This window comes from Eumetopias jubatus, unplaced genomic scaffold, assembly GCF_037043125.1.
Source record: "Eumetopias jubatus isolate StellerSeaLion01/CBP00866 unplaced genomic scaffold, mEumJub1_p1.0 scaffold_11, whole genome shotgun sequence".
Lineage (NCBI taxonomy): Eukaryota > Metazoa > Chordata > Mammalia > Carnivora > Otariidae > Eumetopias > Eumetopias jubatus.
In genome coordinates, this window is record NW_028274817.1 from 94,395,501 (window position 1) to 94,463,975 (window position 68,475).

Below are 68,475 nucleotides of genomic sequence, written 5' to 3' on the forward strand. Positions count from 1 at the left end.
ACTCTTGAAAATAGCAAGCAAATATATTTGCACATGGACATACATACAGTGTACATGTATATGGCTAAAGAGACCCTGTGCCAGCCCTTAAAACAAACAAACTCAGGAGCAAGAAGGAAAAAAAAAATGTGTTACTAGGCATAAGTAAGAAGCGCATGGTGAAGAATCCATCCAGGGGATGTAGCAGGCTCCAGCAGGCGGAAGCTGGGAATGCCCCGACTCATGGACTAGAAGGCAATGGGGTGAGGAGGGCTCCTCCTAAAGTCGGAGAATCCTAGAGTTGGAGGGGACTCTGAGGTTGCCTATGCTAACCTCCCGGCCGCAACAGAAATTCTTTCTACAAACACATTTGGCAGATGGTTTATAAGGGAGGTCATGTAGGGCCTGGATTAGGGGGTGTGTTCTACATCCCAAGCCAGTACTTGGCGCGGTAATGCCTTCCATTGAACTGGTCCCCTTCGATGCTGAAGTCACATGAGTAAGGAAGCATGGTTGGATTTCATGGAGGAGAAACCCTGGGAGGTCTTGATTGAGCAAATACACCCGTGCACAGACATTTAGGGTTGGTACAGGCTTTGGCCGATAGAACATTGAAATTCTTGCTTTGCCTTTGCTTCCTCAAGGAATTTAGCTCCCTGTGCAGGTTAGTGGTGCTGCCACCAGGGGACAGAAGGGTGCCACTGATTCGGTCCTGATGATGAACTTGAAAGTTTGTGCTCTCCCTGAGTTTCAAACAACGGCTCTGCTAGCTTTGATCTCTCCGGCAAGGTGTCTAGCCATAGAGCTCCAGCTTTGCCTAGGAAACGTATTATCCCATTTGTTAAGATGATTAAAATCTGTCAAGCTTTAAACCTGTCACGCTGGAACCCACATTTTCCAGGCCTCCGAATATACAAGCAGGAGAAATACTGGCAGTCTGATCGGCAGCAACTGTTCCTCAGAGAAGTCCCTGGAATTCCTAATCCTGCTGTTCCATCAGAGGTCTCTCGACCGTGTCTCATTTGTCTTCCTCAGTGGCCCTTCCAGGCCTCCTCTTGCCGGCCTCCCAACGCCTATTCTCCTTCGCCGGTCTCTTCCCACAATGCAACACGGGGGGAGGTCAGTAAACCCCGCAGTACACGTTTACTTAGCGTCCACTAGGTGCCAGACACTGTTCTAGGCTCTGGGGGACCAAACGAACACAACTCTCCCCTCGCGGAGCTTACATTCCAGGGGAGAGGAAGACAAGAAACAAACGTGTTCAGACAGTAATAAGTGCTACACAGAAGTAATCATAAATAAGAAGTAATGCAGGTCTCACCAGACAGAGGACTGGTTCCACCCTCAGATTCTGCTGCTCGCCACCCCAAAGTCGATACTTGAGAGAAGAGCGATGGTCGGAAAGGAAAGGCTGCTTTACTCAACAAGGGGGCAGCCTAGAAAGATGGCGGACTCATGGCCCAAAGAGCTTGTCCGGGAATAGCAGGAGGTTTTTAAAGGGGAAGGCGCGGGAAATGGTGACAGGGCTACACGCAGGAGAAGCTGGTGCTCACCAGTTAATCATTCGTCCTTGCAAGGCTTCCAGACTCCTCCACTCTGCCAGTAATCAAGGCTCCCAGGTAGCTCTTATTGAGGATACCATGGTCAGCGATGGCAGTTTTTGAGGGCAGTCGGGCCTTATCTTCCAGAAAGTCTGGTCCTTTGTTCTTCAAGGCCCTCGGTCGGCAGCATCTCAAGGGAAGTAGGTTAGTTACGCTACCAACTATGGGGTTTAGGCCAGCAAGCAAGGAGTGCATACGCTTGCCTGTTGGAGTGCTGTCGCACAGGGGAGCGGGAGCGGGAGGGGTTCAGGACGGGATGGTGGCAGGGCTCCTGTTCTCCAAAAGTGTCCAGTATTACTTACAGGCACCTGGCAGGATGGCACTTTCTAAGACCCTTAATATTAGGTATAGGGAAGGCACAGAAGTAGACAGAGTCCCTTTTAAGTCGTGTTAAAAACTTGGGGTTCTAGGGGCGCCTGGGTGGCTCAGTTGGTTAATTGTCTGCCTTCGGCTCAGGTCATGATTCCAGGGTCCTGGGATCGAGCCCCTGGCTTAGCAGAGAGTATACTTCTCCTTCTCCCTCTGCCCCTCCTCCTACTTTCTCCCTCTCTTTCAAATAAATAAATAAAATCTTTAAAAAAAAAAAAAACCTTGGGGTTCTATCCTGAAGCAGTAGGAAACTGAAGTTTTTTAAAAGAGGGATGACAGAAGATGGGCTGGCCAGAATTGCATTCCCCACCAAAACTTAGAATAGGCAACGTTTTGTCAACAATAAAGATACACATATCAGATCATATGAAAAAGCATCACAATACTCAAAACCTAACACAACATAATGTAACATAATATAACATAACAACATAAAATATAACAAAACATAATATAGAGTAAAAGTGAGAATCCCTCTCACTTCTCCACACTATTATATCAATAATTTGGTGTACATCTTTCCAGACCTTTGCCATGCTCCTAAACACACACACACACGCGCGCGCGTTTCTTTTTTTTTACATTAATGGGACCATACATATAGATCTAACTAGATGACTGTATTATAGGCATTCCAGTGTGTGGATACACTATTATTTATTATCGATGTACAATTATGATGTTTCCAATACTGCATAAATATCCTTGTATACATCTAGTGTATTGTAAAGTCTGACTCCAAACCAAAGTATACACCATGTATGACTCCCTTCACTTTAAAGTATGTACGACTCCCTCTAACAAAACTTAATTTCCCTTTTAAGCCCCTTCTATTATACAGAAGTAAGATTAACCAGTCTTTTAAGAGTTATGGCTTTACTGCCACCTATGGAATTTGGGTCACAGTTCCAGAACCTTACACAACCCAAGAGGGCTGGAGCATTTGGACATTTTCCCCCATCGTCTGTCCATTTTTCCCACCAAATCTGGTATCTCTCAGCTATTCCTGTCCCACATCTGGGCACATGAAATTCTTTCTAGGAGATTTCCCATGGGCATATCCACATATGCGGATGGCATATCCCTTTTCTCCCTCAGGGCTTGCCAATATTCCTCCCCTTCTGTTGTACCTTTAATTTTATATTGTCAAGGTTGACAATTTACTTTCCAGTTTTTAAGCACAGCTAATTCTTCTGTGCTTGGTCTATTACTTAATTCTAAAATTTAAAAACAATTAGACAATATTTACATCACTATGACATATAATATATTATGTAATGATAATAATATGTATATTTTTAAACTTCGAGCTGAGTTGTGTGCTAGGATTATTTTTCCTTCTCTATGGATCTCAGCTCATGACTATACCACAAAAAAGGGAATATTCCTAGACTGATGTTTGAATGGATTCCTTTTTTTGAAACTCCTATCAAATGCTTTTACCATATGCTGAAGAAGCCCAACTCTCTATCCCTGCTTATTCCATCATGTTTCTTTATTTCCTGGAGATCATGTTGGAGGGTTCTTTTTCTTCTTCTATCTGAAATAGCTGCTGAGCCTGAAAAACTGCACAGCCATAATCCTGAGGCGTTCTTTCCCTGCTCCCCCGGGTTAGAGACATTTTGCTTTAGATCTTATTTCCTCATTTGCTTTAGAGTACTTCCTCATTTTTAAAAAAATACAGCCTCAAGTGACTTCTCATGAAAGAGTTATGGGAGGTTCATTTTAGTACACCTAAAAATCTGAAAACATCTGAGGGTTCCAACTGCTCCACGTCCTCACCAACACCAAAACTTTTGAATTTAAGCGATATTAGTTCATATGAGGTGGTATTGCCTTGTGATCTTAATTTGCATTTTCCTGATGGCCAATGATATTGAGAATTTTTCATGTTTATTGGTTATTTGGATATGTCTTTTTGTGAAGTGGCTGTCCAAGTGGTTTGTCCATTTTTAAGGTTTTTTTTTTTTTGTCTCTGTTATAGATCTGTATGAGTTCTTTATATATTCAGACTATGGGTCCTTGATGGACATATTTATTATAAACATCTTCTCCCAGTCTGTGACTTGTCTTTTTATTTTCTTATTCACATTTTTTGATGAACAGTAGTTCCTAATTTTATAAAGTCTGATTTTAATTTTTTTCTTTATGGTTCGTGATCATTGTATACTGTTTATTAAATCTTTGCCTATCCCCAAGATCATAAACGTAGTCTCCTCTGTTCTATTCCAGAAGTTTTGTTTGTTACCTTTTCAATTTAGGTCACTTAGGCATATGACTTCTCTAATTTTAGGGTGTGGTATGAAGTAAAGGTCAAGGTTTCATATCATTCCTTACGGATATATAATTGCTCCAGCACCATTTATAAAAAAAGACCATCCTTTCCCTTGATTTAATTGAAATGGCACATTAATACATGCTTATAATATATAACATTAACTTGAATATATATAAATTTAAATATATATATATACACATATATGTATATATATATATATATATTTGCCGACTTTTCTATTTTTGCCCCAATACCACACTATATTAATTACTATACCTTCATAGTGCTAGTAGGAGTATAAATTGGGACAACCACTTTGGAAAAGTTTGGCAGTGTCTAATAAAGCTAAATATACACTTACCCTGTGGTCTAGGAATTTGACTCCTACATATTTGCCCAAGAGAAATCAATGCATATGTTTACCAAAAGACATATAAGAATGTATCTTTATTCGTGATAGCCAAAAATTGAGAATAAACCAAATGGAGAATGGACAAATGAATTTTAGTGGAATCTAGTGGAGTTTAGTGGAGTCATACAACCAAAGATTACACCACAATAAAAAAGAACAAATTCCTGCTTCCCATAACATGGACAAATCTCACAAATATTTTTGAGCAAAAGACACAAAACCGCATATACTACAAGATTCTTTTTCTATGAAATTCAAGAGCTTGCAAAACCAAACATGTACTATTAGAAGTGAGAATGGTGGTTGCCTCTAGGGGGCAGGGTATTGCCTGGCAGGGGGCGTGATGAAAACTGGGTTCCAGAAATGCTCTATATATTGGTCTGGGTGGTGCTACATGGGTACCTGTGTCTGTACAAATTTATTGAGTTGTACATTTAAGATCAGTGTTCGTTATACACTTTGCTTTACATAATGTCATATATCAGTAAATTAAAAAAAGGAAATGGAAGTCTGAAAATGTTGTTGTTCTGCCTAACCGTTGAGTGTTTAGCTGGGTTAAAGGACACAAACTGTGTGCTTCCTCTCAGGTTTCCTCAAATATCTCCTTAATGGCCCTCTTGGACAGAGCCCCGTCTGTGTGGGATTGCTCCTTTTCTTCCAGACCTCAATAAAATGTGCCAACACAGCATAAGAGGTCTAGGTCCTGACATGCCACTGAGGCTGGATGAGGCAATCCAAAAGTGTGTGTGTGGGGGGGATACCCTACTTCACTTCCGGTCACCGAATGTGTGGACATTTTCCTATACTGACCAAATTTCCAACATCAGCTGGGTGTCCTAGAATTCACTTCAGTTCCGACACTATCTACCTGAAGTTAACTCAGCTCTCCCAAGTTCAGAGCTCAGTCCCACAACACTGCTCCCATTTCAGATGCCAGTCACGAGTCTCAGGTTGTCAACTGTACGTCGGACTGACCGGCTATAAGTCAGAGTTCCCAGTTCAGGTTTGGTCATTTGTTAGAGCGGCTCACAGAACTCAGGAAAACCATTTACTTATCAGATCACCAGTTCATTATAAAAGGATACAACTCAGGAACAGCCAGGTGGAAGAGGCGCATAAGGCCAGGTATATGGGAGGAGCTGAGGAGTTTTCCTGCCTTCTTGGGCTGTGTCACCCTCTGGGCACCCTGATGAGTCCAGCAACCTGGAAGCTCTCCAAACTCTTTGGTTCAGAGTTTTTATGGAGGCTTCATCACATAGGCTGGCTCAATTATTAACTTAGTCTCCAGCCCCTCTCCCCTCCCTGGAGAATGGGGAGTAGGGCCGAAAGTTTCAAGTCTCTAATCATGGCACGGGCTTTCAGGTGACCAGCTTCCATCCTGAAGCCATTCAGGAGCCCATCAAGAGTCATTTCATCAGAACCAAACATGTTCCTATCACTCAGAAAATTCTAAGAGATTTAGGAGTTCTGTGTCAGGAACTGGGTCAAAGACCAAATGTTAGAACAAAAGATGCTTCTAGTGCTTTTATTGCTTAGGAACTTACAAAGGTTTTAGGAGCTCTGGCCAGAAGTTTGGAATGAAGACCAAAGTATGGATATTTCTTCTTATATCACAATATCACGAAGGGTTATATCCCCTTGGAGTGAACTTGACCAATGGAAAACAGACAGGAATACACTGGGAAGATTTAAAAAAAAGGGGGGGGAATCCATTTAAATATCACTCTAGGAATAGTCCCTTTTCAGTGTTATAGTCATGACATTAGATCCATACAGAAAGAAAAATAATCCTAGCACACAACTCAGCTCAAAATTAAAAATAGTAACATATATTATTAATATGTATATATATGTACATATATGCCATGTGTACTGGTTACTCAATGAACCCTATCAGTGTGACGCTTTGTGTTATTTAGCTCAGATAAACAATATTTATTTTCTTTGATACTTTTCTTGTACCTGCTCTCTCTGAACTGTCTTTCTGGAACTTCTGTTGGTTGGATAACGGACTCTACTCTTCACTTCCATGTCACTATTCTCCTCCTTTGTATCTGGCCTTCCCATGTCCCTAAACTCTCTGGCATTCTTCAGGATAAGTACAGCATCTTTCTAAGCTTTGGCCTCCTCTTCAGATACTTCTGGTTTGGGTTTCCTTCCTCCTAATTCATGAATTATCATTTCTCCACCAATTATCCAGCTTCTAGGAATATGTTGAAACCTTTTCTCCCTTGAGGTCCTCATCTAGCTCTTTGCATATGGGTAGTTACACTCTTATCTTTTTTTAACGCACTTTAAGAGCCTTGGGGGAGAGAGAAGGAAATTTTGCTTAGGGTCAGTTCACCACCTTCAACTGGAAGTGTCTAAATGTTTATTACATAGTTGAATCTGTCCTTGCCATGTGACTTGTGTGTTTCATGACTGCTCAACAGGACTATCTTTTTCTAAACATTAGGCATGTTTTTGGTCCATTTGGCCTGTATAAAGTTTTAGAGACAAGTTAATAGTTATCTGCCATCTCAAAGCAATCAATACCACCTGCAGCAGACCTTTATCCAGCAGGTCAACACATCTTCATTTCTGAAAGTAACTAATTGTGTTTTTTAAATACCATTAAGAAAGTGGAAAGTGAAAAAGTTGTTAGTATATTCTGTATTTTTCACTTCCAGCAGATTTAAGGAATTATTTTTAGAAAAATAACACTCTATTTTTCTTCTCTTAATGCCTTAAACATCACATAATTTTTATTTTCCCTCCCTGATTTTAAAGTAACCTAATTCTTTATTTTTACCTTTAAATTAATCTATAAACAAATTTTACTTATTTTTTTAAGATTTTCTTTATTTATTCATGAGAGACAGAGGGATAGAGAGAGGGAGGCAGAGGGAGAGGGAGAGGGAGGCTCCCCGCTAAGCAGGGAGCCCGATGCGGGGCTCGATCCTAAGACCCTGGGATCATGACCTGAGCCGAAGGCGGATGCTTCACCGACTGAGCCACGCAGGCGCCCAACAAAATTTTACTTATTTAGGCAGAATCTACACAAGTTCTCTTTTCCTCTTCCCCAGAAATCTGGCCATTACTGTACTGGAAATGCACATACTAATGATACAAAACTTACAAAAAATCAGACATACTAATGATACAAAATTTAAGCCATCTGGGAACACTTGATACAAATCATTCTCAAAGCCTGCACTTTCCGGATGACTGAAGACTTACCTTTTAAACATGGGCATGGGCAAAAATCTTAACCATTATGTATGAATATTTTAGCTGACTTAACATGTTTTGTCAGTGGACTGTTTAAAACATGATTGCCATTACACGTATTATTGTACCAAATTGTAAGTTCTAATTAATATTCTCAGTCCTTTAGGTCCTGGACAATACATTGACCAGAGAAAAAGCTCAGTATACATAGCATTTGTTGAATAAATGTAGGAAGGAAGGAAGGAGGGAGGGAAGAAATGCGGTACAATGATGCCCTTGGGTTCTGTTGAGGTATAGGAGACTATTTTGTGTTATACTAAATGACCCAGACTGCTGTGCTTCTGGGTTTTTGAGTCTGCTCGTAGTGTTCCCTCTTTGCCCTTTCTTTGGGTTCTCTTGTCTCTATGTCTTTTGTTACCATTGTGTGTATATCTACCTCTAAAAACCCTTCCCTCTTCTTTTAACTCACCACTTCTCACTAAGCTCGGTATGGCAAGTTAAAAAAGCTCTGAGTGAGTTTCTGATTGATTTTGCCAGAGTTTAATGTACTGTTTGTGGATTTTAGTGCCGTTTTGGTTGCCCGGACACTTCCTCCTGCCCTCATCCCCAGTTTTCACTTCTTTTTCAGATAGTAAGATTGCCAGAGAGCTTATTTCTACACGGATGAAACGATGTGCTACTTATTGGGTAGAATTGTCTAATATAAATTACCTCTATTTTCTAGATGGCAACGCCCTTAGGCCCTATGAGCCCTGGGATTTTCAAAGCAAGCTTAACTCCACGTAAGTCACGACGATTCAGAGGATATAGTGTTTTCCTCAAAGTGAAGCCAGTATGTTCCTTATGGTAATCCTCAGAGAAGTTTGCCATGCGATGTAAGCATGAATATAATCACCTAAAGCTCTCATCCTGGGTCCGTCCATCTCTTTCATCAATTTTTGATACCAATTAGATCAGTAGCTTTGTTGCATAACAAATTACCCTAAAGTTAGAGGCTTTAAGCAACAATTATTTACATTCTCTATGCATCTATAGGTCATCTGGGTGGCTCTGTTGATGTGAGCTGGCCTCACTTATGCATTTGCAGTCAGCTGTAGGTTGCCTAGAAGGTTCTTTTAATCTCAGGCTCTCTCCCATATGTCTGGTGTCTTGGTGGGCACTACTAGACTCTATCTGCTCTGCCTACACGTTCCACCCCCAAGCAAGCTGGCTTGGACACACTATCATGGAAAAGGTAAAAGAGCAAAAGATACAGCAAAAGCATGCCAGGTTTCTTGAGGTCTAGACTCTGGAACTCACACATCAAGTCTGCTGCATCCTATCGGTCAGTGCGAGTCACAAGAATAGCCCGGATTCAAGGGGTGAGCAAACAGACTCCTCCTCTTGATGGGAGGAACTGCGAAATCACATTGCAGAGGACATGGATACAGAGAGAAGTAGAAAATTGGGGCCAAACCGCTATCAATTTAAGCATTCTTTACTTTTTTAAAAGCAAGGAAAAATAACTACTCCATTTTATTTTAATAGTCCCTATTTTGTTTCACTCCCCGTAGTTAATGCCGATAGCATCTATTTATGTTTTATTTTTTCCCCTGTTCCCATTTCCTCACCGTTTGGTATACATTGCCTTAAAGAGGATGTCTCAAAATGCATTGTTATATACATCAAATGGAAAGTAAAGGTTGCTGAACATTTGCTACAAAAGAAAAAAGTGTAAAAACTCATTTTCTTAAAGGGTGTTGTACTGCCTACTTCCACTGTGAGTTGGATGTAGTCAAACTTCCTGTTGCCTTTGATCTCAGAAAAGGCCCAGGCACCTTTGCGCTAGCAGAATGAAACACCACGTAAAAGAGGCAGCACGAATTGACAACACAGATATCTGATGTATAATATTTTAGCTGTGGGCGACGCAGAGCCTCCAGTCGGGAAACAGGATGATCAGATAGTTCTGCTGACTTTCAGTAGCGGGATCTGGAATAACCACCATGTGAATGGTGTGCCCCTGTTGCCAAGCGCATTCCTTAACCTCAGGAGACGTGTAGATAGCACGGGGCGGGGATTTCTCATCAACCCCTGCAAGGAGCTCTGAAATTTGCTCTAAAATCCCTCAGGAGGGACAAAGGTGACTCATTCCTTATGCCCTGAATTCCCCCCCCCCCACCCATCTGACCTGAAAGAGTGATGGTTAGCTGTTTCCATGTGAGTGGGAGGGTTAGAGATTTTATTGTTACTTAATTAGGAAATGCATGACCGAAAAGAGGAAGCAATGTTTAGCAATTGAGTGAATGGTAAACTTAGTGATTACTTAATCTTTTAATGTAATTCTAAAATTGATGAAGAACTTTTGAGCCCGATTTTTTTTTATATAAATCAGGTTTACTGTATTTGCAGTGGTCTTCTGTGAAGGATACAGTTCAGAGTATAATCCTTTGGGCTGCTTCCAAAAGTCAGACAGGCACAGTCTCCAGGTCCTTAATTCTCAGAGTAGGATTGTTGAAAATCAACTCACAGTGGCTGCTTTTCATGTACAGTCTTTCTTAGTACTTCCTTTTATCCACAACACAGTATACATCAGAATTTACTTTCTTCTTAAACTATGGTATCCCGAGTCCTTGAAAACTGATCATCTGTTAGCCATAATTAGCATTAACTGGAATATCCAGTTGCTGAGACCGCCTCATTCCTCATCAAGATGATAAAGAGGAGAGTTTTAAAAGAATCTCAGGCCAGTTGGTTGATCTTCTGTCGACTTTTTAGAAATCTCTAGGGGTCTGACATCCGGGCCTTCATCAGCAATTTGTTTTTTACCCAGCAACACTTACAGCTGTGAAATCCCATCCTTTTATAACTCAGCTTCTTCCTCATACAATTTTATTTCATAATACCCACACGCACACACCACACGATATGGACAATAACCGGCCATTCTCTACCAGATAGAAATACATTATAAATAAAATAAATACCAAAAAGTAAATTTCATAAATATTATTGAGTCATCCTAGAACCTTCTTTTTTCCAAGCAAAATAATTTCATTGCTTAATAGGTCCAATATTAATTTAAAGTAAAAATTAGGTTACATGGAATAAATGGTGACATGGGAGAACCCAGCTCCCCAGTCTCCCGCCCCACAAAGATTAATAATTAGACACTATCCATGAACAAAAACAGCTCTGGGAGAGCTCTAGAGTCCACGTAGGACATTTCAGAAACACAGTGGAACAAAAAAACACTGAGAGTAGTCACACAAAAAGAGAAGGAGAACAGATTCATTTTGCCTACATCATCCCATCTCCCAGGCCAGCGTTGTTCAACACCAAGAAGGAACTTCCCAACTAGAAAGAGTTCCTCTCGCCCGAAAAGAGGGGCTTGCGTGGCCAGTTTCCCCAGCCTCTTGGGACACGGCACAAAGGTTCCGCTTCAGTCTCACCCCACCCAGACCTGCAAAGCTGAGATGAGTGGAGCCAGCTAAGAATAAGGAAGAAAGGCAGAGGCTGTTATTAGCAAACACACAGTACAGCAATCATTGTTCACAGAGCTCTGCTGTGCAGAAAGAGTCAGCACATTTTTGCCACTGATGAAGCCAAAGGTCGGCACAGCAGCCGCGGACGTCCTGCACGTCGCTCCAGCTTTTGCCCCGCAGGTATTCACTTGCTGATGCCAACTGCTTGCGTCTCTCCTGCCCCTCCCCCCTCCCCACCCCCCAGGGCCCGGGACCAGCACCTGCAGCCATTGAAGTCTCTGTGGCTGGGCAACTGTAAGACGCCACCCATCAGAGTCCCCGCCCACGCCCACCAGAGCCCAGCAGCCATGCTCCCAGCCAGCTTTAGCTTCTGCAGCTGCACAAATGCAACACATCAGTCTAGGCTCCCCGAGCTGAGCTGACGCCCCTGCTATGCCTGCCCTGAAGGCTAGCCCCTTCAGCTGTGTACCTGCCCACCACTGGCCTGACACCAGTCATTGGCCTCTACTGCAGCCAGCAAGCACAGGGGGAGTGTATACAGCCATGGGTGGGTGCACCAACAACTAGGGCCTTTGCAGCTGTTTGTGGGCCCGGATCAGGCCCTGTCTTCCATCCCTGGCCAGCACCACCTTGCCTACCTATAGCTTGCCCCTCCAGCTTTGCAGGTGTACACCCCCAGCCTGAGCCTGTCACCAGCGTGCACTCCTGTGGGGAGAGTATGCAGCCACAGGAGAGCACAGCAACCAGTCAGGTCCTCTGCAGCTGCTAGTGGGCCCCTAGTTAGCCCCAGCCCTTGCTACCTGCCCCAGTGCCCCTCACTACGAGTGTGTCTGCAACTGGCCCCAGCCACTGCAAAGCATCTGCAGCTGGTCCCATAGTTACGTGTGTGTATGCCACCAGCTCCGTACACCACCACTGCCTACCCTGATCCTTAACTACTACAACTGGAGGTACTACTTAGGACCCCAAGAGCCCTTGCAGCCGCGGCAGACTCCTCATAGTGCCCACAAGGACCACAGAGTTATTGATGCTGTGGGTCCCAGTGGCCTCAGCCAAAGAGAAAGCACACTTCCCCAGACCTGGTGCTGCCACATACCGCCACACTTGGCACCTTGCACCACTAGACGCAGTGGATTACAACATGATCCAGTGTGCCCCCATGCACAGGTGAAAGGTTTCCCTTACTGAACTCAGTCCATAAAGTCTGAGAGAGGTGAGTGTTTCTTCAAATGTGCAGACACCAATGCAAAGCTACAGGGATCATGAAGAATCAGGGAAACATGACACCACAAAGGAATACAGTAAAACCCCAGCAGCTGGCCCCAAAGAAATGGAGATCCGGGAATTGCCTGACAAACAATTCAAAGTAATTATTCTACAGATGCTCAGATCGCTACAAGAGAACTCAGATAAACAATTTAATATCAGGAAGACAATACAAGAACAAAATGAAGAGCGCTACAAAGAGATAAAAAAAAATAAGAAAGAACCAAACAGAAATTTTGGAGCTAAAGAATACAATGACTGAATTGAAGAATCCAATTGAGAGCTTCAACAGCAGACTTGAGCAAGCAGAAGAATCAATGAGCTAGAAGATAAATCAATTGAAATGATCTAGTCAAGGAGCAAAAAAGAAAAAAAAAGTGAAAAATAATGAAGAAATGAAGAAAGAATGAATAATTTACCTTAACCTAGGTAAATTATAGGACACCATAAAAAGAAATAATATATACATCATTGGAGGCTCAGAAGGGGAAGAGATGGGGAAAGGGGTAGAAAGCTTATTTAAAGAAATAATGGCTGGGAACTTCTCAACTCTGGGAAGAGATCTGAACATCCAAGTTCATGAAGCTGATAGGTCACCTAAAAATTTTAATCCAAAACAATTTTCTTCAAGACACATAATAACAAAACCATCTAAAACAAAAGACAATAAGAGGATTTTTAAAAGCAGCAAGAGGAAAAAAAAAAAAAAGCTATCTCATACAAGGAAATCCCCATAAGGCTATTAGCTGATTTCTTAGCAGAGACCTTGCAGGCCAGGAGAGAATGGAATTATATATGCAAAGTGCTGAAAGAAAGTGTAGACCATGAATACTTTAGCCAGCAACACTCCTTTTCAGTATTGAAGGCAAAAGAAGGACTTTCCCTAATAAACAAAGCCAAAGGAATTCATCACCAATAAATCTACCCTACAAGAAATGCTGAAAAGAATTCTTCAAGCTGAAACAAAAGGATGCTGATTAGCAACATGAAAACATGTGAAAGTATACAACACACTGGTAAAGGAAAGCCCAGAGTCAGATATAGAATCCTCTAATACTGTAGTGTAGTGATATGTTAACTACTTAACTCTAGTGTAAATGTTAAAGGAAAAAGGTATTAAAAATAGCTATAACTTCAACAATTTGTTAACAATTACACAATATAAAAAGATGTAAATGATGACATCAAAAACAAAAGGGGGAGTAAAAGCATACAGTTTTTGTATGTGATCAAAATTAAATTCTTCTCAGTATAAAATAGACTGATATAGATGCATATAGATGATGTTTTATGTAAACCTTATGGGATTCACAAAGCAAAAATGTGCAATACATACACAAAAGATAAAGAGAAGGGAATCAAAGCATGGCACAATGGAAAATAATTAATTTAAAAGGAAGGCAGTAAGAAAGGAGGCAAAGAAAAATGGAACTACAAAATGGCTGGAAAACAATTTCAAAGATGGCATTAGTACATCCTTGCCTATCAATAATTATTCTAAATGTTAGTGGATTGAAATCTCCAGTCAAAAGGCAGAGTGGCTGGATGGATAAAAAGTAAGATCCAACTGTATGCTGCCTACAAGCAACTCTTCAGGGTTAAGAACACACATAGGCTGAAAGAGATGGCAAAATAGATTCCACACAAGTGGAAACCAAAAGAAAACAGAGGTCCCTTTACTTACATCAGAAAAAAGACTTTAAGCCAAAAAAGGTGGTAAGAGACAAAGATGGTCATATAATAATAAAGGGATCAATTATATCAATCATAAATATATATGCACCCAACATTGGAGTCTTTAAATTTATTAAGCAAATGTTAACAGATCTGAAAGGAGAAATAGAAAATACAAGAATAGTAGGAGACTTCAATACCCCACTCTCAACAATGGATAGACCATCCAGAAAGAAAATCAAGGAAACGCTGGATTTGAACCATACTTTAGACCAAATGGAAATAACAGACACATACAGAACACTCCATCCAAAAGCAGCAGGATAAATATTCTTCTCAAATGCACACAAAACATTCTCCAGGATAGATCAAATGATAGGTCATAAAACAAGTCTTAGCAAATTTAAGAAGATTGAAATCCCAAGTGTCTTTTCTGACCACCATGGTACAAAGCTAGGAATCAATAGCAGGAGGAAACTGGGAATTTTACAAATATGTGGACATTAAGCAAGAATAACCAATAACCAATGGGCCAAAGAAGAAATCAAAGGTAAACCAAGAAATATCCCTAAAGAGACAAAAATGGAATCCCAACATGTCAAAACCTATGGAATGCTGCAAAAGCAGTTTTAAGAGGGAAGTTTATGGCAATAAATGCCTACAGAAACAACTCAAATAAACAACCTCATTTTAATTCTCAAGGAACTAGAAATAGAAAAACAAACTAAGCCCAAAGTTAGTAGAAGGAAGGAAATGAAGACCAGAGCAAACATAAATAAAACAAATACCAGAGAAATAACAAAAGATCAATGAAACTAAGAGCTGGTATTTTTTTGTAATGATGAACAAAACTGAAAAAGTTTAGCTAGACTAACTCGGAATAAAAGAGATAGAATTCAAATGAAATCATAAATGAAAGAGACATTACAACTGATACCACAGAAATACAAAGGATCATGAGAGAATACCATGAAAAATTATACACCAACAAACTGGATAACCTAGAAGAAATGGATAAATTCCTAGAAACATACAAGCTACCAAGACTGAATCATGAAGAAATACAAATCTGAAGAAACTAAAAAAGAGTAAGGAGATTGAATCAGTAATCAAAAACCTCCCAACACAGAAAACTCTAGAACCAAACATTGAAAGAAGAATTAACCCTGGGGCGCCTGGGTGGCTCCGTCCATTGAGTGTCTGACTCTTGGTTTCGGCTCAGATCTCGATGAGGGTCTTGAGATCAAGCCCTATGTCGGGCTCCCAGCTCAGTGGGGAGTCTGCTTGAAGATTCTCTTCCTCTGCCCTTCCCTCTGCTTGTGCATGCACACTCTCCCTTTCTAATAAATAAATAAATCTTTTTTTAAAAAAGAAGAATTAACCCCAATCCTTCCCAAACTCTTCCAAAAAATTGGGAAGGAAGGAACACTCCCAAACTCATTTTACAAAGCCAGCGTTACCCTGATACCAAGGCCAGATAAGGACGTCACAAGAAAAATAAAATTATAGGCTGATAACCCTAATGAACACAGATGCAAAAATTCTCAACAAAATACTAACAAACCAAATTCAACAGCACATTAAAAGGATCATACACCCTGATCAAGTGGGATTTGTCCCTGAGATTCAAAGATTATTCAATATACACAAATCAATAAATGTAATATACCACATTAATAGAAAAGTAAAAATCATATGACCAGGGTGCCTGGGTGGCTTAGTCCGTTAAGTGTCTACCTTCAGCTTGGGTCATGATCTCAGGGTCCTGGGATTGAGCCCCATGTCCGGGCTCCCTGCTCAGCGGGGAGTCTGCCTATGCTCCTCTCTCTGCTCGTGCTCTCTCTCTCTCTCAAATAAATAAATAAAATCTTTAAAAAAAAATCATATGACCCTTTCAATAGATGTAGAAAAAGCATTTGATAAAATACAAAATCCTTTCATGATAAAACTTCTCACAAATTGGGTATAGAATGAAGATACTTCAACACAGTAAGGCCACACATGACAAGCCCACAGCTAACATCATACTCAGTGGTGAAACGTTGAAAGCTTTTTCTCTAACATTAGGAACAGGACAAGGATGCTTACTCTCTTCACTTCTATTCAACGTAGTACTGGAAGTCCTAGCCAGAGCAATCAGGCAAGAAAAGTAAATAAAAACATCCAAATAGTAAAGGGAAATCCAAATAGTACACTTTGTTTGTAGATGGTGTGATCTTGCATACAGAGAAATGTCAAGACTCCACCAAAACACTGCTGGAACTAATCAATGGATTCAGTAAAGTTGCAGGATACAAAAATCAACATCCAGGAAACAGTTGTGTTTCTATACACTAACAACAAAACATCTAAAAAAGAGCCTGGCGTGCTGCAGAGGAATGGCTGCTGGTCTGCGGTGGGTTCAGGCCCCCGGCTCGTTGGTGGCTCCCGTGCTCTGCTTCTCCCCACTGAGCTGCTGCCTAGTGAAAAGGAAGCCATTGCACTCCAGGTCATCAGGAACACAAAAGTTAATGTTGAAAATAAGGTGAAGATCAGTATGGCAGGTGCAGAGCACGTGCCTCTGGCCATGACTGTGACCTCCAAGCCCAGGCTGAGGCCAAGAACAGCTCTCGGAGACACTGGTAACAAAGTCAGTGAACAACCACAGGCCAAATTGCCTCCGAAAAAAAGGAAGCAAAAGCTTTGGTTCCTGGAAAAGTTATTGCTAAAAAAATACCTAAACCTCTGGAAAGGGCACCTGAGCCTGTGCCTGAACCCGAGCCAGAACCCTGAGCCTGTTAAAGAAGAAAAACTTACGCCTGAGACGATTTCGACTGATACTCCTTCTCCAAGCCCAGTGGAAACATCTGGATGTACCCCTGCAGAATAATATCTGTGTCAGGCATTCTCTGATGTACTTCTTACAGTGAATGATGTGGATGCAGAAGATGGAGTTGATCCAAACCTTTGTAGTGAATTATGTGAAACATACTTATGCTGATCTGAGACGACTTGAGGAAGAGCAAGCAGTCAGACCAAAATACCTATTGGGTCGTGAAGTCACTGGAAACATGAAAGCCATCCTTATGGACTGGCTAGCACAGGTTCAAATGAAATTCAGGTTACTGCAGGAGACCATGTACATGACAGTTTCCATTATTGATTGGTTCATGCAGAATAATTGTGTGCCCAAGAAGACGCTTCAGCTGGTTGTGGTCACTGCCATGTTTATTGCAAGCAAATATGAATAAATGTACCCTCCAGAAGTTGGTGACTTTGCCTTTGTGACTGACAACACTTACACTGAGCACCAAATCAGATAGAAATGAAGATTCTAAGATCTTTAAAGTTTGGTCTGGGCTGCCCTCTACCCTTGCATTTCCTTTGGAGAGCATCTAAGATTGGAGAGGTTGATGTTGAGCAACATACTTTGGCCAAATACCTGATGGAACGAACTATGTTGGACTATGATATGGTGCACTTTCCTCCTTCTCAGATTGCAGCAGGAGCTTTTAGCCTAGCAGTGAAAATTCTCGATAACGATGAATGATCACCAACTCTACAGCATTATCTGTCATACACTGAAAAATCCCTTCTAAATATTAGGCAACGCCTGGCTAAGAATATAGTCATGGTGAATCATGGGCTTACAAAGCCCATGACTATCAAGAATAACCATGCCACATCTAAGCATGCTAAGATCAGCACTCTGGCACAGTTAAATTCTGCACTAGTTCAAGATTTAGCCAAGGCTGTGGCAAAGGCGTAACTTGTAAACATGAGTTGGAGTGCTATAGTAACTGCAAATAAAATTGGCACCATGTGCCATCTGTACATATTATATGTCACCTTTACTTACTTTTAATAAAGTCTGTGGTCCCTTTTACTTCTTATACTTCAAAAACAAAAACAAATCTAAAAAAGAAATGAAACAATCCCATTCACGATAGCATCAAAAACAATAAAATAATTAGGAATAAATTTAACCAAGGTGGTGAAATATCTGTACACTGACAACTACAAGAATTGGATGAAAGAAATTGAAAAAGATAAAAACAAATGGAAAGGTATCTCATGTTCTGTATCAAGAGAATTAATATTGTTAAAAATGTCCATATTACCCAAAGCCATCTATATATTCAATGCAATCCCTATCAAAATGCCAAAGACATTTTTCATAGAAATAGAATAAACAATTCTAAAATCTGTATGGAGCCACAAAAGACCTGGAATAGCCAAAGCAATCCTAAGGAAGAACAAAGCCAGAGGCAAACTATGCTACAAAGTTATAGTAATCAAAACAGTATGTTGCTGGCATAAAAACAGACACACGGACCAATGAAACAGAACTGAGAGCCTAGAGATAAATCCCCACATATGGGGGCAACTAATATTTACCAAGGGAGCCAAGAATACTCAATGGGGGGAAAGGATAGTCTATTCAATAAGTGGTGCTAGAAAAACTGGATAACCACATAAGAAGAATGAAATTCTTCTATATTACACTACTCACAAAGATGAACTTGAAATGGATTAAAGACTTAAACATAAGACCTGAAAACAGAAAACGCCCACAGGAAAACTTAAGAAGAAAATTCCTTGACATTGGTCTTGGCAGTGATTTCCTGGAAATGACACCAAAACCACAAACAACAAAAGCAAAAATTAATAAGTAGGACTACATCAAACCAAAAAGCTTCTGCACAGTGAAGGAAACAACAAACAAAATGAAAAGGCAACCTACTGAATGGGGTAAAATGTTTGCAAATCACACATTGGATAAGGGGTTAATATCCAAAACATAGAGAGAATTCCTACAACTCAATAGCATAATCAAGCAATCCAATTAAAAACTGGGCAGAGGAATAGACAACTTTCCAACGAAGACGCACAAATGCCCAACAGGTACCTGAAAAGGTGCTCAACATCACTCATCATCAGGGAAATGCAAATCAAAATCACAATGAGATGTCATCTCTCTCCTGTTAGAATGGCTAGTATCAAAAAGATAAGCGATAACAAGTGTTGGCAAGAATGTGGAGAAAAGGGACCCCTTGTGCAGTGTTGGTGGAAATGTAAATTGGTGCAGCCACTATGGAAAACAATATGCAGTTTCCTCGAAAAATTAAAAATTAAAAATAGAACTACCCTATGATCCAGCAATCCCACTTCTGGGTATGTATCCAAAAGAACTGAAATTAGATCTCATAGAGATGTCTGCACTCCCATGTTCACTGCAGCATTATTTCACAAAGAGCCGAGATGTGGAACAACCTAAGTGCCCAGCAACAGGTGAATGGATAAAGAAGATGATTTATAAATATACAATGGAATATTATTCAGCCATGGGAAAGAAGGAAACTCTGTCATTTGCAACAACCTGGATGAAACTTGAGGGCATAAAGCTAAGTGAAATAAATCAGACAAAGAAAGACAAATACTGTATGATCTCACATATATGTGGAATCTATAAAAGTTGAACCCAGAGAAACAGAGTAATGTAGTGGTAACCAGGTACTGGGGTGTGGGGGACATTGAGGGATATTGGTCAAAGTATATACAAATTTACAGTTACGAGATGAACAAGTTCTGGGGATCTAAGGTACAGAATGGGATTATGGCTAATACTGTATTATATACTTGAATGTTGCTAAGAGACTAAATCTTAAATGTTCTCACCCCCCAAAAATCAATGGTAATTAAGGGACAGGACAGAAATGTTAGTTAATGATATGGTGGTAATCATTTTGCAATGTATAAAAGTATTAAATCGACCCTTTGTCCATTGTACAGATTATTGAGGTTTAAGAATCCAGATCTTTTGTAACCATCATTGAAACTGATTCAGTGAAATTTCATTAATGTCTGCCAAAGTGACTGGTTAAAAGGCTATTGGAGAAAATGAGATTCGTACGGTCCCAGAGTATCCCCCAAATGTGACTTACTATTTACAAAAGTAAAATGAAGCCTTTACATTTATAACAGAGAAATCTGGTGATCAAACTTAAAACTGCCAATAACAGGACAAACTGAGAGTACCTACCCCCTGATGCAATGCGCTGAGGATACAAAGTCTCCTGTACATGGACGATAGAGTATCACTGTTACATTTCTTGGATTTGTTCATTGCCTTGCGGTTATACAGGTAAAAGTTGTTCTTTGGAAAAACATTATTTGGTGAATCATCACGTTGTAATGCTTTAAATATCTTAAAATTTCATTGGTCAATTATACCCCAATAAAGCTGAAGAAACATTATAAATAAATATAAATAAACGAAAGTAAAAATGAGCATGAATTGGGTTAACCAGCGTTTCTAAACTAAGATACCACAATATTTTTAAAAAAGATTTTATTTATTCATTTGAGAGAGAGAGACAGAGAGAGAGAGAGCACAAGCAGGGGGAGAGGCAGAGGGAGAGACACCAAGATCTTTAGATGGCATAAACCAGAGATTTATACCGCCACTGTCACCCAGCTGTTCTTGGTACATAATCTGTACCTAGCACAACAGCTTTGAAAATATCCTTGGTTACTTACACCTTGACTAATCTGCTAGTGTAGTACAAAGAGCATGGACTTTTTCACCAGAAAGGTGTGCATCAATGTTGACGGTTACACACTAGTTGTGAGATGGCTTGTGCCGATCATTTGTCCTCTGTCCCTCAGCCTCAATTTTTTATCAACAAAATTGGGATAAAATGGCTATCTTGCAGTGTCCTAAGGGATTAGCCGAAGTGTATGTAGAATGTTTGGCTTAGCCGAAGGTGTTTTGCTAAATGTTAGCTATTTCTCTTACCGACATTTGTTTCAGGTGCTGTCCTCTCCCGCTCCCCCTGTGGCCGACCCCCCCAGAAGAACACATGCCCACACGTCTACCCATTTTCTAGACCGTACAGATCCTAACTGATGGACCCATTCAGAACAATGGCCAAGACTGAACCATGAGCATATGTATATATTCACAATCTGATTTGATGACACCTAACTGCAAAGTTCGAGCCTACAAAACGAGTGGAAGTGGGGGAAAAAAGGACAAAAACGGTCTCATACTACGGCTTCTTTGCCTGAGATTCTGTCCCCAATGTGAGGTGACACTCTTGTCTCCTACCAGTGCCATGAGGATCACCAGGCCATGAGCACTGGACTCAGTACTCAGTTTTCCCTTCCCAACCCATAAATCATGTCACGTTCGGCTCATCACATGCAAAAACACAGAGAATCTCAGCCCCACTGGAGCAGAGCACATTTCTGCTATGTGAATCTACCCTTTAATACGAAGAAGATCAATAACACAGACACCAAGAGAGCTCATTTGTTTTAATAGTCGAGCACAGCTTTATTAGTTCTTTCTAGAAATTGTCTCCCAGGGCCCCGCCCCCCCCCAAACTATTCAAATACAACAGCTACAAGTGTGCAAATTTCATAAATGCAATATTGCAAAAGCAGGGGAACTAAGAAAAGCCTTCTGAGCCTTGAGATTAAAAGCAATGCTTAATCACGCTCTCAGTACCTGTTACTAGGTGCTAAGTCCTGGAAGCCAGAAGAACTCTGCAGGCAGCTGAAAGCCGGCGGCTTGGGAGGAGAATGGAGTAATGACGAGCACTCTTACACTCATTTCTCATTTCATAACCAGGCTAGCACAGGGCAGGGCAGGGCTCTCTGCTCTGGTAACTATGTTGGCACATCAAGGTAAAAAACAAAACAAAACAAAAAAAAACCCTGGACACACACTTTCAGAGCAACAGATGAGTCGGTTTTACTTATGCCACGGAGGTTAGAGAAGGCCAAGGTTCTCAGCCGCCTAGAACTGTGGTTCCCCCTCTCGCTCACGCTCTGGTGGCAAGAATTGAGACGGTGAGCACCAGAGCCTGAGTCAGAGTAATAGCACAATAAAAATTTGGTGAATGAATGAACTGATGATACCTGGGGTGCAGTGTGAACAGGCCGGACCTAAGTCTCTCCGAGTAAAAGCCTTGCTGGGACGTTTTGGGGAGGCAACATGCCCACGGCAAGCCTGACTTGTCAGGAGGGACCCGCAGTGACCTGCGTGTCCTGAGAGAACAACCGAGTTCTTACTACTGCATCCTGGTCCTCTGAATATGCCCACCCAGCATCAAAATTTGCAGCCAGAATCTCAGATTCAATACCACATGTAATCAACATAAAATGAGCATGTGTAAGCCTCCTTCAATTACATTCAATACATACAAGACTAAGGAATCTGGGGTGGAAAGTGACCAGTGTGAGACCCCCACCTCTCCCCTTCCCTTGTGCCTTTTTTGCTTTCTCTCGTTCGCCTCCTGTTCTCTTTCCGCCTGCCCTCCCCTTTTCTCCTAACCCAGTCTTGTGCCCTTCCCCCAGCTTTCTTCTCATTTCTTCCTCATTACCAAAGTTAAGTAGTTCTAAATATCTGTGGCTCCACAGGGTAGGGCAAATAAAGCTATTTTTAGTTTCCAGAAATAAGAGCGGCTCTAAGAAAAAAAAAAACAACAACCCTGTTTCTGGCCACACTAACAGTGATTTAGAGACTCTTTCTTGAACTCATGGATATCTAGAACATTCTCCTGGGTGTGAATCCAATACCTACACAGTAAGCTGGGGATTTTGGTTTCTAGGACATAAATTTGATGATGATGATGATGATGATGATGATGATGTAACAAGAAACCAGCAGTCACACAAATAAGAGCCACAAAAAATACACATTTTTGTGTGTGTATTTAAATAAAACAAGGGGTAGATGCTATTTAAAGCAGCTGGGCATATCAGATATATATTTGGCACAATTCTTAGTTTAAGGCTTTAAATTATTTCTCTCCGGGCCTTGTATGGTTCTAGATGTCTTTTCATTCATTCATTCAACAAACTTTCACCGAGTATCCACTCTGCCAAGCATCATTATAAATGCCAAGTGATACGTTACTTAGCAAAGCTAAGCTGGAGCCTGCTCCGATGGCCATCCTGACCCTCTGAAATGTTCAATCCTCTCGGCATATATTATCTACTAAATATTTGGAAGAGTTCATTCACTATGACAACAATGATAACAAAGATAACACAAGATGGAAAATGAATGGTCACTCCCTGGATTGTTGCTTTTTTGGGGGAGTATATGAACCTACTTCCAGGTGGCCTGGTATCACAGAAAGACCACCAAACCTGGGGCCGCATGGACTAGATCTGGTCCACGCTTCATAATCTTCGGGAAGTTACTTCACCGTTTTGAGTCCCTATTTTTTTTTTTAAATCCTAAACACTGAGTCCAGGAACCCTAGCCCTACCTTTCTCTGGCATTATTGTGAGTAAAACATGAAATCAAGTTTGTAAAAGTGCTCTGAAAACCATAAAGCCCCATACAAATGCAAATTATCACTATCAAACAATCTTTAACACTCCTTTCAGGGAAAACCTTCCCCTTATAGTTTCATTTTCTCTCTCTCTTTTTTTAAGGGGGGAATTTACATGATCATCTAGCATTATTGGGTTAGGTACTTGGTGGCATAACCCACAGTGATCTCCTGGGAAGAGACCAGTTAGAAGTTTTCCTTGTTGAAAATGAAATGCACTCCCCGGGGGCCAGACTCAGAGTTGGAGATGCACTGTTTACTGAGGGTTTCAGCCAAGGCTTCAGGTCCGCACAGGAAAACTCCTATTCTGGTACTTTGGGGGAAAGAAAGGAAAAATAAAACAGTGTCAGGCTTTTGGATGAGACAGACTACAAAGCACGTGAGGGCATTTCCTCTTGATTTTAGGCTCTAGGGCAGAGTCACCCCCCTGCTCCTTTGTCTTTTCCACTATGGGCAGTGTTCAGATTACCCTGTGGGAGAGTGGTTCAGCCCTGTTTGTGGGGACAGCTGCAAAAGGCAGTTGACTTCCCTGGGAAATAGCCCTCAAGGAGAGTTTATAGAAACCTCTGCCACGGAGAAAATGGTGGTGAAGTGGTGAGTCTGTGGACTAGTTCCCTTCAGGGCTCCATATCCCTAAACCCTCTCCAGCATCTAGAAATCAGGAACAAATCTGCTTTTGGTTCACCGACCCTGACAACAGCTGGGTGGGGCTTCATCCCTCTCTGTTTTAGACTCTAAAGTCTAGTTCCTCAAGGTGTGGTCCCAGACCAGTAGCCTCCTACTCAGCTTTTTAAGAATGTAGATTCTCAGGGCGCCTGGGTGGCTCAGTCGGTTAGGCTCCTGCCTTCAGCTTAGGTCATGATCTCAGGGTCCTGGGATTGAGCCCCACTCAGTGGGGAGTCTGCTTCTCCTTCTCCCTCTGCTCCTCCCCCTGATCATGCGCTCTCTCTCTCTCTCTCTCTCTCTCTCAAATAAATAAATAAATAAAATCTTTAAAAAAAATGTAGATTCTCAAGTCCCACCCAAGACCTACTAAATCAGCATTTGCATTGTGAAAGGATCCCCAAGTGATTCATATGCTCATTAAAGGGTAAAAAGCAGAGGCGTGAAGGGTATATTTGTGGTGATTTCTTGAGTCTATCATGTGTTCTAGCAAAAGAAAGGATCCCCTCAAACTTCCAGAATGGGTAAAGCTTTAATGAAGGCAGAAAGGAACTTAGGATGTCTGGCAACTTATGATTTTAGACCCAAAAACTAAAACTGAAAGTGGGGATGGTATCTCCTTAATGATAAAAGTCTAAATCATATTGAATTAAAAGAAGTAGATACGCCAGTGAGATTTAGGAGCTGAAAGAAAAGAACTGAGTTATGGCCCCACTTGGGAGGAGCAGGGTTCAGAAAGGCAGAAGTGAGGGGCACCCCGAGCATCTTTGTTTATAATAACTCTCCAGGTAATTTTGCTGTGATCTAAGGCCTCCCTCGTAAATTCATAGGTATCTAGAACCTTTTATTGGGTGTGAATATAGTAATCTAGGTATTTTAGTTTTCGGAATATACAAATCTAGCTGTGTTTGGGAGCTGCCGCTTTCGGCAGACCGTGAGCCTCAAGAACACCTTGGTGGGGGACTCCTTACTTTGGGTGTTGACTTGCAATTGTCTTGAATTCGTTATCCCAGTTGGGCCGTCCATACAAGGTCTTTTGTTTCAGGCCTGTGATCACGTCTTTCTCCTCGTCATGGTGTACAGCAAAGTGATTGGCCTGTGGGAAAGGACATGAATTCACAAAAAGAGACATTCTGTAAGAAAAACAGCTATTTTTACGTATCTCACAGGTCAAGCTCTCACTACCCATTCTAATCATATATATATTTGAAGGTTAGAAGGTACACGAAGATGAACAAACTGGGTCTCCTCGGGCAATTTACAATCTAGAAGGGCAGACCTTGAAGTGTGAACGTGAATAATCCTATTTGTAGAATAGGGTATCATGAATGCCGCAGGAGAGACACAAATATCTGAGAGCAAGGGAGGGAAGTGGGATGCGAGGATGTGGGAAGACTGCAGACTGGCAACACTTGGCGTCGGGCGTTGAGGGTGTGGGTAGGATTTAAATTCTGTCTCACTGTTTTTCTCTCCGTTCTACATGTGACTTTCTCTCTTCACCCTAATAGACTCCCACTCCTTTAGGAGAATCGCTAAGAACTAAAACAACCACAGATTAAAGTGCAGTCATATTTTGGCAACATAATGAGACAACAAATCAAGCCTAAAGCTAGTGTGTGTGTGTGTGTGTGTGTGTGTGCGTGTGTGTATACATAGTCACATGTTGTTTTCTGCTACCGTTCTAGGGGGCCTTGGTTCAAACAACAGATATTTTTCATAAAAGTGGTTGATTAAATTTATTTAAAACTTGAATCAGATTTTAAATTCACCGGCCAGGGGATGGATGATGGGGATGGAGGAGGTTAAGAAGGGTGACAACTGTGGTTTAATAATCCTGTAGGGACCAGTTTTGTAAAGCAAAACAGTTATTTTTTCAATGCAAATAAATTTCTCATTTAAAAAACTGTGTCTGGCTTTTTAAATAATAAAACTGCAAAGTAATTTATATTTTATAGATTTTTTTCCCGAGTTTCGTTTTTTATCAAGATTTGTTGTTGTTTTGTTTTCAAATTGCAGAAATGGCTCTTAAAATCCCTTTTTGTGGAGCAGCAATGTTCATGGTCATAGGTTCTTGTATCTACATGCGATAAGACTCTTCTAAGACTTGGAGGACCTGTGATAATCAGTACACCAAAACCCAAAAGAAGAGTCAGTTTTCACAGTCCAAGGTGTGTGTGAAAGATGCCCGGGGTGGAGGAGGCAGTGAGTGGCTCTGGACAGCTGAGACACCAGCCAGGGGCAGGCAGAGGCTCTTGCCTTAGCTCCTCACGCAGGGGGAGCTCATGCTGCTTGTGCTGCTTCCAGGCCAAATCACTGATGTTTGCTTATTTAGAAAGATTTTAGGGGCGCCTGGGTGGCTCAGTCGGTTAAGCGTCTGCCTTCGGCTCACGTCATGATCCCGGGGTCCTGGGATCGAGCCCCCCATCGGGCTCCCTGCTTGGCGGGGAGTCTGCTTCTCCCTCTGCCTCTCCCCTTGGCTTGTGCTCTCTCTCAAATAAAATCTTTAAAAAAAAAAAAGGAAAGATTTTACCCCCTAGGAATCATTAACTTGTTTCAGAGTTTCTCAGTTTGAGCACTTTTGACGTTTGAGGCCAGATAATTCTTTGTTGGGGGGGGTGCTATCTTATAAATTGTAGAATGTTTTCATCGTTAAATGTCACTGGAGGGAGGGCTGTGTGTGTGTGTGCATATAATGTGTTATGTATTATGCATTATGTTAGATTACACACATATATATACATATGTATATGCTATATACATATACACATATGCACACATATATCATTTTCATTAAATACATTTTGATTTATTTATAAATGATAATCATGAACTCGTGGGAGTTGCTAAGAGTGCAGGCTCTGGAACATTCTACCTCTGCCTCTTACTAGTTGGGTGTCCTTGGACAAATGACCCAACCTGTTCTGGGCTTTGGCTTCCTTATCAGTAAAGTGTGGACAATAACAGTAGCTGCTTCATAGGGCTTTTGTAAAGGATTGAATTAGACAATCTATGTAAACACTAATAAAAATACCTAGCACATGGTATATGCTTAGTAACTATGAGCAGTTATTATTACTACTTACTAAATGTATTGTGTATATTGTAAAAGACACATAAACATAAAATTAAAGGAATGTGTGTGTGTGTGTAGAGATACAAAGACAGAGGTAGAGAGAGAGAGAGAGGCATAAAGAGAGGGAGAAAGACAGCTAATATTTTCTTCCCATTACCCTGTGGATCGTCTTGTCCAGCTGGTTCAAGACCCCTGGTAGGAGCATGACTCTGTCTAATAAGGCCAAAGGCATGGCTCTTATTCCCTTGTGGGCTTCTTTGGTTCCACAGATATGACCTTTGAATCTGGTCTCAAGAGTCTGAACATGTGGGGACACTGAGTGAGAGTGAACGGGCCGGATCACCCAATTCCATCAACTGTTCTTGGTAAAAACGGTACACAAAACACTCCGGTAAACAAAGGGCAGTCAGTCAGCCCCGGGCACTGTGGGGAGGACCCCGGAGCTGGGATCTGGCCCTCACCTGAGACTCATCCCAGCCTGTGAGATAGATGTTATAGCTGAGGAAGCCGGCGTTGTTCCTCTCCTGCATCTGGGTCTCTAGAAGCTGCAGCAAGTCGGCAAACCACTCAAAGGCGTGCGTGTCCCGGCACAGCCAGTAGAAGTATATCTGCAAGAACAACAGATCATGAGACAGAGTCTATGTAAACGGGCTTCATCGGAATTGACATATGGATTTCTACCCTCCCCTCCCACCAACTTTTTCCTTCTGCTCAGAACGCCTAGAAACACAGGTTTTCAGAAAGCTCTGGACATTTCACAAGCCTGCTCACATGAACCTGCACAGGCCTTCACCCTGTGGGGCAGTAAATAAAGAGCCTGGTCTCCGAAAGGCATGGCTAAGGAAAACGACATTAGCTCACCACTTTCCCTCCGGGTCTGCTCTTGCCCACCTCAAGTCCCTGGCTTCCTTTGTACCTCCTCTCAGAAAGACCAATGGGATCCAGGCTAAGGGGGCGACCACAGGACTACTTCGCTGCCTGCTATGCTGGACATTCCTGAGTTGCTAGGAAAAAAGCCACTCTCCCCATACCTCCTCCATATAGTAAAGAGAGAAAAGGGAGAATAAAAAGTCACCGTATGCTCAATGTCCCTATTCGAGGTTATCTCTAAAGTTATTCGAATGACTCACGCTTTATGCAAGATGTCCTTTATCAGGCAATGAAACCAAATTTACACGTGACCAAAAAATGCCCTGGGAATTAATTCTGAGGAGATACCCATAAGATATTATGCTAAGCGAAATAAGTCAATCAGAGAAAGACATGTATCATATGACCTCACTGATATGAGGAATTCTTAATCTCAGGAAACAAACGGAGGGTTGCTGGAGTGGTGGGGGGTGGGAGGGAGGGGGTGGCTGGGTGATAGACACTGGGGAGGGTATGTGCTATGGTGAGCGCTGTGAAGTGTGCAAGACTGTTGAATCACAGATCTGTACCTCTGAAACAAATAATACAATATATGTTAAAAAAAAAAAAGAAGAAGATAGCAGGAGGGGAAAAACAAAGGGGGGGAAATCAGAGGGGGAGACAAACCAAGAGAGACTATGGACTCTGAGAAACAAACTGAGGGTTCTAGAGGGGACGGGGGTGGGGGGATGTGTTAGCCTGGTGATGGGTATTAAGGAGGGCACGTTCTGCATGGAGCCCTGCGTATTACACGCAAACAATGAATCATGGAACACTACATCAAAAACTAATGATGTAATGTATGCTGATTAACATGACATAATAAAATAAAGTTTTTTTTTTAAAAGAAAGTAAGTAAAAGTTTCATGAAAGGACGTGTCTCCTGCCCTCTCCTTGCAAAAAAAAAAAAAATTACTGGGGGACTGGAAAAGGAATCAATCTCAATATCTAATAAAGGACGATAGAAAAATTATTCTGTATCCTCTCCATGGAACATAAAGGAATCATTAAAAAGGATCATCATAAAGCCTGTGACAACACTGAAAAAACACTATGTTTTTTCTGAAAGCAGGTCATGAAAGTATATATACTCAATATTTACAACTTTCAAAGAATATGAGAAAATATTGGAAGAGAATCCACCAAAAGGGCAGCTGCTGAGTTGGGGTTGTCCACACTTTCTGTCCCCACTTCCTTTCTTCCCAATTTCTCCTAACGCTATACAAGTGCAGTATATTACTTGCAGTAATAGACCTGTTTATATACAAGTACATGTGACTTATCAAATAGCCATTTTATGAGAAGTCTGTCTCTCTGAAACCACCCGGAACTTGTCTCCATTTCCTTTGGTCCCCATCAGTCTCTGCCCTGAAGGCTCTCTCACGCTTCACTCGGCAGAGTGTGGTGACTGCCCCAAGCAAGCCCTCTGAAAAAACGAAGGGACTTACCTTTCTGAGCCTCAGATTGGTGGCGTTGTTGCAATATTTATACCAGACGGACTTGAGAATGGATGCAAAGGGTGTGACCCCGATCCCTGCTCCCACTAACATCACCACCTCGTAACTGAACACATCTTCACTGGCTGTGCCAAAGGGCCCATCCACAGCTATCCTGGAGGGAAGCGTGTGAGGAGGTGGTTAGAGAGCTACCTTGCACTGCAGAGTAGGATGGGGCACAGCTTATTACTGGGGGTGTGCAATATGTCACATCAAACTGGGACAATGTATCTCTGGGGCACTTTCTTCTATGAAATGGCTTTCAAATAACCCACTTGGTGTCAACATAGTGGTTGGTAGTAAGAAGAGGAAGTTTTAGCTAACTGAAAACATTTGGTAACTCTCAGGGGTACTTTTTTCATCTCTCCACCCTTCCACCTACCGCACACACTCACACACACATACACCTGTACCTCTTGCCAGGGCATCCCACAGCTGAAATTCCTGCTCACATTGCACACTGAAGTAAAGTGAGAATTTTCTGTCATAGCATCTTGTAAATTTAATATCTTCACTTTTCATTTGTCTATTCATTGAGTCAATCAACAAGCTTTTCTTTAGCATCTACTAAGTGCCTGGCACCATCTCAAACATGTGGGAAGAAGGGGGCAAAGCGAATAATTTTTGGCATTTACCCTCAAATGACATATGTCAATTAAATTTTAAGAATATCTTTGATACACTATAACTTCGTTTGTTAGAAAAGCTAATACACCTTGGCCTTGACCCTTACACATTTAAAGGAATTTGGGAATATTCATTATTAATATGTTTCAAACACTTTATATTTCACACAAGATTTATTAGTATATGCCTAAACGCACCACATACATAAAATGGGGAACACCGAGATAGGTACCTATATTTGTAGAACTTGTGTGTTTGCTCAGACCCAGGAAACAGTGTAGTGAGAGATGGGAAAAGGGGAACTATTTGGTGACATTTTTCCTGAACTCGTACACTTCCGTAAGTATGCGCTTTGCACTTACTTAGGTAGTTTCCAAGCATCCTGAAACTCCTGCTTATCACAGCCACAAGCATTGAAAAGTCCTTCTGTCCAGTCCCCAACGATACGAATATGGATGCTAAAGAAGTCTTCCTCAGGGGCGGAGGTCAGTGTGAAAGGGTGCCACTCCAGCCTGGACACCTTGGGGCACTTGACAAAAATGTATTGTCCCACCTCCATCTTGAATCCCTTCTTCTTCATCTGTAGCTCAATGGTTTTGAAAGGGTGAGTGACCACCTACGGAACAAAACGTGTCTCTGGAAACTACACTTTCCCCAAATACTTGCCTTTTCAGTGTCCACATGGACGAAAGGCTGAGCTAAGATGCCCCACCCACATCCCCTCTTCAGGCCCAACGAGGCATTTCCTCGAGCAGACGTGTCTCTCGTGGCGACTTGCCCTCAGCTGGAGCCCACGGCCTGCCAACTCCCAGATGTCATCCCAACCCCCACACTCCCTGTAGGATCAGCTGAGGCTGCAGTGGCAACTGAGTGAGGGTCATTCATTTCCTCCCTGATTCTGACCGTCTTTCTTTTTACAGGTTCATCTCCTGAGAACATGCCCCAGTCAACCTTCTGTCTGCAATTCTCTGTCTCAGAGTCTTTGCCAAGGAGTCCAGCCTAAGACACCAGCTCTCCCAAAGCCAGCCCCCCCCCACCCATTGCCTTCCTCATTCTCCATGTGTACAAGTGTTCGTCACAGCTTTGTTTAGAACAGCAAACAATTGGAAACAGTCCAAACATCCATCAGCTGGTGAGGTGGTAAATAATTTTAAGAAACAAAGCAGCACAATGAAAAACTGTCATTACAATACAGACAGCAATACACTGTTTCTGGGACGATTCCTGAGATACCCAGGACTTTCTATGTACAACTGAAAAACAGACCAAGGGACATCAGGGCAATGAAAAATCAACAGAAACAAAATAGGAGCTCCCTAAATGTTGACTGATAGTGTCGAGCTTTTCTTTCCGTGAGTGAGGAGGGGTAAGATGGGCAATCCTTTCGATAAATATTGCCAAACATTTCCAAAACCTGTGATTTCACTCCATCTTAAATAATAAAGCAGTACCCAACGTCCTTCCATCATGGAAATAAAGAATCTTAAAGCTTCATTTTGGAAAACAAAACAAAACAAAAATCGACGAAAATTATTTTGAAAATGATGTTCACCATGTGGCAATTTTGTATGGTGAAAACATTCTTTTCCCCCTTTTGCAATTTTGCTGCCACAGGTGAAATTGGGATTAAACTAAATAAAATGCACTGGCAGAATTGACACTGGCATACTTTTGGATGACACCTTCTTTTTTTTTTTTTTGAGAAGAAAATGAGTATCTGTTTTTATGAGAAGAAAATGAGTATCTATTTTCTCCACAGGAAAACAGATTTGCCTTTAAAATATGTTCAAGGGAAATGCTTGCCTGCTTAGTCAGGTCTAGCCTAGTAAGGGAAATTCTGTGGCAGCCATTTTTGCTCTTCTGTGGGCTTTTTCTTCTAATACAGTATAAGTATCATAAAAGGAGAACTGCTGTAGCTTCCTATATTTCAAGATTTCCAGTGCCAGCTGGACTGACTTTCCTCTGGCCTTCCACAGATGCCAAGAAAGAAAAGCTAGGGTGGAGGGCAGGAAGAATTCATGTGTTTTGCAAGAATAGCCCATACCAGGGTTTTAGTAAACACTTTTTGAACTGTATTGAGTTGAATTCAATTTTATTTGATAAAACTAGTTTTGTCTCTTGTTTCCTGGAACTATAACCAGGAGTTTCTATTTCTATTTATTGAATTGGATATTTATTTAGTTAGTAATGAGAAGCAGCACAGAAGGAGGCGGGGAGCCACCATATACCTGGAGTCAGCAGACTCGATTCTAGATGCAGTTTGGTTACTAACCTCCTTGAGACTTTGGGTCCTCCAACTCTGATATTCTGTGATTACATACACAGCACAGAAAAGGAGGTAAAGGGAGACCTGGAAAACTACCTCAACCTCAATCAGACCTGCCCTTGGCTCTCTGGTTCTTTTAGCATCTGAGTATTTTAAGGCTCAGTGTGTACCCTTTTGAACTCATGTGCTTTGCTTCTTCACTCTAACCTGCTCACATTCATCATGGTATGCTCCTTCTCTCTCTCTCTTTCTCTCTCTCCCCCCCCCACACACACTGAGAGAGAGAGAGAGAGAGAGAGAGATTCATGTACACAAAACCGTCAGCTTCATTTCTCAACAAAAAATGTTAACTTGTACTTGCCCCAGTTAAAAGGTCCAACCATTTGATTATCAAGCTAAGTATACTGACTGAATTCAACTGTAGGTCTTCTCTCTGCTCTACATTTAATCAAAAGAAACCGAGTGAAAACTCTGATCAATGCTACAGAGAACTTGGGTAAACTTGTCCATGATATAGTTAGATGCTACTAGTAATTACTAAACCAGACAATACCTTGGTGATGACCACCTTCTGTTGAGATCGCCAAAACCGTACCAACCTCTCACAGAGATACAGAAACATGGGACCCACTATCCATTTCCACGTCTGTAATCAGAACAAAAAATGAAAACATGATGTATTAAGGGGTAATAGCTAATATAAGATTAATGGGAACAAAACATTTTAGAAGTCAAGTTAATCTTTGTAGGCTTGTTTAAATATCTGATATCCGATTCATAAATTTCTCATACAACAGAATGCATGAAAAATATCGAAAGTTAAAGTTTTGAGCCAATAGAAATGAGCATTCTCCTTTGGCCACACCGGGGAACTTTATCTACAGTATAAGACTCTCCCAAGAGGAACTGCCCACAAGAATGGGATTTCCTCCCGGTGTCGCAACAGCAGTTGCAGTAACCCTACAGCAGAGCAAGATTAGTTTCAGAATTAACATTTCTTTTAAGGATAGCATTTCAACAACACCATATTTTTTTTAATGCAACATTGCAGCTGCTTTCTCTCAATCATGTAGTCAAAGCTTAATCTTTTGCAAGATAAAAAATTTCATGCAAGAATTTAGCTGTTTCTCCAATATCCTGGTAAGTTCTAGGAGCTATGCAATGCACCTGCTGAAGAGGAACAAGCCCAAAGATTTTCAGATTTCTTTAGATTCCTCTCTCATCAGAATCTTCAGTGTTTCACAACACTGGAATTACCCTGTAGTATTATTGGCTATATGAAAACCTTTAGGATAAACAGATCCATCCTGGGACTCAGTCAGTTAGGTTCCTAGTTTAATACCTGAAGTAGTAAAGAGCTTTAGGAGGCGATATCATTTAAAGGATGGCATTTCAGAATGGATTGCAAGAAAGAAAAAGAAATCACAAAGGGCTTCCTACAGTCTCACATATGATCTTTCTATTAAATGTTTTGAAAAAACCGCAGATTGGAAGTTGAGAGCACCTGAATGTCCCCACCTTCCACCAAAGTTGAAGACTATCTGCCCTGAAAGTCAGAATTATTCTGCTGCTGGCCTTTGTTTTCATGGGACAGGTTTTTAAAATAGCATGGCACCATCCATCTATTTCCTGGGCGCCACAATGGGGCTCCATCAAATGGAGTGAGGTCTTGGACATCGCCTCTAATCCCAGAAACCCAGAAGCTCCTTTGCGGTAGATGCCTGTTAAGATCGTAGTACCTTGATTCCAGCTGTCTTCAAGGAAATGTGCTTTCCCCTAACCCATAAGAGGACCTGCAATTCGGTTCTTTTTTTATCCTTTCTATTGATGTGTGCATGTAGTGGGGGCAGTTCATTGATACATCTGGTTGCTTTCATTAATGAGCAAGGATGCTTAAAGATGCTAAGTCCCTGGACAGCAGACTGTGTCTTAGAGGAAGAAAACTCCTACGTTAAGACAGTAGGAAAAAAGAAAGGAGGCAATGGGGTGCGACATTTGACTTTACATTATACTGTGCTTAAAAAAATACTAATCCTGTTCAGAAGCCCTGTACCAACGTTGATTTTTGCCTAGCTTTATACCAGGGCTTAGCATGGTAACCAATAAAGTACACTGCTTGCTAATGGAGGAAAAAATATGAAGAACACAAGGCCCACTTCTCACTCAATGGAGCAGGCATATTGAGAATACACAAAATGGAACTTTGCAGAGCATGCAAGAGGAGCTCCCAACAGAAGGTGAATATTCTACCATGTTTTCCCTTGGTCAACCTTGCCATCCTCTTGCGTTGGTACAAACCTGGCTGTCCAGCGTCCTTTATGTGGTGTAGACACGGCCTCCTGATGCTTAAGGGCAGCCCTATATGTTACTTCATAATTTCCTTCCCAGCTTTGAAAGCTGAATAGAAAGTCTTACTTCCTGGTATCTGAAAAGGCTCTTAGTTCCTTATAAGTGATTATCTGAGCTATCCAACTCAGCTTAGAATGGAATCCCTCTGGAAACCATTAACTGGTATTATTGTGGCCCTCACATCCAGAAGAGAAGAGATGGAATTTCTTGAACCCCAACAGCACTTTCAAAAACAATGCTTTTCCAAGTTTTATATCAAGATGTTCATAATAGACCAATGCAATCCTTACCTTTCAAAAAAATAATTCTAGACAATAAGTATAGCAGAAAAAAGTAGATACTTACAACATTCTAGCAGTTCCATGGCATTCGTAATGGATAGCTCTATGACATTTGTACATATTTCTTAGACACAATTGGAAGATTGTTGGTAATGAAATTGTAATAGTAACAATGAACTGTACATACCATAGGAGGGTTCCCAGAGAACTGTGGGATTGGGCATTCTTTTGTTTTTCCCCAAGTTGAGGGGTCTTTGCCACATTCTTTAGGGCAGTGTTCCTTTAAACTCTGTGGGGTCTGCCCGCGAACGATTCGCCTGGGGAGGAAATGTAAGTCCAGACCATTTAGTAGCAAGAAGTTAAGTTCTTAGTTTTTAGAGAATCTGGGCATATTTCAAGTATTCTAGTATGGATCCTATACTTACCACTTAACAGTAATATCTCATTGACCCCTCTGAGTAGATTTGAGGAAGGGAAAGGAAATATGTCTTCTTCAGCAATATAAAAAAACATATGTACAATGACACAAAGAATATGTAAGTTTTGGATCAACAGTACATGTTTTCTTAAAGGGAGCATTTGTGCTTCTGTTTCGAGTATTATTTTCATTTATAAACAAACAGACAAAAACAGGAAAACTGCAAATCTAACAGAGCAAGTACTCGCCCATACAGTGTCTTTGTGCAAATTACAAAAAGATGCCCCCTCTGTGAGGACAGTCCTAGAAGCAAAGAGCTTGGTGAGCAAAGCATGGGCGAAGTTTACGCCCCACGGACAGGCACCCTGTGTGGTTGACAGCCCATACCATCACACACAGTAGCTCTGAGGCTTAGTCCAAGCACTTCATTTGTTGTTCCAAAATTGTCTAAAGTAAACCGAAAGGGTTGAAATCAGTTTAAGGAGACTTTGTGGGGATTATGACATTCTCACAGATATCAACACTAATGGTGCGTCCTTGGAAGCGCTCAGAGCACATTCATTTCGATTCCATACATTTCAGTTGAGCAACTGCTAACACACAAGACAATGTGGGTTTACTGGGAACAGAGGAAGGGGGGCACAAAGTCAGGTAAGTCATGTTCCTGACCTCAAGGAACATAAATGACAGGGTCTTCAGAATATATACTAAGAAGAGACACAGAAGGCCCCCTTTGTAATAGTTGTATGGGGGACCTAACATTTCTTGTGCCACTTGGTATATTCTGTGAATGTTTTAATTCAAGGCTGTTAACCATCCTTTTCTATCCCTAGGCCTTGGGGCAGAGAGTTACCATGTACTGAGAATCTACTATGTGCCTGGCCTGGGTAAAGTTACTCCACACAAATTATCTCGGTTGATCCTCATAACAAGCCTGAATGGTACGTATTGGCACCCCCATTTGACACATGAGAACACCGAGGCTTAGAGAAACTAGTAACTTAGAAGCAGAATGATTTGGAGAAAACAATTTTGGGCCTGTGTCAGACAGCCTTGGTTTCAAATCCCAGGTCGACCCCTTGCTAGTTTGGTGGCCTTGGGCAAGTTATTTAACTTCTTCTGAATCTCGGTTTCTGCAGTTGTAAAATAGGTATAATAACACCTAATTAAAGGTGTATTTTAGTGATCAATTGGCCTGATGCATAAGATATGTCAACACAAAGTAAGAGTCCAACAAATGATAATTGTCAAAATTCCTAAGGCCCAAGTTCACATGGGGAGTAAGGGAGACAAAACAAAATTGGATTCTCCCCTCTTCTCAGTGCAAGGACCAGAAGTCAGGAAACCTGGATTTTAATCCCAGTTCAGCTGCTGCTGCCAAGGCCATGAGACTGTGAGCAATCAGCCAACCAGTGTAAGTAGCAGATTCTCTTCAGATGGAGAGTGGGGCAAATATACCTCGTCTGCCTGCTCCAAAGGAAAATGCATAGTTGTGAAACTATACAAGCATAAAGCAGTAGAAGTACTAAACTAGAGAGGGGAAGAGATTCATTTTTTGTCTCTAGGATTCCCTGAAACAGCTGGCTTATGATCAAATCCCATTTAAAGATACTCAATTGCTTTAGGAGAGTCAAGAGATTCTTGGCCTACACAGATTCTTCAGTGCTTAGAAAGAGTTGATCAGGGGTCAGAGTCAGCAGGTCAATCAAGAATGCATACAAGTGGTTGCCCAATGCTGCATCTTCCTGCCCTTTCCCCTTTTCACACTCAGGTCTTAGTCACCTCCAGGCCAACTTGGCTCCCAGCACAGTCACTGAGCTTTGAGCAGGTGCTCTCTTGATGCTTAGTTATGTGGAGCCCCAAACCCACCAGGGGACTTCCCCAAGCCTACTTTTGTGTGCAGGTGGGAGAGTCAGCTGGTGTGAAACAGCATAAAAGGGAAAACTGGTATTAAATAGGATTTCCAGTAAGACAAACTGTCCCAACCACACATGCAGGCACTGTGAGTCTCTATGAGAGTATTTGTCGCGGCCTGCCTGAGACCACCTGGGCCCCAATCCCAGCTATGCCACTTACAAACTGGCTGACTTGGGCTACATAGTTTACCTTTGTTAGCTTGTTTCCTTGTCTACAATTTCCCTAGGAAATGGGGATGTAAGAGGATCTCTACCTAAAAGAAACATTTCACGTCCATAATGAGTGCTCAATAGAAGTGAGCTCTTTAAAAAAAAAAAAAAAAAAAGATTTTACTTATTTATTCGACAGAGAGAGACACACAGCGAGAGAGGGAACACAAGCAGAGGGAGTGGGAGAGGGAGAAGCGGGCTTCCCGCGGAGCAGGGAACCCGATGCGGGGCTCGATCCCAGGACCCTGGGACCATGACCTGAGCCGAAGGCAGACGCTTAAAGACCGAGCCACCCAGGTGCCCCTAGAAGTGAGCTCTTACCTTTATTGTATTAGAATGCTGGAAGGCAATAATCATGTATTTTTCCTCCTAGTATTCCCCACCGTGCCGGAGACCAGTCCTCATACACAGTAGGCAATCAATACATGTCCAGCTTGAATCAAAGCTCATCAAACTACAGCAAACCCTTTCACCTGATTAATTTAGCCCCTCTAGTTTGGGAGTTTGTCTAATTTACTAGTGATTAAGCCATAAGAAACATCACTGCAGACATCCAAGACCCTTCCAGCACCCTTAACATGTTTTACACACTTGGAGAGGTACTCAAACGTTGGTGTATTTTCAAGCTTGCTAGAATTAACTGCATTAATAACAGCTATTGTTAAATTACTACAGAAATAATTGCTATTAATCAGGTGCAATAAACGAAAATGCTGCTGAGTGGCCTCTATCCAACTGACCTCTGATGTCCCCTCATATCCCCCCAGCAGAGAGTCTGACCACACACAGACAAAGAGGTCACTGTGCCTCTAACAGCATCACACCTGGATTTAAAATACTTGACCTCAGAGATTAAACACTCACTCAGCTCCGTGGATGGCGAGACCAATGAAGAAGATCACAAAAAGATGGTGTGTGTACCAAAACACTTCAAAATAAGACCTCCGGATGGTTTTGGTGGAGGAGGTGATAATTAATATGAGGCACAGTGTGATCACAATACCAGTGATGCCGGCCAGCCGGGTCACAGCCACATACAGGCCTCCTTCAGGATTCTGCAAAATACAAACACACACACACACACACACACACACACACACACACACACACACACATTACTCATAGGCTCTCAAATGCAAGACTATCTATTTATAAAGCATCTGGTGTAGAGGCCAATAGGTATTTTCATTCCCCCTTCCGATAATCCTAACCATCCCTCACAGAGTGAGATAGATTTAGAATAGACATTTCTCAATTTAAAACTGTCTTACACAGTCAGGGTGTCACAGGAAGTACTAACCGATACACTGAAATAGTTCTAAGGGAGTATCGAATAAAGGACATCAGCCAACTGTAAGATGTCCTAAAGGGGTCTGAGGCTCCTTCTCCCTTTGCTTTGGAAAGGACCACAGTGCTTGGCTGGCAATTGTATTCTGGACATGCCTCCCATCTTAGGCTGGGTTCCCTTGAAGCAGACAGACCTTGAGATGAGGATTCATGAGCAAGTGATTTTAAAAAGGTGTGCTCCAGAAGAAACTGGTAAGAAGATGGGCAATAGGACAGGAAAGAGGAACAAGTCAAACACGAGGGTGATCTCAGGACAAGTCTTTAGAGAAGGTAGCTTCAGCCTGATGCTGCAGAGGAACTGTGGAGGGTAGGTCACACCTCAGAGTTCATCCCCGACTCAAGGCAAGGAAGCTGGTCTTTCATGGCCTGCACCCATCAGCTATTGGCTAACGGCTGCCCACAGAGAGGTAGCCATCCAGACCCTTCCAGATCTCTGAACTTGTGGGCCAAGGGACTCCGATAGCCCCAGGGTGGTCCTCTGAGGAAGAAACGCTGGCATCAGAAATTGAGAAGTGAAAACACACAGAAAGGTGGGGGGAGCACAGACGCAGTACAAGTGGTCCAAAGGGATCCGGGCAGAGCATGACAGCATCGGCTCACTGAGTATGTTCACATTGCCTTCCTTCTATATCATTGTACGAACAATGAACAATATGAAGGAAAAATTATCCCAGAAGTTACAGAAAAGGAATTTATTTTCTTTTATGCAAGTTGTTTTCATGTTAGCCTGAGGAGAATTATTTCTGCAACGTTAAGGGACTTTTCTTCTCATCTTTTCTAAACACGAGGAAACACGTTTGGAATTCAGTGTATAATTATGTGACTTGGCCATCCTCCCAAGCCATTGGGCACATGAAGATGACTCGGAGCTTCTCTGTCTGAGTGTAGGAAGCTCTAACAACTGCTGGTGGGAAGCAGTCCTTGCTATGGATATCCCAAATGGCTGCCCCTGGAAGACCACGGAGTTATTCCCAGTGCACTGTGCTTCCCATGGGCCGATAATCAGCAGACATAGGCCACCCCTCAGATGTTGTAGGCAAGAAAGAAGAAATGCATCTCTGTCGGCTGTCAGCTGGTGGCCAGCCTAGTACTAACACCGAGGTCGGAGTGTTCCCTAATTCACATAAACAATTTCCTAGAACACTCACATCAGACGAGGTCATTCGGTGACTGTGAGGGAGTGAGACCAAAAAAAAAAAAAGACCACTCCGGAATTATGTCAGAGCCAAGACAACAACACAAGTGACTGCTGCTAAGATACCCAATCCTAGAAAGACCCCCAATTCCTGACCATCCTTGATGCAGAGCAAATCCTTGCTTCCTTAAACCCCTCCAAAACCACCTAACCCAAGTCCCTGTCCTATAAGGAGCCTCTACGAACACCTTCCTGGAATGTCCCAGACTTTCTCATGGTGCGAGGCCTCTTTTGCTGCAGGAAGTGATAAACTCAACTTTGTTTGACTAGATGTGTGTTCTTGTCTTTTCTTTGGTGGTGGGCATTGTCATGGGTGAGCCTGAGTTACTCCAGATTCCACAGGTGAGCCTAAGGAACTGGAAAACATCTAGAGACCCTCCACACATGAGATCAGGAGTGTGGAAGACATTTTCTCTGTACCCACATTCTCAGAAACTACAGACTTGGCCCACTGATAGTCAACTTTTAACACTATTGATGTTCTGCCCAAGTAGAGTTCTTCACTTGCTGAAATCTAGTCCTCAGTTTTAACGGCCTAGGGACCATCTGAATCCAGAAATAGACTTACCGGGATTTTACTTTGAGCAAAATTGAGGTAACTTTGACCAGGTTTATCTTCAAACTCAGAGAGTAATACTGAATAGCTATCAGAATTGTTGACTCGGGCATTCACACACCACTCCACATTAAACAGATGGGCAATGGTATGAATCGCTGAAGAGGACAGAGAAGAGAAACAAACAAGGTGAAGTGTGCAGACAATTTTTGTGTAAGTTGGGTTTCCGCCTATAACCCCCAACTCTATGATAAGATACAGGGAGACACAGGGATGGCCCAGGACACTTAGAAACAAGAACTGGGTCTCCAGGCCAGAGAGGTAAGACTAGAACTCTAGTGGGTAAGCTATTCTCTAGTTGTGTGATCATACGCAAATCATTTGACCTCTCTGGTCTTGGTTTCCTCATTTGTAAAATGTAGATGTTAAACGACATTATCCTAAAGATCCAATCAAGTTCCGAGCTTCTACAAAATAACCTTGGTCTCTGAGGATATTTAGGTGTGCTCTCATTGTTTCTCTCCCCCAGATATATTTATGCTCAAACAAGAAGACTCTCATGTAATGTATGCCTTTGGCTGGCCCATTCACCTGACTCTGACATTACTCCAGAGAGATACCATTTTATTGAACTGATATAAACCAATGGCCACAAGAGTGAACACCTTCTTGAAAATTGCATTCCTTACTTAACAAGCACTTACATACAACTTACTGGGTGCCAAGAACTGTTATAAGTGCTTTATAATTAATCTTTGTTTGGAGGTAATGATGTAAGTACTATTAGTATCATCTCGTCTTACAGATGAGGAAATTGGGGCATAGATTGCTTTAATATCTTGCCCAAGATCACCAAGCTAGGAAGCAGCAGAGTTAAGAATCGAATCCAAGCAATCTGGTGCTCAAATCTTTGCTCCTACCCATTACACTAGGTTGCTTTCGAATAAGATTTTATCATGCATTTTGCTTTTGAACCATTTTGTTCACCACAGCTCAGAAAGCCTGCACAATCTACTAATAGAAGAGAAACCCAGTTAAACACCTGCAATCTAAGCTTATTTTACTCAAATTATGAGGAAATTCTTTAAGGGCAGAATAAAAATCTCTTTTGTTCATCACTGTGCCTGTGTGCATGCCTATTGCCTGGCACATCACTTATTTGTTAAGTGAATTAGTGAAGATTTGATAATGGTCCCAGATACATCCCTTGTGCCAACGCCGCCACTTTAATAATTATAATAATAACACATAATATAGAATACATATATACATATGTATACCTATTGGATATACAATAACAATAATAAAGAACACGCTTAGCTGATAAGGGCTATCTTACCCTTAAAATAAGATATCTTCTCAACTTACGGGTTGTGGCAAGAACCACAATCCGTAAGTTGAGAAGATATCTTATCTTAGGGTTACTGCAAGAAATCCACAAATCTACATGTTCAACCTTAGTATTTTTTTTAATGGATAAATAAAAGCTCTCAGTTGTGGACTAACTTTTTTTATATTAAAAAGCATGGAAAATGGTGAAGACACTCGGATTTTGTCAGAAGAGCCCAAGATAAAAAAGGTCTCAGACTTGAAGGAATAAACCCTAATATTGGGATGGAAGAAAGAGTGGTGAATATTTTTTAACAGAATTCATTCGAAAAGTACAAATACTTTGCTGGGAATGTAAATTGGTGCAGCCACTATGGAAAACACAATGGAGCTGCCCCAAAAAACTGAAAAAAGAAATACCATACAATCCAGTAATTCTACCCAAAGAAAATGAAAACACTAATTTGAAAAAAAGATATATGCATCCCCATGTTTATAGCAGCATTATTTACAATAGCCAAGATATGGAAGCAACCTAAGTGTCCATCCATAGGTAAATGGATAAAGAAGAAGTGGTATATAATATATATATTGTATAATTGTGTGTGTGTATATATATATAGTATAATCAATACAGAGAACAAACTGATGGTTGCCAGAGGGGTTGGGGGTGAGGGGATGGGCAAAATAGGTAAAGGAGATTAAGAGATATAAAGTCCCAGTTTTAAAACAAATAACTCACAGGGATGTAAAGTACAGCATAGGGAATATAGCCAATAATACTGGAATAACTTTGTGTGGTGACAGACGGTAACTACATTTATCATGGTGAGCATTTTATAATGTATGTCATTGTCGAATCACTATGTTGTACACCTGAAACCAATATAATATTGTATGTTAAGTGTACTTCAATTAAAAAAATAAATTAAAAAATACAACATATCCAGTCACCACCTAATCTACCTAAAAATGCTGATCTCCTCTAAAAATAAAAGCTATCTAGGAATAGAGGGAACTCTCTGGTTCCACGTTTTCTTTGCAATCTCAAATATCTTAATAAACTTACCAGTGTGAAGTGCAATCATCCATGCCACCATTTTATGAAAAGTGAGGTTCCTGTCCAGTTGTCTTCGAATTCTTGTGGAACAGCACTTTGGATTAAGGAGAAAAGAACAAAGTAGTAATTGTTAACAAGAAGGTTTTCTGTGTGCCAGGCAGTAGATACGTGTCACCTCATTTAATTGTCATAACCACCCTAAAAACAATGTCATTCTATGCATTTGATAGATGAAGAAACCGAGGCTCAGATACTTGTAGTCATCTTCCCAAGGTCAAACAGTGAGTGGCCTACCTGACAGGTTCCTGCAGTAACCACACACATGCACTACCAGCTCAGACCAAGAAGCCCGAAGAAGTTTGTTGAACAATAAGTGTTAGGTCCCTAAAACCAGTTTCCGCATATTTTACTTGGACCTGAAGGAGGGAAGCTCTGTCTCTGTGTCTTCTCCATCACTTTTCCCCACCCCAGGATGTATGTGAGCTCCCTCACAGTCCCACATTGGGCTCATCCTTGTGAGGATGTCAACCAGTAAGTTAAGTGTTAGGTGAGAGATTCAAGAGTCAGCTCTCCTAGGGATACCGGCAGTGTAATAGGAAAGCTGTATGCATTTCACATGACCCTGAAAGTCTAATGGGGACACAGACAAGTGAACAGTTCTAGAACAAGTGAATAGTTTTAGAACAATACCCTTCTAAGACCTACACTGTGCGAGGAGTAAAAATTGTCCACCCGCCTCTGTTGACAGAGACAATATCGCAAGGAGATATCATTAACCAAATATTAATAGCAAAAAGAACAATAGCTAATATTTACAAAGAGCTTCTTCTGCAAGAAGCTGTTTTAAGTGTTTTATATGCATTCTGACTCTTTATTTTTGCATCAATCTTAGCAGGGAGGTACCATTATTATCACTGCATAATAGGTTAGGGAGAAACATGTGGAGAGGTTACCCCTGCCTTAGGTCACATAGTTAATAAGTGGCAGAGTTGGGATTTAAATACAGGCTATCTGATGCCAGAGTATCAATATTCTGATGTTTTCATACCTTTTATGATTACCTTGACATTAAAAATAGTATTTTGGTCAGTACTCAAGTGTCACTGTCCTGATACATGTTAGAAGATGTGGATTTTGCTGGCTAATTGAACATAATAATACAAAATAAATAAATAAATAAACAAATAAGTGGGGGAGGGAGGAAGATGTGGATTTGAATCTTGGTTCAGGTCAATGCCCAAAGTAGAAAAAAAACACAAACTGTGCTTTATGGTTGAATCAAAGCTTTGTCCTCCTGAAACCTGGTCAAATGCTTACCCTGGCTGCAAGATACAGACAACTGTTAAGGAGAGCCAAGTGCCAAAAAAAAAAAAAAAAAAAAAAAAAAAAAATCTTAGGTATTATAAGTATCTGGTTCTAAACATATTCAATTTAATCTAAGGGTGTTTAATATTTGACTTACTTATTATTTTTTTAAATAGGCTCCATGCCCATCATGGAGCCCAACATGGGGCTTGAACTCACGACCCTGAAAATCGAGACCTGAGCTGAGATCAAGAGTCAGATGCTTAACCGACTGAGCCACCCAGGTGCCCCATGGCTTAGTTATTTTTAATAACATGTTCTGATTTTATAGAAAAAAATGTAGTTGTGTGGAGAATTGTGCTTACTCTACTATCTCTGGGTTAGCTACATCTACAGAGAACATGGGACCATGAGAGCAGATTCCCAGGACTGCAGAAATACTACTACTGAGGAAGACACAGAGGATTCCAGAGAAAGGAAGAAAGAATTAGACTTTATGGAATGCTTTCTGTGAGCCAGGCAGTTTAGCCATAATCATTACCTCATTCAGTGACAACGCAATAAGGATTATTATCCTCATTTTACAGATTAAAAAAATGAAAGCTAAATCTCACATTGGCTGGGATCCGAGTCTATTTGTCTTTAAGGTTCACACCCTTTGCCACCAAACCAAATGCAAAGATATAGTCGCTATTATTCTACATGTCTAAAAAAAAACCCAAGACAAGAATTTAAGTCAACTGCAAGGTGATCACAGAAAACAAGGTCAGGGGAAGTGAGATTGGGAAGAGAAGGCTACCAATGAAGGGTGTATTATCAGATCAGCTACCACTATCATGTATCATATCATATCATATATATCGTATCATATCATAACATGGTATCTTTGATTAGAGGACTCTGAGAGATATAGAAAATGCTCCAGAGGTTTTCTTTTCTTTCTTTCTTTCTTTTTTCTTTCTTTCTTTTTTTTTTTTTTACCTGAGCAGTTAGAAAGCTTAGGAATTCATCCCCTGACTCCCATCCGTCACAGGCCAAGGGCAGGTCCCAGGGCATCAACTCCCTGGCATTTCAGGCTTGCCCCAGGAGAGGGCTGAAAGAAAATCCTCCGGCAGAGAATGAGTGGGGCTTGCAGAAGGCAGCCACCCCATGTGCTGTAGAACCATAAGTGTGGAGGGAACATGAGTGAAACACCAACAGCATCAGCTACAGCTAAGTGTCCACTGGTGGAGGTGGGCAGTGACTCGGGTTCTCAAAATAAGGGTTTCCTATTTGAAATCACTTAGTCTACATTTCTGTTGGTGAAAAATTGTCTTTGGTTTCTTATACAGCCTTGTCGTCTTTCCTGTTTATTTCAAGTGCTGTACGTTGTTTTACTACTTTGTATTCTTTACAATTTTAAGGAAATATCGTTTTCCTGTTTCCCAATTGCTAGGTTCCTCCATAGTTTCTTGGAGTCCTTGTGGTAGGAAGGATTCAAAGGTGATCCCCAATGACCTTATATAATCTCCTCCCTTTGAGTGGGGGTGGGACCTGACCTGTGAATGTGATGGGATGTCAATCCTATGAGTTTGTTACATTATATGGCCAAAGGCACTTTACAGAGGTAACGAAAGTCCCAAGTTGACCTTAAGAGAAAGTTTATCTGGGTGGGCCTGAGCCAATCACATGGCCCTTTAAATCTGGGTCCAGAACTCAGAGACGGAAGAACTCAGAGATTCAAGGCACGGGAAGTATTTGGTGCAATGTTACTGGCTTGAACATGGAGGAGGCCACATGGAAGGAATACAGGGACTTTCAGGATCTGAGAGCAGCCCCTGAATGGCTGTCAGCAAGGAGCCAGGAACCTCAGTCCCACAGCTGCAAGGAACTGATTTTTGCCAACAAGAATGAGTTTAGAAGATTGTTACCCAGAGTTTCCATTTGAGAATTCAGCCCAGTTGGCACCTTGACTTCAGCCTTGTCATATGCTGAGCAGAGAACCCAACCAAACACAGGATGCTGGACTTCTCACTGGCAGAACTGCGAGCTAATAAATTGGGGTTGCTTTAAGCCACTGAATTTATGGAAATTTCTCACACAGCAACAGATAATTAATATAGTTCTTATTGGAGTGATGGAACACAACTGGAGTCCTAAGACTGAGAGAATGGGACCAGTAGGATCAGAAATCAGTACTGAATTACATTTCAGAGGGCAAGTTCTGCAAAACTTGCCATCAGATATACATGTGTTGGATCTCAGCCCTACCACCTAGCTGTGTGACACTGAACAATATGCTCAGTTTCTAACTTCCTTACCTATGTATTTATCATAGTTCTTCTCTCATAGGTCTGTTTTGTAGATTCGCTAAGAGGTGTTTAATAAATATTTGAGTGTTTTTTTGTACCATCATTTAACTTTTCAGCTAGTATGTCTTGGTTCCCCAGCTAGAAAGTAAGCTTCCTATATGCAGAGTAATATATCATATGCTTCAAAAAAGTATCTCTTGGGGCACCTGGGTGGTACAGTTGGTTAGGTGTCCAGCTCTTGTTCTGGCTCAGGCCCTGCTCTCAGGGTCATGAGATCAAGCCCCACATCAGGCTCCATGCTCAGTGCAGAGTCTGCTTAAGTTTCTCTCACCCTCTCCTCTGCCCCTCCACCCCCTCCACATGCTCTCTCTCTCTCTCTCTCTCTAAAATAAATAAATCTTTTTTAAAAATTGCTTGATAATTATTTGGTTAAATGAATTACATTTTCACTGTTCTAGAACCTAAGATGATTATTCTAAACTTATAGAGATGTATTTACCCATATATCTATACTTGCCACACTGTTTTCTTTTCTACTTCCTGACAAACTGTTTTGAAATTTTGGGGGAAAATACACTGGTTCCTGCATGCTGAATTTCAAGAAAAGGAATATGGTTTTAATGTGGCCTCTATAGAGTCTCCATAGTTCTACCCTTATCATCATCAATATAGATCATCAAAAATATGGAACAACAGATTCTGATGCCCCCATCAGCTTGAGCAGCAGAGTGTTAGAGAAAAAGAAATTGAATGCCAGAACAATGGAGAGATGTGCTTGAGAAATAAAAGGTCCATTTGTAATACTCTGATCTTAATAGGTAGGTTTTTTAAAAAAGCTAGTTGATATGAAACTCACACATCTCATAAAAAGGAAAAACAGAGGCCATTAGTTACCAATGGGTCATTGGAATGGATCTCACCAAGGCACCAGTCCCTAGTTTTTCCCAGCTGCCCTCTAGGATATGCTCAGGATGGCCCCCCCCAAAAAAAAAATCCAAAGAGAAGTCACAAGTCCTGTTTATATGGGGCTTCCAAATACAATCTCCTCACCATTTCCTGAAATGGGAACAAGGCCCCTGGCTGGCGGTGTGGGAAGGAAGGGCTTTGCTGCCTCTGACTGCCCAGGGCTTGCTCCTCATCACATAAATACCATTTTTATGCTTTTGCGTCCCTTCTGGATTATCGCCAGCTACCTCCTAATTACCCAAGCTGCCATCATGTCCCATGGCTTCCTCACTGAACTACCCCTTTTGCCACTGACTTCTAAAGGGAAGTTTCTCTGTTACTGTCACCTCGAGCCTAGCCCGATCTCACTAAGCTAACATTATTATTATTATTGAGTCATCTCAGCAAATTTCTATGCTGCATTTAAACTGCAAGAGAGAAAAAAATTTTTTGAAGATAAAGATTTTATTTATTTGAGAAAGAGAGAGAGGGAGAGTGGGGGGAGGGGCAGAGGGAGAGGGGACAAGCCGACTCCTCGCTGAGCAGGGAGGGTCCTGGGATCATGACCTGAGCTGAAATCAAAAGTTGGACACTCAACCCACTGAGCCACCCAGGTGCCCTGAAAAAATACTTTTTTTTCAAGTTAGAAATGGAACTAAAAAGGAGTGCATATTTAATGGGGTAAACATGAGTTTCTATAACATGACAAACATAGAAACTTAAAAGTTCTATTTTATGTACACCTGGTCTCACTACACATGCCATGAATTCACTTAAGTTAGATGTTTATATGCAATTTGGGAGAAATTACAAAAGCCACCCTTGAATCTATAGAACTCAGGCAAAGAAGCTGACAGTAATGTCCAAACCTGATGGCAGCAGGATATGTGATAAATAAGAACATCAGTTTATTTGTACAGCACTGTTTATAACTTTGAAGTTGCATGTTTCTTCTCTAGCTCTTCCATAGAACTCTAAGCTCCTTGAGTTCATGGCCCATCCATATGTTACTCTTTACTCACCATGTGTCCCCAGTACTTAGCATATAGCTGGCACTCAACCAAATGTTTGTTGACTGACAACTCAGCAGTTGACAACTTAGTCAATTAATATACTTTTGGAATGTTATATTCATTCTTACAGTTGCATTGTCTCGCCTGCTTTTCAGCTAAAAAGAAAAAAAAACCCCGTGAGACAGGAAGTCCAAGAGACTTCCCTAGACCATGTGGTTAGACACAGAGCCACACTGAGGGCCTCTGACTCTCAGACTATATAAGGTTACAGATAAGAGCTGACTCTCTCACCTTCTATTTTGTTTCTGATCTGAAGACTAGGACTCCCATCTGATTAGAATTTAGTTTCTGCATGGCAAGGTGGGATTATTAAGGCTTCTTTAGGGACTTCTGCATGCTAGGCCCCATCCTTCCCCATTCTCCTCAACAAAGCAGGCTGAGAGCCTTTACCTTTACTTTCCCCAGGGTGGGCCAATACTGGGGCTTTACTTCTCCAAATAATCAGAAGGATTATAAAGCAAAGTCTAACTGATTAAGACCACTAGAAATTGAATGGACATTCTGTGATTGTGTAGTTTGCAATCTACTAACAAATCCTTGAAGTTACAACAATCTTGCCATTTCGGGCCTAGGCTATTCAGGATGCTTCAGCATTCACATATACGATGGACTTTTTAAGACCGTCATATGACAAGAAGACAGTTTTGAGTTTAGGTGGCACGCAGGAAAGTGAATAGGCTCTGGGGGCACAAAGAGCCGGGTTTGAATTCCAACATTGCCATTTCATTTCATCCCCATCTCACTGACTTGATGTGCAGCTTTTATGAGGTAAGCTCTATGAAGACTCAGTAGGGGACAGCTATTTGGATTTCCAACATTGGTCACAGCATGATCACTCATTTTAATTCCAGTCAGAAAAGAAGTTTTGTTTGCCAAGTTCACATTTCAGGTTGGGAAACATGGAAGGAAGGACACTCCCGGTCTCTAAAAGAATGTTGCTTGCTGCTAATTTTTAAAAAATATATTCTCTTACATATGGATCTCTCCGATTTTCAGAGCTTCTCTGCAATTTGAAGAGCAGCCTTATTTTGTCCCTGCCTTTGAAGACCTTCGTGAAGATCTTCCCTCCTGGGCCACAGGAAGCCTGAAAGCGGCCATTACAACATGTGCTTTTCATGGGGCATGGCAGCTCAACGGCAGTGCAATTTGGGCCTGGGGAGTAACAAGGATTTCTTAACTGGCCATCCTGGTGAAAACGCTGCCTGTTTCTCAGGGTTTACTTCCTCTAAATAGAAAGTATTCAAACAGGGCATGGGGGGAAGGCGAAAAAAATGAAACGTGCCTTCCTAAAAACAAAAAGCTACAGTACATGAGCTTCATTTAGCCAATGTTCACTGGGCACCTACAGTATGCCGGGCCCTGTACTTTACAGGTGGCTCATTGCTAAAACTTTAAATCAAATGGAATTTTACCTCCGTGGTTTCTTAGACTGAGAAGATGATTTAGAAACCCTTGTAGTCAGTGTCTACTGTTAATTGTATCCTGCTAATCCTGTATTCGTAAATCAACTGGTAAATTTAGTAAGATAAGGAAAAATAAGGCAGAGTTCAAGGCAAATTCTACTTGTTATTGACAGTTTGGATCACTTCCCTTCCCCCAAATATTCCACGATTGCCAAATTAAGTATTAGCTTCTCAGCTATACATTTAAGTCCTAGTTTACCAGCAAAGCCTTACCTCAGACACCTGCCCTTTACAATCCCTACGTCCCCATCAAAGTAGATTGTCATTGCTCTCCTCTATAAATTATCTCTACTTAATGGATTTTTAAAAGCTGGTTAATATCAGACACATACATTTTATTAAGAGGAAAAACAGACGCTAGTCGTTACTCATGATCCAGTAGAATGGGTCTCACCAAGACATCAAACCCTAACTTTTCCAAGCTACCCTCTTGGGTGGGATTAGGAACTGCAAACAAATCCCAACAGAAGCCAAGTGTCACGCTCCTACAGGGCTTTCAAGAATGCCATTTCCTTACTATCTTCTTTGCATTGGCCCATTCCATTTTCTCCATGTAGAATGTCTTTCTCTCTTATTTACATCCCCTAATGGCTTGTTTGTTCCTTACATGCCATATTTGATGCCACCTTTTCAAAGAAGCCTTTCTTCATTCCCTGCCCCACCTTCATTCCCAATCCCTCCTTCTTTGATTCCCCCCATACCCCCTTATTTCTAATGTTTTGCGGGACCCATCAGATTTTGCTTTGTATCATATTTATTTGAGTACACAGATCTAAGTAGATTCTAAATTCCTTGTTTTTCATCTTTGTATGATAACAACAATAAGAAATTCATATACCATAGGTTACAAAGTTTCCTCTTATATAATCTTCTCTTTCTTCTAGCAGAGTACATTTAGGGACTCACCAGATTGTTGAAATGAGGGTTAAAAAAAACGCCCTGGGCATTTAGAAATCTCTGAACTCCTCAATTCCACGGACTCAATAACTCTTAGTTACCCTCATTATACTGTGACTCATCGCTCCTTGATTCCACCTGCTTGGGATGTTAGCCACGAAGAGAATTTTCTCTTAAAATTTAAAATTTTAAAAATTTTGAAAAACATGTCACTGTAGGATTAATTCCCAAATCCCATGTCAGCCTCATAAAGTCCATAACATATTATATTATGTATGTCTGACGTGTGTGTGTGTGTGCGCGTGCACACACACAAGTGTTTTATGGCTCTTCTTGAGGTGTAGGTTGATTTGGTTTTTTTTGGTTTTTTGGTTTGTTTTTTTTTAAATGTCTGTTCCAAGTTAAATAGGTGTCTCGGGGAGCTCCATCAACAACTAATATGCAAATAAAATGGAGAATCAGGCATCCCTTGGCTTGTGAATATTGGACAGAGGTTGGAATCCTCACACTCCATTAGTATGCTTTTCCTTAGAAAGGACGTTTAGTGTGATGTCCTTTGAAAATTTCGAGAAGCGTCAACTTTATAAATGTTTGCTCTTACCGCGCTGGACCCCCTGAGGAAGGAGAGCAGATTTCGACAGACCGGCAGCAGAATCAGCATGCAGTTGAAATTCAGACAGGCTGCAGGGGCCCTGGCCAATGGCAGCGCAAACTGGAAGACGTGGGATAGGAAGCAGGTAATTCCTATGAGCACAGAACACCCTTCTACCACTTCTCCAGGGTTCCCAGCATGAGGCCCACCAGAGATGTCAAGTTATCTGAGAAGGAAGGTCCTTCAGAACCAAGAGTCTACCTGGAGGGCCTGCTGGGATCCTTTGTTTTAATTTGGCCCTTCTCTCCCAACCCAACATTTTACTATGAAAATTTTCAAACGTAAAGAGAATTTGAAATAATCTCACATTGAACACCTGTTTTCCCATCTCCCAGGTTCCACCATCACATAGCTGCCCATCCATCTACCCATCCCTCTAGCCATCCATAGATACATCTTATTTTTGATGCATTGCAGACATCAGTTCACTTCCACCCTAAATACTTAAGCATGTGTATCATTAATTAGAGTTCAGTATAGAAACTGGGGCTTTCTAAAGAAGATTTTCTTAGTTCTCAGACTCACTTCAGCAGTAACTTAAGTTGGTCTGGTGTAATGCTTTGGCATTATAATTGTTCTTTGTAATGCCTAAAGAAGTTGCATATTTTGGACGGGAAAGCAGAGGGAAATCATCCTTCTCAGTATCAGGCTGAATTAGTTAACAACAATTATAATAGTGCAGTACTATTACGTATTATAATTATTTATACATATGATATATGATACCTATTATAATTAGTGTTAAGTCATGAATTCATGGTTTCAGCATGATGTAACAAATGGTAGCCGGTGGGGGCGGCTGTCATTGTAATTATTCTCATTTGTCATGAAGAAGAGTCCTGGCAGTTCAAGGAAATCAAGAATGCTAATGGACCCAAGGAAAGTTGGGGGCCTTCACTCTGCTGGCCTAGTCAATGAATATGACCCTTGGGCAAGTTCCTCAAAGGCTCCATCTGAGGGCGAGGCTTATTTCCTGAAGGTCATTTCACTACATGTCACTGGGAGCAGGGCTCTCCATTCACGAAAGTTATCAGGAATCACATGCTTTAAAGAATACGGAAAATCTCACTTGTCCCACCGGTGTCACCCTTGGATCAATCTCCAACTTTGCCTGCCATTCCAGGGTTGGCATTAGATGTCTTCTTTAGGCTAAACAGCGGCACAGTAGTTCTCGGCCTGGGAGGGATGCCGCTGGGACTCTCCGACACACTTTAGTTTATTTCACACTGGAAGGCCTAAAGACTCTTGCCCAGGGGGTTGCAAGGGAGGGAGCGAGGCTAATGGTGCCGTTTGGGTTGGTCAGAAGATGTATTTAAAGTGTTGAAAGGAATATGAACCAGAATCTTTGATTAGAAGTGTAAGCCAGTCAATATTGCATGAGATGGAACTTATACTTACCCCAAGAAGTTTTCTAGTGTAAAAGAACTGATCGTCCAAGTCATAATACCTGTAGAACTTGATAAAGAGGAAGACATTCAACCCCAGCCATACAAGCTGCAAAAAGAGAAATAGTTGCGTGAAGTTTCCACACTTCAATCGGTAGATTTCACATAAGATTGGAGTCAGACTAGGGTCAGGACATCCCCAGTCTAGCCTTCAACAAAGGTGGTTACACATCTGGGTGTAACCGGCTGCAAGTCAGCTCTTTCCTACAACAGTGCTACTAGACTTTGTGATTGACCTTTCCACCTTGCGTTGTTCCCCATGATTGTTCTACTACTGGCCAGGATGCCAGGTCATTAACAATCTCTCTCCCCTCTGTTGTTTTCTTAAGTAGTAGCAGGTGAGTCTTCTCGAAAAGAGAGGGGAAAGGAATAGGTGACTATATGGTCCCCCGCACCAATAAGACACTGTGTTCTACTCTCACGGGTGCTGTCACCTTCCTCCAGCACACAGCACCCCACCCCAGCCAGTGGGAGTCACATCAGCTAAAACGTCAAGCCTTTAATTCTGTTTGGTAACTTTTGCTTAACTTTTGAAAGAGGGACTATTGAACATGAACGAGGGGGTGAGGGGCAGAGGATTTTTTTTTTTTAAAGCGAGCCCTCTACCTTTTGACTGCTCATTTCATCCCAAGCACTGACCGCATCAAGATCTTTTCTTACCCATGCTTTAACGCCATTAAAGGTCCATAGGTGCTTGAGAACGATCTCTTTATGAAGAAGGTATTAAAACAACTTCTCCATTCCCTAACCTTGTCATTCTCACTCCTGCTTTCCAGACTGTGTCTTTACAGTCACGCATATGAGAGTGCAATTTAGGAGGAGGTCATCTCCTGGGGAAAACTGTGCTAAGAGCCAAAAGTATAATATGAACTTGTTTTCTATAGGAGTAATCTGGTTTCAAAATGGTGGTAAGAAATCAAGTTAACAGTATTCTATATTGCATTAGAATGTTGGTTTGGCATAATTTTTTAATGACACAATATTTCTTATTTTTTCTTTTATTTGCGCCCCCAATTCCTCTCTGTGTCTGCAACTCTAAGACTCAATTTTACCTCACGATAAATTCTTTCAAAAATTCCCCACTCACAGGTGTTCTTTTTAACATCAGTACAATACTTTCATTGGCTATTTGGAAAGGTTATTTATAAATCACCTTTCTATCTTCCCAATTGTTCGTGATTGCTTTGCTGAGACTGCCATCTTAAATTAATAGTTGGTCCTTGTCATGGTAAAAAACTAAAGAGATTAACATGTCTATTTGAAAATTAGCCCGACCTTCACTTACAAAAATTGTTTCTCAAGATAGATTAGATTGATCTATATAGTCATATATAATGTATATAATATATCCAGGGTATATATGAGTCTAGTTTATTTCAATTTCCTTCCTTGAATTTTTATAAACCTCGTAAACAACTCAAGTTTACCTCAGAGAGAAAAAAAAGTACTTTTTAAAAAAGAAAGTTGAGAACAATTATTTTTGCTGTAATCACTGAAATAAAGGCCATTTCCCATACATGAACCAATTTTGTACCTGTTATTTGGAAAATGGTGTAAAATTAGGATTGCCCATTTTTGAATGGTATAAGCACATAAAAAGTAGAGAATTTGCCTCTGAGTAAATATTGACAAACAACTTAGGCTCGGAGATCATTAGCATGAAATGTCTTCTACCCCCTCTGCGAAATGCCGGCTGATTTAGTACTCCCAAAGAGTCAAGAAATAGAGTGGGTGAAGTGAGCCCCCAGATGCATTCTTTTCATTAATAAGTTTGGAAGAGTGCACTCAGTCCCGCTTACAGATAGACGTATGTTCACACAGTAAATCAGTTTCAATACAATTACTCCAAGAAACAAAACAAACAAACAAAAAGTTTTGCCCTATTTTAGTTTCCCGGAGAACCCAGACAAGTTCGAGAATTTATCATTTCTCTCTCATTGGTACTTACAACGACAAAGATGGAGAGCCCCTCATTCTCAATCCAGTTCCCCATGGTGATGGAGGTTCAGTGCCTTGTGTCTGCTTTTCTTCTCTGCTCTGCTTCTTCTTCCCATGAGGAAATGAAAACAGCAGCCTGGGGCAATCAGTTTCCTTTTCTATTATCAGAAATTAGCTAATCATTGGTCAACTGAAAATCTTGTTTCCATAAGAACCTTAAATCTTCAAACCACAAAAAAGCTGCAGAAAAAGGGTCTGTAATAATCTAATCATAACTAACCATAGTAGGAAATGAAACCAATTTCTACACCTGAGAGACAAATAACAGTCCACTGATGGGATATATTTGACACATGGACTTGACTTTTTGACGGATCAGTTATTAAATGGCAATTTGTAAAAAGTCACTCAACTAGCCATAACTTTGTGCTGGATAAAAATCATTAAATATCTTTTGACAGGCTGAGCAGCATTTTACAGTCTTGTTGAGAAGAACAATAACAATAATGATGGTTGATATTTATAGCATGCTTACGTCATGCCAATTTTCTAAGATACATATGTGTGTGTGCATACACATACATTTACCTAAGAATTGATACATATATGTCTGTGTAAACACATACACACACATATATTAAATTCAGTATACAAATAAATTCACTTGATTCTAACAATTCAACCCTTATAAAGTAGTTTTTTTAGAAGGTTTTTTGATTTTTGATTTAACTTTTGTTAGTTAACATACAGTGCAATATTCGTTTCTGAAGTAGAATTCAGCGATTCATAAAGATTTTATTTTTAAATAATCTCTACATCCAACGTGGGGCTTGAACTCACAACCCTGAGATCAAGAGTCACATGCTCTACCGACTGATCCAGCCAGGCGCCCCTAAAGTAGTTTCTATTACTATGATTACACTTACAGATGAGGAAATTGAGACCCAGAACCCATGGCCACGGTCATGCAATTAGGAAATAGTAAAGTTGGGATTTGAAATCCAAGTACTTCGGCTATACTTCTAACCAGATACCAGGGGGAAAAAAAAAAAAAAAGGCCTAACTGTGTTAACCCCATTCAAAATCACTCCAAATACAACTACAGGAAATAAAAATATAACAAATACAGCAAAATGTTTGGATGACTATCGTATTCCTAGGAAGACATGACATCCTCTAGGCTAGGTATGTACACAGGGTCAAAACAAAGGTACATCAGATGTGGCCAATGCCAAAAGCCAGATTTAGCATATTTTTTTTTTCCTGACTACTACTCTGTCTTCAGGACATGAAAGGGTAGGCGGTAACCCCAGGATGAGATGAAAGCTGACAAATAACCCAAGGGGGGGTTTACAACAGCTATAGTTAATGAAGAGGTGAAAGCAGAACTAGCAGGGCCAAATGGGAATGAGAGAATCAACAAGAGGAGAAGCATGGACCGTTTTGGTAGTTGTTTATTTATGAACCACTTGAGACAGCCTACAGAATTAGGACAATTGGCAAAGTAAAACTATTTTGCACTTAATATTTAAGGAAAGGTATTAAACCGTGATCCTCTCCATTGCTCTTGGATCATGAGTAACCCACGTAAAGGACAAACAGCTTCATGGTTCCATTCCACGCAGAGGTGAATTCAAAGAAATACAGTTAGACAATGAAAACATGTGCCCATTATTTGCCTCTTTGCACTGAGATCTACTCCCCACCCTTTCCTTGCTCTGCTCCGTTTCAGGGAGAATTGCATTTGCCAGGCTCCTTGGCCCTCTGGCTTCTGGTGTGGTCAGCCCAACGGGAGGATGAGGGGCAGGAGAGAAGCCAGGGTGTTTCTCCCCCCAGCTCCCTGCTTCAAGTGGCATCTCGGAAGCGGTTGCATTTCCACGAAGGCTCCAGCTCCTGCCAGTCAGCCTTTCCCTCTCGAGCTTGAGCTCCTGCTGACCATCGCCGCCACAGGAGTTCTGGCCCCTGCCAGATGGCCCTGCCTTCTGGGCTTGAGTTATATCACCACCTTCCGGTGTCCCTCCAACCCCGAGGGTTGTAACCACTTCCTGTAGTTGTTCATCTTTATGTTGCCTCCACACCCATGTGGGGATTCTGCACTTTCCTGTCAGCCATGCAACAAATTCGTAGTATGAAATCCCCTGTGTTAAAATGTAGTGCTTTGGAGGCGCCTGGGGAGCTCAGTTGGTCAAGCATCGGCCTTCAGTTCAGGTCATGATCCCGGGGTCCTGGGATCAAGCCCCGCATCCAGCTCCCTGCTTCTCCCTCTCCCACTGCCCCTCTCCCCCTGCTTGTACACACACACACACACACACACACACACACACACACACACACACGCCCTCTCTCTCTCTCTCTCTCTCTCAAATAAATAAAATCTTTAAAAATAAAATAAAATAAAATGTAGCTTGTTTTTCAGACTGGACTTTGCCTGATACACAAAATGTAATTGAGGCATGTACTCATTTTCTCATGTAATTAAAGAAGTGAGGCAAGGAGGAATGAACCAGCTTCAACATCTGCTCTCCCTGTCTCTGCCCCGCTCAGGCTCCTCCTCAGGGATGGGGTGGGGGTGTACTGCAAAAGGCAGCTCCATCAAGCTCTGTGAAACTTTTCAAAATCTTCTCCTCTCCACTGGTCCCCCTCTTCTCTTCCCCAGCCTGCTGCTTCATCTTCCTTTATCCCATCGGAATCTTCAAGCCTCTCCCACATTTTCTCACTGACCTCCTGATGCCTGTGCTCAGCTGGGGAGGCAATGCTAAGGGGAGCATGAATATTCATACGCTAAGAAATAATGCTCTTTGTTTCACATAAACCTGTTTCTTGAACGTCTTCCAACTCCCTTCCCCTCCGTCCATGAGTTGTAAGAAAATGCAAAAGAGAAAGAATATTTTCCATGGGTAATCAACCATTCCCTCCCATGGCTTTTGTCCCCCTTTGTAAAAGTAATCACAGGGCTATGAGTAGAGATTTCTTGAGAGCCTTAAGGACCTCAATCAGTTTCACAGCTGGAAGAAAAGAGATCAGTTGCAAAAAAAAAAATGAGTAAAAGCTTTCTTTTATGGAAAGTACTTTCCCTTTTGAGAACACTGTTCAAGTAAATTGTAATGTGCACCGCTCTTGGAAAGACAGAGTGTTTGATAAAAAAAGCAACAGGTAATGGTTGACTGGGATTGACTGGACATGGAGAATAAAGAAAATTGAACCTCTGTATCTTCTCCCAGCCGCTTTGGCCTCCACTGTTTCCTAAGCTCTTAGTGTCAAGCCAGACTGTGGTGAATAGAACGCAGTACTCATCCTCTCAGTAGGCAGTCATGAGTAACACCCTCAGATGTGATTGAAATCCTAGACACCTCTGGCTGAGAAAAAAAAAACGAAATAAGCAGACCCAAGTCTCCCTGACGGTGCATCCCAAGGAAAGGTATAATTCCTTCTTGATTTTTCAAATTAAATTGGGCTTCTAGTTTATTCCCAGAAGTAGGTGTGAAATTGCTGAAGAAGAGGTGTGTTTCCCAGTGTGTTTTGTTCCTGGTGATGAGGAGAAAGGGATTTCTGTCCCCCCCCCCCTTTTTTTTGAGAGCATGCATGCGTGCGTGTTTACAGAGCGGGTGGCAGGGGTGGTGAGCACAGGGTGGGGAGGGGCAGAGGGAGACGGAGAGAGAGAGAGAGAGAATCTTAAGCAGGTTGGACGCCCAGTGGGGAGCCAGACATGGGGCTCGGTCTCACAACTCGGAGATCATGACCTGAGCCAAAATCCGATGTTTAACTGACTGAGCCACCCAGGTGCCTTGATTTCTGTTCCTTTTTTCTCTGCTGTGTGTGCTGTTCTTTCGAGAACTGCCATGCTCCCACTCTATGTTTCTATGAGTTATGCGGCCCCACTTTCTTTGCCCAAGTATGACCAATGAGGGGACTTCATCTCCCTGGACACAGTATTTGTCCCAGGGGTGTGCACTCGACCCAAAGAAGGCCATTTAGAGTTCTTTGCCTGAGGGAGGAGTCATTAGGGACTCTGGAGTACAGAGGGTGAAGCTTTTCTATCTGGGTGCTGGCAGTTGCCATAGACTCTATTATCTTGTGCTAAGAAGTTGCGTAAGAATTATGCCAACACAAACAAAATCAAATCAGAAGCTAGGGAAGGCTGGAGAGGTTTGGAGACAGATATGATGACAATGTTTGAATTCTCAGGTCTGATCTGCCTGAGACACTTAGACATCTTAGTTATTCTTATAGACTGGGTTTCCTAGGCTGGAGATTAGCGTTCGGGACTTTTATTAGAGAGTGCCTTTGGAGGTAAACACCTATGGAAAGGAAGAAAAAATAAGAAAGCAGGAGTGGGCAGAAGGGGAAATTGAATGATCAGTGTGTGGTCACAGTGAGGCCTCAGCAACCGTGTGGGGAGATCTGAAACTGGGATGACTCTGAATGCTCTTGGACAAGATGGCCGTCTTCACTGAGACAATGAATCTTTTGTTCCTAAAGTTCAGCCCGGTGGCCACAGTATAGTATCAAACCCAGTTACATAAGCCATTAATTCCCACTGCTACCACTTCCTGCTTTTAAAAAAGTTTGAGTTGACTTTCTACCACTTATACCTAGAAGGGTTCCTACTAACACATGGTGTAATGAAACCCTCTTCTACTCCGTAACCACAGTTTCAAAGGTTAGTGAAAGTTGAGTACAGCTGCTAGAATGGGATTCAGATGTTCCCCTGTTTGAGGGAAAAAAATAAAAGAAGAGACATTTAGTGAGATAGGTAGTTTAAAGGCATTAAGAACATGATTTTTAACTGGTATTTCATTTAACAGAAAGCTAATATGTCTTAAATTTTTAACTCTTTAGGTTAAATGTGATTTGCATACATTAATTGAACACAATAAGTAAGAAAATGAGAGAAGCTCACATAGTTTCTCTCACTAATCATTGATTTGGATTTAAAACTTCTCAGTATGCCTCCTGTGGTAGATTGGCTATTTTCTTTCTTTCTTGAAAAAAAATCAATATTTACAGATTTATCTTCGTCTTCATAATAGCTTTGTAAAGCATTTTATACATGCCAAGCGCCTTATGTGATTTACCTCATTCATTTTTCATAACCACCCTGCAAGGTATATAAAATTATCATATCCATTTGTAGTAGGATGAATATGGGTCACCCCCACCAAAGATGTTTAGGTACTTGTAGGTTCACAACCCTCTCTTGGGAGCTTTCCTGGTGTATTATGAATCCAGCCCCCGTAGGCAGAGGTCAGAGACAGGTGGAAGAGGCAGCCACACAGTGTCGGTAGGTGGTCATTTTAATAGTAGCAAAGGGAACTTACATATGGGGCTTGTCTTGGGTTGGGTGGTAGCGAGAGGAATAGGTTCCCACACTTGACCTCCAAATCTTAAAAGTTTATATAAAGACAACTTAACTGGGCTCAGTCATATATACCATGCAAGTGTTTTCAACATCACATCACCATCTCAAGGCTCTGTCCTTGGAGCAGCCTCTGGGAGCGGGCAAGGCAAGTGGAACCCACAGTCCAAGGACAGACCGGCGGGGGAGGGGGGGTGTTAAGGAGCCCCTGAGTGCCCAGAAACAGCTCACAGGTCGATTAGTGGTCATGTCTTTTTTGATCACGTTCCCCAACAGTACTAATCCCTGGAACCCGTGAATATATTACCTTATGTGGTTCAAAGGACTTTGTAGATGTGATTAAAGGCTTTGAGATGGGGAGATTAGCATGGATTATTCTGGATGGGTGCAATGTAATCACAAGGGTCCTTATTGGAGGGAGGCAGGAGGCTCAGAGGCATAGAGAGAGGATGTGAGGAATGGAGCAGAAATAAGAGAAGAGAAGATGCTATGCTGCTGACTTTGCAGATGGAGGAAGGGGCCATCAGCCAAGGAATGCTGCTCTAGAATTGGTAAAAGGCAGGGAAATGGATCCTTTCCTAGAGTTTCTAGAAGAAATACAAACCTGTGGACACCTGGCTTTTTGCCCAGTGAAACTGATTTCAGACTTCTGACCTCCAGAACTGTAAAAAACAAATTTGTGCTCTTGTGAGTCAGTTGGGTTTGGGTACTTTGTTACAGCAGTAATAGGAAACTCATACACCATTTTACAGATGAGAGATGAGAGCCCCAGGGAGATGAAGTAGCTTGCCCAGAGTCGCATGGCTACTTGATGCCAGAGCTGAGATTGAAATTGGGGAAGTCTGTTGCACTGCTGCTTATTTGAGCCACCAGAACCATTTTGTAAAGCTAGGGCTTCATCATAAATAATAAAATGATTTCATGAGTACCAGCTGCCGCCCAAGGCCCTGACTTGAACTTTGCTATCCTGCTTTTGTTTGCAACATGTAATATAACTCTTTGTTAGATAGAATCGTCCTTGGACTCCTGTCCCCTTTTGACAGCCTAAGTGTCACTGACAGTTTCCTGCAATAGCCACATGCATGCACAACCAGCTCAGACCAAGAAGCCTGAAGAAGTTTGTTGAACAATAAGTGTTAGGTCCCTACAACCAGTTTCTGCATATTTTACCTGGACCTGAAGGAGGAAAGCTCTGTCTCTGTGTCTTCTCCATCACTTTTCCCTGCCCCAGAATGTATGCGAACTCCCTCACAGTCCCACGCTGGGCAGTTAGCAAAGGCTCATCCTTGTGAAGATGTCAACCAGTAAGTTAAGTGTTAGTCAGGTGAGAGATTCAAGAGTCAGCTCTCCTAGGGATACCAGCAGGGGCCTAGCTCCCTCGATACTTTCAGCAAATAATGTTTGGCCTAACAAAACTAATAGGGTCTTCCTGCTTGCTAGTGAGAAACTGAAGCAGTTTTATGCAAAACACGTGTAGTCACATGCCAAAGTCTGTTAGCATACATAACCACGGTACAAGTACCAACATTTTCTTTTTGTTCTAGCCCAGGATCCAATTGAAGATCATGCATGGAATCCAGTTGTCATGTATCCTCAGTGTCTTTTAATCTGGACCAGTTCCTCGGCCTTTCTTTTCTTTCATGACACTGACACATTGGAAGAATGCAGACCGGTTATCTTGTAGGATGTCTGTCATTGGAGGTGTGTCTGATATTCGTTCATGACAAGATTCAGGTTATGCATTTTGGGCAGGAATCTCCTAGAAGTGATGTGTGTCCTTCTCAGTGCACCGCATCGGGAGGCACATGACGTTGGTTTGTCATATCACTGGTGATGGCCTTGCTCTTAGGAAATGCACACAAAAGTGTTTAAGACTAAATGTAGGCGACTTTGGCTGAAATGGTTCAGAAAAAAATAATATGGAGAGACAAGAATAATGGAAGTATGATAAAATACTAATAGTTGATAAATCTGGGTCAAGAGCATACTGGATTTCTTTGTACTATCCTGGTCATTCTTCTGCATGCTTGAAAATATTTTAAAATAAAAAGGTTTTTAAAATCTGACATTCAAGCCTGTCTTCAGTGTTTACAGATTTCTCTGGTAGTTGGGGGCAGAATACATTTTGGCAAGATGCTGCTCTTTTGCTGGGGAAGACAGTTTGATCGGCTTTTTGGTAATTCAAAGGCACCACCTGGTCTAGGTGTCAGAGGTGTAGTCGGGAAAGAGCTTAACTGCTCAGCACAGTAAAATGAAAGGGTGACATCCTTGCATGGAGAAACTTATAGCTGATTTCAAGCTTACGCTGGAGATTATGAAGGAGAATGTCATGGTTGATACAAGTGGTTCTCACAGAGATGACGACTAGGCCCCAGAACAGGACAGAATGTCTGACCCAAGAGAGGACATGGCCAATGAGGGGCTTTCCTGTTCATGGTGACAATCTCAGAGAACAGGGGGACACAATAACGACTGCTGGCTTTCCCTTTCCTATACTGTAATTCTCTTGTGCTGTTTGTGTGTCTTTGCTAAAGCTGATTAACAGGCACGACATAGCATTAGCTTGAATTAATGGTCATCCCGGAGGATAAGGTAGATGCTGGCCATGGCTGAAGTAGGCTAAAAGGGGCTGAGGCAGCAGGGAGAAGTCCTGATGAGAGGATCAGAGATGAGCCCCCAGGAGCAGCAGGAGACAACCAGGAGGCTACCAACAGCTGAAAAATCCCCAGAAATATATGGGAAAATACACTGGACTTGCAGGCATTCTCTGGGGTTTGGATTATAGTGATTTGCATATTAAAGGGAGGAAGACTGCAAAACCCTGGAGAACTTGATTATATACAGGAAAGCAGCGTCCATTTGCCACTTATGAAATCATATACAAGAAATGGCAAATATGTATATGCATGTTTCAAAGGTTTATTCATGTCCAAAGGAGAGAGATGGTGTGCCAGCCCCTTACTGCAACAATCATTAAGAGAATACCTTCTCATTTAGCTAGGTAAAGTCATCCATTGTAGATGAGGTAGATCAAGAATGACAATTTTCCGGGGCGCCTCGGTGGCTCAGTCATTAAGCGTCTGCCTTCAGCTCAGGTCATGATCCCAGGGTCCTGGGATTGAGCCCCACATCGGGCTCCCTGCTAGACGGGAAGCCTGCTTCTCCGTCTCCCTCTCCCACTCCCTTGCTTGCGTTCCCTCTCTTGCTGTGTCTCTCTCTGTCAAATAAATAAAATCTTAAAAAAAAAAAAGAATGAGAATTTTCCTATGTGTGCACTTTTAAACTTTGCTAATTTAGGGACCATGTGTAAAAAAAATAAGCAGATAATAAATATTTATTTTATTTTAATGCAGTGAGATTATTAATTTGTGGTCATTCGTGAGATTTACCAAACTTCTTTCTTGAGTCTGAGATCCCAGTACTTAAAGAAGTCTATGAAACTCAACCAACAAGAGTTCAAATGAATCATAAGGTTTTATTTTCTCACCAATATGGGAAGACATCTGCACGCACTGAACTTGAAACTACAGGCTAACAATATGAATACTGATGTCAGTTCAAGGAAGTGAAGATATTCAGACTGAAGACAGACTTTTATATAAATCAGAGACCACACTCATTTCCCGTTCTAAACCTCCCTGGGTTCAGTGGATTAACAATTTTGAACAAAGGCAGACAGTTTGGTGGAAATGAAACCACAATTTTAAAAACAGATTTGAAGACCAGGAATGACATTTGAAATTTCTTCAATTGCCTTTGAAATTTAAATATCTACATCCATACATATATAATTGGATAACTCTCAGTCCTGTGAGTGTGATTCAAATTTATAACTATTGATTTGGCTTAAAAATGAAACTTGCCCATCAAAAATGGCAGTGTCCAAGGAAATACGGTAAACATATGAATATAGATGCCAAAACTCTCATAAACTATCTAGCAATATGGCCCAACGATGAGCAACGCTTGGGTCTCAGGTGACTGTATAAAATTGTTATCATTAATGAAACAGCTGAAATCAAAGGGGCACCATGAGCAATGCAAGCCCAGAATCAAAATGAGGTACTCTCTGGCTGTATCCACTTCACATTTCTCCAGGGTAATTTAGTCTGTTAAAAACCAGCATTACGGGTGCCTGGGTCACTCAGATGGTTAAGCATCTGCCTTCAGCTCGGGTCATGATCCCAGGGTCCTGGGACCGAGTCCCACATCAGGCTCGCTGCTCTGCAGGGGGGCCTGCTTCTCCCTCTCCCTCTGCTGCTCCCCCTGCTTGTGCTCTTTTGCTCTCTCTGTCAAATAAATTTTAAAAAAATCTTAAAAAAAAAAAAACCAAAACCAACCAGCATTAACAGGCGTTGTTTTTGACTACTCCAAAGATTTTCTCAACTTCCTTCTCCTCTGTTGCCTCCCAATACAGAGAATGAAAAAAACAAATAGTAGGTCCCCCAAACTTCCCCAAACTCCTTGTAAGTAGCCTCAAAATAAAATTTTCCAGGGGCAGGGAACAAATCTTTACTAGAAAAGCTTTTTTTAAAAAAATGGTTTATTTATTTATTTGAGGTGGGGAGGGGCACAGGGAGGGGGAGAGAGTCTCAAGCAGGCTCCATGCTGCGCACAGAGCCCGACATGGGGCTCGATCTCATGACCCCAAGACCACCACCTGAGCCAAAACCAAGAGTTGGACGCTTAACCAACTGAGCCACCCAGGTGCCCCCAAAAGCTTTTTATTTTATTGAAAAAAAAAATAAAGTCAAGGATGAGGTCAGCAAAAATGATGGTATTATGGACTGAATTGTGTCCCTCCAAAATTCGTATGTTGAAGTCCTAACCCCCAATGTGGCTATACTTGGAGATAAAGCCATTAGGGAGGCAATTAAGGTTAAATGAGGTTGTAAGGGTGGGGCCCTAATCTCAGAGGACCGGGTCCTTGTGAAAAGAGGAAGAGGCACAAGAGACTTCTTCCTCTGCATGGGCACAGAGAAGAGGCCAGGGGAGGGCACAGCTAGAAAGCAGCAGTCTACAAGCCAGGAAAAGAGGCTGCACTAGAAATCACTCATGATGGCACCTTGATCTGAGACTCCTGGCCTCGACAACAGTGACAAGATACACTATTTAAGCCACCCGGTCTGGAATGTTTTGTTAAGGCAGCCTGAGACGATTAATACAGGCAAGTAAGGAAATTCGGGGCTTGTCCATCCCCAGAATCATTGGAAAACCTGGGAAAAACTGACAGGATAAACCTTATCCGAACTCTGGAAGATAATGAAAGGTTTCTAGGAAGGGAGCAAATGCTTAAGTAAGAGAAGGGCCACTAAAACACAGTAGGAGAGCTTTGTGGCATTTTCACTCGCCCTTGTCCAACCCCTTCCGCCGTGTGGCTCTGCCGTGTGGCTTTGCCGAGCGGCAGTGATTGTGAAGACAGCACGCTGCACTCCCTTTGCCGGTTCTTGTTTGTAGTGGGACCAGAGCAGACCTTGCCCCTGAGGAACAGCGTTTGTCTGTTTTGACCTACCTGGGGGTTCCCCTGAGGGACATAGGCACTTTGTTTCCCCTAAATCAGAGCTCTTTCAAGGTGAAGTGGCTAAGCAAAAGTCCTCCCTCAAAGACTTTAGAAGGAAATCCTCTGTCACCTGGGGCAAAAACATAAGACTTAAGGCAAACAATAGAAACACCGACAGCCTGGCAGACAAAGCTGGGGTGTGAGATTCTTTGGGGAATAAGGGTTTTGACAACCTGCTGTGTAGACTGGGGAAGCTATAAGGCCATGCACACACATGTCCAGGGCAGGATACATGCTCAGAAAAGACCTAAGAAAACCATAACCTTCCACCTCTGGCTGATCTTTAGGCTGTGAGCCAGTAGAAAGTGAAGGCTAAGATAGAATTGGAAATGGCCTGGCTAAGGGTTGAAGGACCACCCCAACACAGAGCCAATCTTCCTTCCTTCCTTCCTTCCTTCCTTCCTTCCTTCCTTCCTTCCTTCCTTCCTCCCTCCCTCCCTCCCTCCCTCCCTCCCTCCCTCCCTCCCTTCCTTCCTTCAGTTTGGCTCCAGGTGTTTAAGGAAATCTCGGTCAAATAACTAGCTGACCACTGAGTTAAAGGAAAGAGACCTCATATACCACTCATGGCAAAGAATAAATTCTTTACAAAAGCAGTTTAGGAAAGTCACTAAACAAACAACTGTGACCCGTAGCATGCAACAAATCCTGGACTGAGGGAGAATCTAAGTCTCCATCCCATAATTTTCAAGATGTCCAGTTTTCAACTAAAAATTACAAGGCATGCATAGAAACAAGAAGGTATGAAGAAAGTATGGCCCAGATGAATGGATAAAGAAAATATTATTCAGCCATAGAAAAGAAAGAAATCTTACCACTTGCAACAACATGGATGAACCTGGAGGGCATTATGCTAAGTGAATAAACCAGATGCAGAAAGACAAATACCGTCTAATCTCACTTATACATGGAATCGCAAAAAGTCTAACTCACAAAAACAGTAAAATGGTGGTTGCCAGAGACTGGGGGTTGGGAGAAATGAGAAGATGTTGGTCAAAGGGTACAAAAACTTCCAGCTCTGAGATGAATAAAATCTGGGGATCTAATGTGAAGCACAGTAACTATAGTTAATGATACTGTGTTGCATGCTTGAAAGTTGCTACAAAACTAGATTTTAAATGTTCTCGCCACAAAAAAAGAAACGTTAATTATGTGAAGTGATGGAGGTGTTAACTAACCTTACCGTAGTAGTCATTTGGCAATATATACATGTCTCAAATCATCATGTTGTATACCTTAAACTTACACGATGTTATTTGTCAGTTATATCTCAATAAAGCTAGGGAAAAGGAAAGATAAGTTCATATAGGGGTGTTATGGACCCTTCATCCATGACTGGTGTCCTTATAAACAATGTGAAGACATGAGGGAAGAAGTGCTAACAGCTGCAAACCAAGAAATGCCAAGAATTGCCAGCAACTACTAAAAGCTAGGAGGAGGCAAGGAAGGATTCTCCTCCACAGGTTTCAGAGGGAGCAGCGACCTGCTGACAACTTGGTTTAGGAATTCTACCTTCCAGAACTCTGAGTCAATAAATGTTTGTTGTTTAAACCACTCAATCCGTGGCATTTTGTGATGGCAGTCCTAAGAAACTAATATATGCCTCCTGTAGAGAAAACAACACGCTCAAAGGCCTGGAGGCAACAGAGAACATGGCTAAGTCAATGGTCTGCGAATAGCTCAGTGTATTTGAAATTAAGAGAGAGAGAGAGAGGAGGGGAATGTCAAAAATGAGGCTGGCTAGATGAGCACGGGCCAGACTATGCAGGAGTTTGTAATTTATCCTAAAGATAAAGACAAGACACACTGAAAGGTTTAAGAAAGGGAATAAGACGATCCGATTTTTGTCTTAGAACTATGATTTCAATAAGAAATAGATTGGGAAGGAGCACTATGCACACAAATAAAAGTTAGGAGGCTCCAGAATTTGTCTCGGTGACTATGTAAATTGGCTATTACTTTGTAAGAAAATATCCCAAACTTAGTGGCTTAAAACAGCATCTGATATTATTTCTTGCGAGTATGTGGATCAGTTGATAGATGACTAATCTAGGCTGGGCAAGTTGGGAGTCAGCTGATCTAGACTGGGTTTGGCTGGCCGTGACTCCACACCCTGCGGTTTTTATCCTTCTCCTGGGGACAGTGGGCAAATATGGGCACATCCTTCTCCTACACATAGAAGAGGTACAGGAGAGCAAGCCCAAACAGAAAAGCGCTCTTTCAAGCCTCTGCTAGCATCACGCCTGCCAACCTCCCATCGGGCAAAGCACATGGTT

The 68,475-nt window shown here is 41.7% G+C and overlaps 1 protein-coding gene and 1 pseudogene across 1 annotated transcript; one reads left to right on the plus strand and one right to left on the minus strand.

Moving 5' to 3' along the window:
* Positions 1–16,522: 16,522 nt before the first annotated feature.
* Positions 16,523–18,001, plus strand: LOC114216750 (G2/mitotic-specific cyclin-B1-like; annotated as a pseudogene).
* Positions 18,002–21,546: 3,545 nt separating this feature from the next.
* Positions 21,547–55,421, minus strand: CYBB (cytochrome b-245 beta chain). Its single transcript, XM_028113354.2, has 13 exons — positions 55,297–55,421; positions 53,302–53,397; positions 51,853–51,963; positions 43,287–43,371; positions 40,901–41,046; positions 38,655–38,845; positions 35,434–35,563; positions 33,170–33,262; positions 30,713–30,966; positions 29,676–29,838; positions 27,780–27,926; positions 25,217–25,341; positions 21,547–23,895 (listed from the first exon to the last, which is right to left on the minus strand). Exons 1-13 carry the CDS (start codon positions 55,339–55,341, stop codon positions 23,769–23,771), a joined length of 1,713 nt encoding a protein of 570 aa, XP_027969155.1. The 5' UTR covers positions 55,342–55,421; the 3' UTR covers positions 21,547–23,768.
* Between the last annotated feature and the right edge of the window lie 13,054 nt (positions 55,422–68,475).

Coding starts and splice junctions, on each gene's coding strand:
- CYBB (XM_028113354.2), bottom strand. CDS start 55,341: ATGGGGAACTGGATTGAGAATGAGGGGCTCTCCATCTTTGTCGTT. Junction 43,372..51,852: donor TCCTCAGGGGGTCCAGCGCG/GTAAGAGCAAAC, acceptor CTTAATCCAAAG/TGCTGTTCCACAAGAATTCG. Junction 41,047..43,286: donor GATGATTGCACTTCACACTG/GTAAGTTTATTA, acceptor TGTCCTCTTCAG/CGATTCATACCATTGCCCAT.